This window comes from Felis catus, chromosome A3, assembly GCF_018350175.1.
Source record: "Felis catus isolate Fca126 chromosome A3, F.catus_Fca126_mat1.0, whole genome shotgun sequence".
Lineage (NCBI taxonomy): Eukaryota > Metazoa > Chordata > Mammalia > Carnivora > Felidae > Felis > Felis catus.
This window is the reverse complement of record NC_058370.1, coordinates 50,620,827-50,692,915: the sequence shown is the minus strand read 5'-3', so window position 1 is coordinate 50,692,915 and position 72,089 is coordinate 50,620,827. Positions and strand designations below refer to the sequence as shown.

At 47.9% G+C, this 72,089-nt stretch overlaps 5 long non-coding RNA genes across 6 annotated transcripts; all 5 read left to right on the top strand.

Moving 5' to 3' along the window:
• Positions 1–1,371: 1,371 nt before the first annotated feature.
• Positions 1,372–7,919, top strand: LOC123384397. Its single transcript, XR_006595435.1, has 2 exons — positions 1,372–4,249; positions 5,057–7,919. It is a non-coding gene; the product is annotated as an uncharacterized LOC123384397 (long non-coding RNA).
• An 8,620-nt stretch (positions 7,920–16,539) lies between these two features.
• Positions 16,540–23,087, top strand: LOC123384396. Its single transcript, XR_006595434.1, has 2 exons — positions 16,540–19,417; positions 20,225–23,087. It is a non-coding gene; the product is annotated as an uncharacterized LOC123384396 (long non-coding RNA).
• An 8,619-nt stretch (positions 23,088–31,706) lies between these two features.
• Positions 31,707–38,254, top strand: LOC123384395. The gene is made up of 2 exons (XR_006595433.1): positions 31,707–34,584; positions 35,392–38,254. It is a non-coding gene; the product is annotated as an uncharacterized LOC123384395 (long non-coding RNA).
• Positions 38,255–46,875: 8,621 nt separating this feature from the next.
• On the top strand, positions 46,876–53,423 carry LOC123384394. The gene is made up of 2 exons (XR_006595431.1): positions 46,876–49,753; positions 50,561–53,423. It is a non-coding gene; the product is annotated as an uncharacterized LOC123384394 (long non-coding RNA).
• Positions 53,424–62,041: 8,618 nt separating this feature from the next.
• LOC123384393 lies at positions 62,042–68,869 on the top strand. Of its 2 annotated transcripts, XR_006595430.1 has the most exons (3): positions 62,042–64,919; positions 65,727–68,424; positions 68,629–68,869. It is a non-coding gene; the product is annotated as an uncharacterized LOC123384393 (long non-coding RNA). The 2 variants fall into 2 exon arrangements; XR_006595429.1 differs by having other exon boundaries at positions 62,042–68,424.
• Positions 68,870–72,089: the final 3,220 nt, after the last annotated feature.

Sequence of the window (72,089 nt, the reverse complement as noted above, 5' to 3'; positions counted from 1 at the left end):
GGGGCCGGCATATTTGTTTCAGGACTACACGTCCACATCCGGAGCGTCAGGGCAAGGTAAGGGGTCCAGCCGAGATCTGTTTGTGTGGAGGATGGGCCAGAGGTATTAGGCGCACGCTGGCCTCCATGCTGGGCCAAGGGGGGAAGGAAGTTTAACGTGTCCGGTCCACGTGGATCACATTCCCATTCGCTGGAAATGTTGCACACTTGGGTCCTGGCTGCAGCCATTCACTTTCCCATGCACATTCACGAGGCTTTGTGACTCGTTCTTTGTTCACCCTTATGAACCATGGAGCTGGCACTCACTCAGCAGGCACCAAGGGGTGGGCGTCGGCTACCCACCTGGTCCCCTGCTCGGTGACAGCCATGAGCGTCAGCTATCCCAAAGGAGGATAGCCCTCGTATCCCTGAGCTTGGTGATGGGCTGTTTGTAGCAAGAGGTGGGGAAGGGAGCAAACTTGCCTCATTGCTCTGCCTGATGGAGGGGCCTTCCTTCTGAAAAGCACAAAGTTCACACAAGAGCAGGAGGCTCCAGGAGCTGGTCAGCTCAGAAAGAGCCCTTGACACCAAGAGGGCGCCGATGCCCCTTGGCACTCTCTGGGGGCAACAATGGGGGCCACGTGGCGGCCACAGCCCTGTCACTCACTGCTCACTCCGTTCAAAGATGGGAAAAGGGAGAAAAGCAGACAAAGTCCAGGACTCTCTAGGTCCTTGTTCCACTGTTTTCAGTACATGGCACTTGCCGAACGCATAGGACCCTCATAGGGTTGGGAAATTTTTCTCAATGAAACCAGAAGTTCCTTGAAAAGTGCTTTCTCGACCGTCTTGTTTCACAGAGTTGAGTATATATGGCCCCTCACGCATAGACCCCGCATGGGTTTTCAAACAGGTTTTTCCGAAACTCAGTGAAACAAGATGTTAGGTGGGAGATCGTTTGTCCACAGTATTCTCTCACAGTGTCGAGTAAATGTCCCTTTGCACATCGATCCCCAACCAAGGTTTTCACACCCTTCTACCTTAGTGATAAAAGATGTCAGTAGCAAGATGTTTTCCGCAAAGTGCAGTTGGACGGAGCTGAGTTCTAAGACGGTTTCGGCAAGCGTCTTCACACTTTTTCGAACACTTCTAACTCAGTAAGGCGAGGTGTTATTGGAAAGACAGTTTCCCCACAGTGTTGTTTCACAGTTAGGTATATGACACTATTCGCCTAGGCCCCGCAGGCGTATTCAAACACTTGTAACTTAGTGAAACCAGATTTCAGGTGAAAGAAGGTTTTTTCCCACAGTGCCGTTTCGCAGAGTTAAGTGCTTGCCTCCTTCCTGGTAGGTCGTGGAAAAGAGTTGAAACCTTTTTTTTTTTTTTTTTTTTTTTTTTTTTTTGCTTGGGGAAATCAGATGTTAGGTGAAAAATTTCTAACTGAGTGAAACGAGATGTTAGTTGAGAGATGGTATGGCGATCGTGTTGTTTCACCGAGTTGAGTATCGAGCGCACACCCTGTAGGCGCTGCATTTGTTTTCAGAGTTCTCACTTAGTGAAACCTGATGGTGGAAAGTTTGTCACCACAGGGCTGTTTCACAGAAGTGCATATATGGCGCTTTCGACACAAGCCCCGCAGCGTTTGTCCGTTTTAAGTGAAAGGAGATGTTAGTTGCAAGATGGATTCCCCACACTGTTGCTTCACAGAGTTGAGTAAATGGCACTTACTAACATGTCGGCTCCGCATAGGCTTTCCAAGAGTTTTCAGTGAGTGAAATCAGATGTCGGTTGAGTGCCTCACCGCAGTGCCGGTGGACAGAGTGGTGTATACGGCACTTAAGGTGTTGGACCCCTGTGGGGTTTCAAACACACCAAACATAGTGAAACCTGCTGTGTGCTGGTGAAGTTTCAGCACGCTGTTGTTGCACAGAGTTGAGTACATGGCACTTTCGTCATTGGCCCCGCATAGGTTTTCAAACACTTGTAAGTTGGGAAACAAGTTGTCAGTTGAAGGATGGTTTCCCCACAGTATCCTTTGCCAGAGTTGAGCAAACGGCACTATCCTCCTAGGCCCCGCATACACTGGACCCAAACCTTTCTAACTTAGTGAAACCAGATTTGGGGTGATGGTTTCCCCACAGTGTCGTTTCACAGAGTTGAGGGTATGGCACTTTCCGTGTAGGTCTTGCGAAGGATTTCAAAGCACTTTGCCTTTGTGACACCAGATGTTAGGTGAAAGGCGCTTTCTCCACATTGTTTCTCTCAGATTTAAGTATACAGCCCTTACCGTGTAGGTCCCGCATAGGTTTGGAAAGAGTGCCCACTCAGTGAAACCCGGTGTTAGTTGAACGTTGGTTCGCCCCCGGTATTCTCTCACGCCCTCGAGTATCTGTCACTTTCCTCATCGTTCCCCGCATAGGTTTTGAAACAAACACTTCTCACTTAGTGAGACGAGACTTTAGTTGAGAGAACGTCTCTCCACAATATTTTCACACAGGATGGAGTGTATGTCACAGTCACCATTTCCCCCCGCAAATGTTATCACAAACTTCGAACTTCGTGTTTGAAAAACCCATGCGGGGGCCTATGCGGATAGGGCCATATGCTGAACGCTGTGAAACAACACTGTGGGGAAGGCATCTTCAGATATCATCTGGTTTCGCTGTTAGAAGGGTCTATAAACCCATGGGGGTCCGCCACGAAAGCGCCGTAAGCTCAAGACTGTGAAACAACAGTGTCCCGACACCGTCTTTCAACTACCATCTGGCTTCGGTACGCTAAAAGTGTTTGAACGATATGCGGGGCCTATTGGGATACTACCATACAGTCAACTCCGTGAGGCAACAGTGTGGTGACACAACCTTTCAACTTACGTCTGGGTTCAGTAAGTGATTAAAACCTATAGGGTGCCTACAAGGGAGGCGCCATCTGCTCTCCTCTGTGAGGCAACACTGTGGGGAACTAACAGTTCGACTAAACGTTCAACTAACGTTCAACGAACGCCTCGTTTCCTTAAGTTAGAAATGTTTGGAAAACTTGCGGGGCCTTTGCCGAAAGTGCCTTATAGTCCCTCAAACGGCACCATGCGGAAACCATCATCTTTCAACTGACGTGTCGTATCGCCAAGTTAGACATGGTTGAATACCCATGTGGGGAACGATGTGGAAAGTGACATATACTCGACACGGTGGGAGAATAGTGTGGACGAACCATCTTTCAACTAACATCTTGTTTCCCTGAGTTGGACGTGTTTGCAAACCTAAGGGGGCCTAGGAGGGAAGTGCCATATACTGCGATCTGTGGGGGAAACCATCTTTCAACTGACACCTTGGCTCGCTATGTTAGAAGTGTTTGAAAAACCCGTGCGACACCTACAAGGAAAGTGCCCTAGAAGCAACACTGTGAAACAACACTGTGTAGGAATCTTTGAACTCATATCATGTTTCACTGTTACAAGTGGAGAAATCCTGGGTCTGTTAGTATAAAGAACGCGCCGTTGACTTAACTTTGTGAAACATCATTGTAGGGAAACTAACTTTCAAAAACCACTGGTTCAACTAAGTTGGAAGTGTTGGAAAACCCATGAGGGGCCTACACGGAAAGTGCCAGATACTCAACTCTGTCACACATCACTGTGCTGAAACCGTTGTGAAACAAACGTCTCGTTTCACAAGTGTAGAAGTGTTCGAAAACCTCTGTGGGGCTCATGAGTAAAGTGCCATTATCCTCCGTCAAACAGCACGTAGGGGGAAAGGTCTGCCCACGAACATCACGTTTCACTAAGTGACACGTCTTTGAAAACCTATGTGGAGCTTACGCGGAAGGCGCCGTATGCTCAAATCTGTCCAGGAGCACTACGGGGAAGCCATCCGGCTCCTTCCATCTCCCTCCGCTAAGAATTAGTGGAAATAATGTGTTGCCTAGGAGGATAGTGCCGTACACTCCACTCTGTGAAACAACACTGTGGGGAAAGCTTCTTTCAAAGAAACTACCACCCGCTGTCCCCAAGTTAGACGTGCTCGAAAACTCTCCCGCAACCTGTGCGGAAAGTGCCGTATACTCGGCACCGTGAAACACTGTGGGGAAACTATTTCTCAAGTAACATTTCGTTTCACTAAGTTAGAAGCGCTTGAAGACCTATGCGGCACCTGTGGGGAAAGTGCCATACACTCAACCCGGTCAAGCAGCACTTTGGGGAACCAACCTATCTTTCACCTAACATCTCGTTTCACCTGAGTGAGAACTGTCTGAAAAACCTATGCGGGCCCTACAGGGTAAGTGTCTTATACTCAATTCTGTGAAACAACACTGTGTGGAAACCATCTTTCAACTAACACGTCATTTCACTAGGGTAGAAGTGTTTGAAAACCTAGGCGGGACCTAGGCGGAAAGCACCATATACTGTAATCTGGGAACTACACTATAGGGAAACCCGTCTTTCAGCTAACATCTTGTTTCGCTAAGGGAGAAGGGTTGGAAAACTTGTGCGCGGCCTATGCCGAAAGGGACATATAGTCAACTTTGTGAAACAAACAAACAAACAAACAAAACACAACAACACCGTGGAGACGCAGCGTCTTTCAACTCACATCTGGTTTCACAAAGTAAGTTAAGATAGTTTGAAAACTTATGAATCACTCACAGGGAAAGGGCCACACACTCAACTCTGTGAAACAACACTGTGGGGAAAACATCTTTCACCTAATATCTGGTCTCACTAAGTGAAAAGTGTTTTTGACTACACATGCGGGGCCTAGCGGACAGTGCCATAGACTCGACTCTGTGAAACAACACTGGGGTGAAAGAATCTTGCAACAAACATCTGGTTTCTCTAGGTTCGGTGTGTTTGAAACCCCTTACGGGGCCATCACGTAAAGTGCCATACACTCCGCTCTGAAATAACAGCGTGGTAAAACATCCTTTCAACTAACATCTGAGTTCACTGAGAACTGCTTGGAAACCGATGCGTGTGGGGAGGGGGCTACACGGCAAGTGCCATATACGCAACTCTAAGAAGCAACATTGGGGGGTGGTGGGGGTGGGGGGAACCATCTTGCAAGTAAACGTCTCGTTTTCACTAGGTCACTAGGGTCTGAAAGACTAGGCGGGGCCGATGCCGATAGCGCCACACACCCAGTTCTATCACGCTGCGCTGTGCGGAAACCATCTTTCAACTCAATGTTGCATCACGGAGTTCGAAATGTTGGACAACCCATGCACGGAACGATGTGGAAAGGGACACATACACGACACTGTGAGAGACTCCTGTGGACAAACCATCTTTCCGCTAACATCTCGTTTCACCAAGTTAGAAGTGTTTGAAAGCCTATGCAGGGCCTATTCCGAAAGTGTCATGCTCTTTGAAACCACTCTTGGACACAACACCGCGGCGACACAATCTTTCAACTAACATCTGGTTTCGCTAATTAGGTGAGTACCGCTTGAAACCTATGCGGGGACTACAGGGTAAGTGCCGTATACTCAACGCGGAGAAACAACACTGAGGGGAAACCATCTTTCAACTAACATCCCCTTTCACTGTGACAAGGGTTTGAGACAATAAGCGCGGCCTACGCCCAACGTGCCACACACTCAACTCTCAAACTGCACTTTGCGGAGACCAGCTTTCAACTAACATCTTGTATCGCTGAGTGAGAATTGTTAAAAACCTATGCAGGGAACGATGAGGAAAAGGGCATACGGCCGAGACTGGCAGACATTACCGTGGACAAAACCGTCTTTCAAAGAGCCTCTTGTTTCACTAAGATAGAAGCGTCTGAAAGCCCACGCAAGGGAAGTATGAGGACTGTGCCGTAAAACAACAGTGTTGCCGAACCATCGTTCCGCTTACAGCGTGTTTCACGAAGTGAGAAGTGTTGGAAATCTATCGGGAGTCTAAGCGGAAAGTGCAAGTGCCGTCTACGCGACCGTGCGAAAACACTGTGGGGAAGCCATCCTTCAACGACTATCTTGTTTCATTACCTTGGCAGTTGTTGGACAACCCTGCACAGCCTATGAGGAAAGTTACATGTACTCAACGGTGTCAAGTAGCGCTTTGGGGAACCTATCTTTCAACGACCATCTCGTTTCCCTAAGGTAGAAGTGTTTGAAATCCCTGGCGGGGACTATGCGGATAGCGCCATATCCTCTACTCTGTGAAACACTGTGGGGATACCGTCTTGCAAGGAAGATCTCTTGTCACAAAGTTAGGCGTGGTGGTAACCATATACGGGGCCTGGGCAGAGTGTCATATACTGAACTCCGTGAAACAACATTGTAGGGAAACCATCTTTCAACTGACATGTCCTTTCACTAAGTTAGAGTTGTTTGAAGAGCAATGCGGGGGCTAGGCAGAGAGCGTCGTATGCTGGATTCTGTGAAACAACACTGTGGGGAAACGCTCTTTCCACTAACTATCTCGTTTCACTAAGTTAGAATTGTTTCAGAAACAATGCCGGACGTGCCATAGCCTCAACTGTGCCAACCAGCACTTCGCCAAGCACTCGTGTTTTGAAACTCTCATCTTGGTTTCGCCAGGTGAGAACTGTTTGCAAACCTATTCGGGGCCTAGGCCAAAAGAGCCATATGCTCAGCCGCATCGACCGGCACTTTGCAAAAACAATCTGTCAGCTAACATCTTTTTTCCCTAAGTTAGAAGTATCTGAAAACATATGCGGGGAAGGCTGCAGAAAGTGACATATACACGACTCTGTGAGAGAATACTGTGGACAAAAGCACCTTTCAACTACCATCTTGTTTCACTAAGAAGGATTTGAAAACCTATGCGGGAACTATGCGGAAAGGTCCATATACTCAACTATGTGCGAAAACTGTGGACAAAACATCTCTCAGCTAACATCTGGCTTCAAGTTAAAATAGTTTGACAACCTATGGATCACCTACAAGGAAAGAGCTGTATGCTCAACTCTGGAAACATCACTTGAGTAGGAACCAATGTGTCATCTAAGAACTGATTTCACTAAATTAGAAAAGTCTGACTACACGTGCAGGGCCTAGGCACATAGTGCGATATTCTCCACTCTGTGAAACAGCACTGTTTTGAAACACTCCTTTTCAACGCTCATCTGATTTCACTAAGTGAGACAGACCTCTTTGGAAACCCTTTCGGGGCCTAGGCCAAAAGTGACCTATACTCCACTCTGTGAAAGAACACTGTGGTGAAACCGTCTTTCAACTCAGATCTGGTTTCACCGAGTGAGACAGACTTCTTTGAAAACGTAGGCGGGGCCTACAGAGTAAGCGCCACATACTCAAGTTTGTGCAAAAGCACCGTGGGGAGGCCATCTTTCAACTGCCACCTCGTTTCACCAAGTTAGAAGGGTTTCAAAAACTATGCAAAGCCTGTGACGGAACTGCCATATACTCAGCTCTGGCAAACGGCACTTGGCGGAAACCGTCGTTCAAGCAACATTTCGTATCACTGCGTTCGAAGTGTTTGAAAACCTATACGGGGAACGATGTGGAAAGTGGCATGCATTCGACACTGAGAGAACACTGTGGACAAACCGTCTTTCAACTAACATCTTGTTTCACTAGATAGAAGCGTATTAAAACCGAGGCGGGGACTATGTGGCCAGGGCCAGGTAATCAACTCTGCGAAAAAAAACAGCACGGAGAAACAGCTTTCAACTAACTATCAAGTTTCACAAAGAAGACTCTGAAAAGCTATGCATGAACTACTGTGGAAAGTGCCATGGACGCAACTCTGGAAACATCACGGTGGGGAAAGCATGTTTCCCCTAGAATCTGCTTTCACGAAGTTAGAAACGCTTGAATACACATTCAGGACCAAGGCGGCTGGCGCCATGTACTCCACTCTGGGAGACAACACTGTGGTGAAACTCTCTTTCAACTAACTCCTGATTTCACCTTAGTGAGAACGGCTTGAAAAAAATCTACGCGGGGCCTGCAACGTAAGTGCCATTTACTCACTCTGTGGAAACAACGCTGAAGGGAAGCCATCACCCAAAATCTGGTTTCACTAAGTCACAAGTTCGTTGGAACATGCACGGGTGGCCTAAGGGCTAGTGCCTTTTACTCAACTCTGGCAAAGACACTCTGTGTGGAAACGATCCTTCAACGAACATCTTGCTTCAGAAGTTAGAAGCGTTTGAAAAACTATGCGGGGCCAATGACGAACGTGCCGTACACTCAACTCTGAATGGGACAAACAGTGTGCTGAAACTATCCTTCAAAAATCATCAGGTTTCACTATGGTAGATGTGGTTCAAACCGCTTATGGGGCCGACACATAAAGTGCCTTATACGCCACTCTGGCAATCTACGCTGTGGTGAGACAGTCTTTCAACTAACATCTGAATTCACTGAGAACTGTTTGGACACGTCCAGTATGCGGGGCCTACGCGGTCAGGGCCACTGACTCACCTCTGTTGAAGCAACGCTGTGGGGAAACCACCTTGCCGCTAACATCCCACTTCACTTCGTTGGAACTCCTTGACAAACTTGCGGGGCTTGCGGCGAAAGTGCCCTATGGTCAACTCTGTGACGCAACCCTGTGGTGAAAAACTTCCCACTAACATCAGGTTTCACGAAGCGACAACTCTTTGAAGACAAGTGCGGCGCCTACAGGCCAAAGGCCATATTCTCGACTCTGTGAAACAACCCTGTCGCCAAACCGTCTTTCCACTGACGTCTCGGTTCACTAACTTAGAAAGGCTTGAGAAATCTATGTGGGGAACGATCAGGACAGTGACATATACTCGACGCCGTGAGAGAATAATGGGGACAAACCATCTTTCCAACAACAACACTGTGGGGGAACCATCTTTCAACTGACATCTCGTGTCCCTAAAATTAAAAGGTTTTCAAAACTCTGTGGGGCCTATGCCCAAAGTGCAATATACTCAACTCTGTCAAACTGCACCTTGCGGAAAGCATCTTTCAACTAGTATCTTGCATCACTGAGTTAGACGTGGTTGAAACGCTACGCGGACAACAATTAGGAAAGGGACTTATCATTGACACTGTGAGGGATTACTGTGGAAAAGCCATTTTTCAACTAACATCTTGTTTCACTGTTAGAAGCGTTTGAAAACCTGTGCGCAGCTTAGGCGGAAAGCACGTGTTCTCAACTCTATGAGACAGCACTGTGGGGTAAACATCCTTCAGTTAACATCCTCTTTCACAAAGTGAAAATGGCTTCAAATCCTTTGCATGGCTGACGTGGAAGGAGCCATATACTTAACTCTGTGAACCAACACGGTGGAGAAACAATCCTTCGCTGAGTCAGTCGGGTTGGAATACACATGCGGGGCCTAGACGGCGAGTGCCATGGGCTCGACTCTGTGAAACAACAACACCGTGGGGAAACCGTCTTTCAACTAACATCTCGGTTCACTCAGTCAGAAGTGTCTGAAAATGTCTGCGGGACCTGTGCCGAAAATGCCTTCTATAGCACTTGGCGGAAACGGCCTTTCAAGGACCATCTTTCATCACTAAGGTAGAAGTGCTTGAAAACCTTTGTGGGGATCGATGTGGGAAGGGACATGTGGAAAGTGCCATGTACTGAAATCGGTGGAACAACACTGTGGGGGAAACCATCTTTCCACTAACATCGCTAGGTGAGACGTGTATGCAAACCTACGCCCGCCCTATGAGGAAAGTACCATACGCTCACCTTTGTGAAAGCACACTGTGGGGAAAGCACCTTTCACCTGACATCTGGTTTTACAACGTTAACGTAGTTTGAAAACCCAAGCATGACCTACACGGAAAGTGCCAAATAAATACTCGACCCCCTGAAACAAGACTGTTGGGGGGAGGCGCTCTTTCACCTAAACTTCGTTTCACTGAGTTTGAAGTGTTTGAAGACTCATGCGAGGCCTATGAACACAGTGCAATATACTCACCTCTGTGAAAGAAGCCTGTAGAGAAAGCATCTTTCAACTAACGTCTGGTGCCTCGAAGTTAGAAATGTTTGAAAGCCCACACGGGGACTATGCCGATAGTGCCATATGACTCTGTGAAACAGCCTTGTGGGGAAACCTCTTTAACCACCATCTTGTTTCACTAAGTAACCTACGCGTGTTCCAGGGAGAAGGTGCCATATACTCAACCCTGTCCAACGACCCTTTGGGGAGACCATCGTCAACTAAAGTCTTGTTTCTCTAAGTTGGATAGTGCTTGGAAACCCACGTGGGGAACTAGGAGGGAAGTACCATCTAGTCAACTGTGAAACCACAGTGTGGTGAAACCACCTTTCAGCCACCATCTGATTTCCCTAATTCAGAAGTGTTTGAGAACCGATGCACGCCCCAGTCAGTCAGAAAGCGCCATGTACTCAACTCTGTGACACAACACTGGGATCAACATCTTTCGATTAACATCATGTTTCAGTAAGTTAGAAGTGTTTGCAGACCAGTGCTGGGGACTGTGCGGAAAGTGATATAAACCCGACTCTGTGAAAAATACTGTGGAGAAACCCTCTTTTCAAGTAACATGTAGTGTCTGTTAGAAGTGTTTGACTACTATGCGGGGCCTGTGCCTAAAGTGCCGTGTACTCAACTCTGTGAAACAACACTGTGGGGAACCATCCTTCAACTAACATTTTGCTTCCCTAAGTTAGAAGTGTCGAAAACCTTTGTGGGGCCTATGCTGAAAGGGCCATACACCCAACTCTGTAAAACAACACTGTGGTGAAACAGTCTGTCAAGTAACCTGAGGTTTCAATAAGTGACAAGGCTTTGAAAACCTAGGCGGGTCCTACAGGGTAAGTGCCGTATATTCTACTCTGAGAAACAACACAGTGGGGAAATCATCTTTTAACTAACATCTGCTTTCACTAAGTAAGTTAGAGGTGTTTCAAAACCTCTGTGGGGCCAATGCCAGAGGTCCACCTGCACTTTGTGAGGATCTACTTTGAACTAACATCTTGTATCACTAAGGTAGAAATGTTTGAAAACCTGGGGGTGGGGGGCGGGGGGAAGGGATGATGTGGAAAGCGACGTACCCTCGACAGTGTGAAAGAGTACTGTGGAGGAAACCTCTTTCAACTAACGTCTGGTTTCACACAGTCAGAAGAGTTTGAAAACCTATGCAGGGCCTGCCCGGAAAGTGCCATATACGCAACCACGAACCAGCACGGTGGAGAAACCACATTTCCCCTCAAATCTGCTTTCACTGTTAGAAACGTTGGACTTCACATGCGGGTCCTAGGCGGATAGTGCCATACACTCCACTCTGTGAAACGGCACTGTGGTGAAACAGCCTTTCAACTAACGTCAGATATCACCAAGAGAGAACTGTTTGAAAACCTGTGCGAGGCCTACAGTAAGCTAAGTGCCACACACTACACTCTGTGAAACAACACTGTGGGGAAACCGTCTTTCAACTACCGGCTGATTTCGCTAATTTAGAAGTGTTTGAAAACCATGCGTGGACCATGCCATAGACTCAACTCTGTGGGGTAAACATCTTCCAATGAACATCTTGTTTCGCTCCGTTAGAAGGGCGTGTAAACCAATGCTGGGAACTATGAGCTCGGCTCCTTGGGTGGGGGTGGGGTGGGGGTGGGGGGGGAAGACTGTGGGGAAACTCTCTTTCAAGTAACATCTGGTTTCACTATGCCAGAAGCGTGTGAACACCTACGCGGGGCCTAGGCCTAAGTGCCGCCATGTACTCAACTCTGGCAAACAACACCGTGGGGAAAGCATCCTTCAACTAACACCTTGTGTCACTAAGTTACAAGTGTTTCAAAGCCATGCCAGGCCGACACCGAAACTTTTGCCATGTACCCAACCCTGTGAAACAACAGTGTGGTGAAACCATCTGTCAACTAACATGGGGTTTCACTCAGTGAGAACTGTTTGAAAACACAGGCAGGGCCTACAGCGAGAGTGTAGGAAACCGTGTGAAACACCCTGGGGCATACGTCTTTGAACTAACTTGTTTCTCTACGCATTGGACGTGTTTGAAAATATATACGGGGCTTAAAGGGAAAGTACCGTATATATACTCAACTCTGTGGTAAAACACTGTGGAGAAAGCATCGTTCAACTAGCCTCTTGTTCCCCAGCTGAGAAGTGATGGAAAATCTAGGCCTGAATGCATAATGACTGTACCATACACTCAGCGCCTTGAAAATAAACCACGAAGAAACCATCTTTCGCCTAACATCTTGTTTCACTACGTTAGACATGGTTGGACCCCTATTCGAGGAACTCTAAGGAAGGTTCCATACCCTCAATCCTGGGAGACAACAATGTGGAGAACCTGCCTCTCAACTAACACACCGAATTCTCTTGTTTCACACCCACCGCACTATGACCGACGCTCTAACCAACTCACCAAGGTCTATGCACCAAACACGCTCCGCACACCTACCTCTTCTTACACACCACAAACACCGCACTTCCACCTGCCACAGTGCCTAAGAAACACGTAAACACCAACACGCCGCACAGAGACAAAACCTACCACAACAACACACTGCAAGTACCCACGCATTCAAACCTCCCACGTGCCACACGATTACACACTGCTTTCAAAATCGCATTGGACACACACCCTACGTCATGAGCCATTTACATGGAACATACCCAAAGCACATCACATACACAAAATATCCGTCACATAGTCCAGACACCACACACACCACACGACCTATACAGCACACGCCGTCCACCCCCACGCACACTTTCACATATACCATGCACAGAAATGCACACAGCACACATACACCAGAGACGTACTGCTGATAGTCCACATACACATGCCCTTTCCAGACACCACACGCCTAGCAAACACAACACCTCAGTGCTCCACATACACCCTGCTACATCTCTGCTGCCCTTATCTGCCGATAGGATGGCAAGGAAAGACCTCCAAAGCCAGGCCTTTCCCCTCTCTACTTGAAGGAATAATGGAGGCCTCATGATGGCAGTGTTCCGGGTGGGGCCCGGAGAGAGGTCCCTTTCCCCAAGCCCGTAGCTGTTTCTAGTTCCTGAGAGAGTCAACTTGCTGAAAGACTGTGCTAGCCCCTTCACTCACAACGGTCTCCCATCCCCATCTGTGATGGAAGACCTCTAGCACGCCAACTATCATTTTGCACCCCTTTGCTCTACTTCCAAAAGAGTTTCTCCCTGGGCTTCATTCCAAGTGAGTCTCTCAGAGGAACAGCCTCTGCCTTCAAGTGGAGAGCGTGGCGAAGTCCCTGCGAGCGTGCAATGGGTTTTCCCAAAGGACCACCCCTTCGTCTGGCTTCAGAGGTATACGGACATCACGAGGCCTGGGTCATTGCAAGATGCCCAGTGGAGAAAGTTGGTAGGTATGCTGGAGCAGAGGTTGCAGTGCCCATCAATGGGCCGAGAAGAAATGAAGATGACGAAGACCTCATCTTCCCAGAATGATCCAGTTCCCCTATGGAATGTCGAGCTTTGGCGCGCCTCCTAAGTCATTTTCTTCCCATGGCTGTCCTTCGGCATAACGTTTTTGCTCACACGTAGGGGCCACAGAACTGTCCCTCGCTCAGCTGGCACCCTGGGGTAAGCCACAGACTCCCACTCTGGCCCTGTGCTCAGTGAGGGCTTTTCGGCTCTGCTATACCAAAGGAACAATGGCCTCCGACAGGATGCTGCTTGGCCTGCTCTGGTGGAGGAGGCGAAGGGGAGCTGTCTGGCTTTGCTCACTGGCTTGACTGAGTGGGTTTCATTTTGAGCAGCAGACAGCTTACACATGGGCAGTATGAACCAGGTGTGGGTCACTGTGAGAAGAGCCCCTTCCAGAATAGGGAATAAAGTCCTTGTTCCGGACACCTGAGCAAGAGCCAGCAGCAGCACCCAATAGCCACATCTCAAACTCTGCTGCCTCCAACAACCGACAGAGATCCTGGAAGGGGCAGACAAAGCTAGCAATCTCTAGCTCCTGAAGAAAGACTGCAGGCGTCTTGATGGCAAGGTTCCTGTGTGTCGTCTTTCAGAGGGCTCCCTTTGCCTAAGCTGACAGGCATCTCTTACTCCTGGTACAACCAGGTTGACGGGAGACTGACAGTCATTTCAGTCTCAACATTCTCCAAATGTCGGCTCCGATGAAGAACATAGGCACTCTGTGTCTCCATGGACACAACTTGGCTCTCTGTTGGAGAGGAAAATAAGGTTTTATTTACACCCAGTGTCTGAGAGACATACTGACTTCCTTCAAGAACGAGTCTGCCGGTGTCCACGTTATGGTGATGTAGGTTTTGCTTGGGCCCCTCTCAATGTGCTATCAGAAATGTGTGGCCAACCAAAACCCTAGCGTATTGGAAGGTGCCCAGGGACAGTGCTTGTGGGGAGGCCAACCCACCAGTTAGGGGCAGATCCCGCCTCCCTCATGAGAGAGACGAGAGAAAGAGAAGGCCGATATCTATTTTGTAGATTTCCACCAAGGCCCTTTGTTAACGCAGGACCACGATTGACCTCGTAGGGATTCTGATCCCACTGCTGTTTTTCTAACTTGTTCTCACGTCACACACCAAGACCAAGGGGCTCTCCCGTACCAAACAAGGTCCAAGGATGGCAGTTGAGTTTCCAGGCCTTTCCTGAGTCAATGCAGAGCTCTCAGAGTCGGGTACCTGACAGGACACCTGGCACGCTGACCCCTGATCCTGATGGAGGGACATAGCCTCAGGCAGAGGAAGAGACAGGATGTGCCTGTGCAGCCTGCTCCATGACTTGACCAGAGAACTCAAAGTCTTTGGAACGTCTCCTGCACCAGGCCTTGCTCTCATCACTCGATCCTCCCATGGAAGCACCTTCTTCATATCTCGGTGTCACTGGGGCCCTCTCTTGTGATACGATGGGCAGAGAAGCACACAAAAGGCCACAGTTTCCCTCTACTTCTTGAGGAGGAATGTGGGTCTCTTGTCCACAGGGCTCCGAGTGACTCCCTTTGCACAACACCTGTAGTCAAATCCCACAAAAGGTCTTCTGATTTGTGAGCAAGCCAGCTTGCCAATATATCGTGCTCGTCAGTTTGTTCTAAACGTTATTCCATTCTCATCCTTAATGAAGAACCCTTGCCCTAGGCCGATCCAATCTCATGATACTGCTGTTTAATATGTCAAGGTATGCCTCGGGCCCCATACGTTTCAGTCTTGCACAGTAATAGATCGGTCTTGCAAAAGTCCAGTGTGGACCAGCCCGTGCGTGGGTCGTATGTTAGAGGTGGAGGTAAAAGGGGCCGGCATATTTGTTTCAGGACTACACGTCCACATCCGGAGCGTCAGGGCAAGGTAAGGGGTCCAGCCGAGATCTGTTTGTGTGGAGGATGGGCCAGAGGTATTAGGCGCACGCTGGCCTCCATGCTGGGCCAAGGGGGGAAGGAAGTTTAACGTGTCCGGTCCACGTGGATCACATTCCCATTCGCTGGAAATGTTGCACACTTGGGTCCTGGCTGCAGCCATTCACTTTCCCATGCACATTCACGAGGCTTTGTGACTCGTTCTTTGTTCACCCTTATGAACCATGGAGCTGGCACTCACTCAGCAGGCACCAAGGGGTGGGCGTCGGCTACCCACCTGGTCCCCTGCTCGGTGACAGCCATGAGCGTCAGCTATCCCAAAGGAGGATAGCCCTCGTATCCCTGAGCTTGGTGATGGGCTGTTTGTAGCAAGAGGTGGGGAAGGGAGCAAACTTGCCTCATTGCTCTGCCTGATGGAGGGGCCTTCCTTCTGAAAAGCACAAAGTTCACACAAGAGCAGGAGGCTCCAGGAGCTGGTCAGCTCAGAAAGAGCCCTTGACACCAAGAGGGCGCCGATGCCCCTTGGCACTCTCTGGGGGCAACAATGGGGGCCACGTGGCGGCCACAGCCCTGTCACTCACTGCTCACTCCGTTCAAAGATGGGAAAAGGGAGAAAAGCAGACAAAGTCCAGGACTCTCTAGGTCCTTGTTCCACTGTTTTCAGTACATGGCACTTGCCGAACGCATAGGACCCTCATAGGGTTGGGAAATTTTTCTCAATGAAACCAGAAGTTCCTTGAAAAGTGCTTTCTCGACCGTCTTGTTTCACAGAGTTGAGTATATATGGCCCCTCACGCATAGACCCCGCATGGGTTTTCAAACAGGTTTTTCCGAAACTCAGTGAAACAAGATGTTAGGTGGGAGATCGTTTGTCCACAGTATTCTCTCACAGTGTCGAGTAAATGTCCCTTTGCACATCGATCCCCAACCAAGGTTTTCACACCCTTCTACCTTAGTGATAAAAGATGTCAGTAGCAAGATGTTTTCCGCAAAGTGCAGTTGGACGGAGCTGAGTTCTAAGACGGTTTCGGCAAGCGTCTTCACACTTTTTCGAACACTTCTAACTCAGTAAGGCGAGGTGTTATTGGAAAGACAGTTTCCCCACAGTGTTGTTTCACAGTTAGGTATATGACACTATTCGCCTAGGCCCCGCAGGCGTATTCAAACACTTGTAACTTAGTGAAACCAGATTTCAGGTGAAAGAAGGTTTTTTCCCACAGTGCCGTTTCGCAGAGTTAAGTGCTTGCCTCCTTCCTGGTAGGTCGTGGAAAAGAGTTGAAACCTTTTTTTTTTTTTTTTTTTTTTTTTTTTTTGCTTGGGGAAATCAGATGTTAGGTGAAAAATTTCTAACTGAGTGAAACGAGATGTTAGTTGAGAGATGGTATGGCGATCGTGTTGTTTCACCGAGTTGAGTATCGAGCGCACACCCTGTAGGCGCTGCATTTGTTTTCAGAGTTCTCACTTAGTGAAACCTGATGGTGGAAAGTTTGTCACCACAGGGCTGTTTCACAGAAGTGCATATATGGCGCTTTCGACACAAGCCCCGCAGCGTTTGTCCGTTTTAAGTGAAAGGAGATGTTAGTTGCAAGATGGATTCCCCACACTGTTGCTTCACAGAGTTGAGTAAATGGCACTTACTAACATGTCGGCTCCGCATAGGCTTTCCAAGAGTTTTCAGTGAGTGAAATCAGATGTCGGTTGAGTGCCTCACCGCAGTGCCGGTGGACAGAGTGGTGTATACGGCACTTAAGGTGTTGGACCCCTGTGGGGTTTCAAACACACCAAACATAGTGAAACCTGCTGTGTGCTGGTGAAGTTTCAGCACGCTGTTGTTGCACAGAGTTGAGTACATGGCACTTTCGTCATTGGCCCCGCATAGGTTTTCAAACACTTGTAAGTTGGGAAACAAGTTGTCAGTTGAAGGATGGTTTCCCCACAGTATCCTTTGCCAGAGTTGAGCAAACGGCACTATCCTCCTAGGCCCCGCATACACTGGACCCAAACCTTTCTAACTTAGTGAAACCAGATTTGGGGTGATGGTTTCCCCACAGTGTCGTTTCACAGAGTTGAGGGTATGGCACTTTCCGTGTAGGTCTTGCGAAGGATTTCAAAGCACTTTGCCTTTGTGACACCAGATGTTAGGTGAAAGGCGCTTTCTCCACATTGTTTCTCTCAGATTTAAGTATACAGCCCTTACCGTGTAGGTCCCGCATAGGTTTGGAAAGAGTGCCCACTCAGTGAAACCCGGTGTTAGTTGAACGTTGGTTCGCCCCCGGTATTCTCTCACGCCCTCGAGTATCTGTCACTTTCCTCATCGTTCCCCGCATAGGTTTTGAAACAAACACTTCTCACTTAGTGAGACGAGACTTTAGTTGAGAGAACGTCTCTCCACAATATTTTCACACAGGATGGAGTGTATGTCACAGTCACCATTTCCCCCCGCAAATGTTATCACAAACTTCGAACTTCGTGTTTGAAAAACCCATGCGGGGGCCTATGCGGATAGGGCCATATGCTGAACGCTGTGAAACAACACTGTGGGGAAGGCATCTTCAGATATCATCTGGTTTCGCTGTTAGAAGGGTCTATAAACCCATGGGGGTCCGCCACGAAAGCGCCGTAAGCTCAAGACTGTGAAACAACAGTGTCCCGACACCGTCTTTCAACTACCATCTGGCTTCGGTACGCTAAAAGTGTTTGAACGATATGCGGGGCCTATTGGGATACTACCATACAGTCAACTCCGTGAGGCAACAGTGTGGTGACACAACCTTTCAACTTACGTCTGGGTTCAGTAAGTGATTAAAACCTATAGGGTGCCTACAAGGGAGGCGCCATCTGCTCTCCTCTGTGAGGCAACACTGTGGGGAACTAACAGTTCGACTAAACGTTCAACTAACGTTCAACGAACGCCTCGTTTCCTTAAGTTAGAAATGTTTGGAAAACTTGCGGGGCCTTTGCCGAAAGTGCCTTATAGTCCCTCAAACGGCACCATGCGGAAACCATCATCTTTCAACTGACGTGTCGTATCGCCAAGTTAGACATGGTTGAATACCCATGTGGGGAACGATGTGGAAAGTGACATATACTCGACACGGTGGGAGAATAGTGTGGACGAACCATCTTTCAACTAACATCTTGTTTCCCTGAGTTGGACGTGTTTGCAAACCTAAGGGGGCCTAGGAGGGAAGTGCCATATACTGCGATCTGTGGGGGAAACCATCTTTCAACTGACACCTTGGCTCGCTATGTTAGAAGTGTTTGAAAAACCCGTGCGACACCTACAAGGAAAGTGCCCTAGAAGCAACACTGTGAAACAACACTGTGTAGGAATCTTTGAACTCATATCATGTTTCACTGTTACAAGTGGAGAAATCCTGGGTCTGTTAGTATAAAGAACGCGCCGTTGACTTAACTTTGTGAAACATCATTGTAGGGAAACTAACTTTCAAAAACCACTGGTTCAACTAAGTTGGAAGTGTTGGAAAACCCATGAGGGGCCTACACGGAAAGTGCCAGATACTCAACTCTGTCACACATCACTGTGCTGAAACCGTTGTGAAACAAACGTCTCGTTTCACAAGTGTAGAAGTGTTCGAAAACCTCTGTGGGGCTCATGAGTAAAGTGCCATTATCCTCCGTCAAACAGCACGTAGGGGGAAAGGTCTGCCCACGAACATCACGTTTCACTAAGTGACACGTCTTTGAAAACCTATGTGGAGCTTACGCGGAAGGCGCCGTATGCTCAAATCTGTCCAGGAGCACTACGGGGAAGCCATCCGGCTCCTTCCATCTCCCTCCGCTAAGAATTAGTGGAAATAATGTGTTGCCTAGGAGGATAGTGCCGTACACTCCACTCTGTGAAACAACACTGTGGGGAAAGCTTCTTTCAAAGAAACTACCACCCGCTGTCCCCAAGTTAGACGTGCTCGAAAACTCTCCCGCAACCTGTGCGGAAAGTGCCGTATACTCGGCACCGTGAAACACTGTGGGGAAACTATTTCTCAAGTAACATTTCGTTTCACTAAGTTAGAAGCGCTTGAAGACCTATGCGGCACCTGTGGGGAAAGTGCCATACACTCAACCCGGTCAAGCAGCACTTTGGGGAACCAACCTATCTTTCACCTAACATCTCGTTTCACCTGAGTGAGAACTGTCTGAAAAACCTATGCGGGCCCTACAGGGTAAGTGTCTTATACTCAATTCTGTGAAACAACACTGTGTGGAAACCATCTTTCAACTAACACGTCATTTCACTAGGGTAGAAGTGTTTGAAAACCTAGGCGGGACCTAGGCGGAAAGCACCATATACTGTAATCTGGGAACTACACTATAGGGAAACCCGTCTTTCAGCTAACATCTTGTTTCGCTAAGGGAGAAGGGTTGGAAAACTTGTGCGCGGCCTATGCCGAAAGGGACATATAGTCAACTTTGTGAAACAAACAAACAAACAAACAAAACACAACAACACCGTGGAGACGCAGCGTCTTTCAACTCACATCTGGTTTCACAAAGTAAGTTAAGATAGTTTGAAAACTTATGAATCACTCACAGGGAAAGGGCCACACACTCAACTCTGTGAAACAACACTGTGGGGAAAACATCTTTCACCTAATATCTGGTCTCACTAAGTGAAAAGTGTTTTTGACTACACATGCGGGGCCTAGCGGACAGTGCCATAGACTCGACTCTGTGAAACAACACTGGGGTGAAAGAATCTTGCAACAAACATCTGGTTTCTCTAGGTTCGGTGTGTTTGAAACCCCTTACGGGGCCATCACGTAAAGTGCCATACACTCCGCTCTGAAATAACAGCGTGGTAAAACATCCTTTCAACTAACATCTGAGTTCACTGAGAACTGCTTGGAAACCGATGCGTGTGGGGAGGGGGCTACACGGCAAGTGCCATATACGCAACTCTAAGAAGCAACATTGGGGGGTGGTGGGGGTGGGGGGAACCATCTTGCAAGTAAACGTCTCGTTTTCACTAGGTCACTAGGGTCTGAAAGACTAGGCGGGGCCGATGCCGATAGCGCCACACACCCAGTTCTATCACGCTGCGCTGTGCGGAAACCATCTTTCAACTCAATGTTGCATCACGGAGTTCGAAATGTTGGACAACCCATGCACGGAACGATGTGGAAAGGGACACATACACGACACTGTGAGAGACTCCTGTGGACAAACCATCTTTCCGCTAACATCTCGTTTCACCAAGTTAGAAGTGTTTGAAAGCCTATGCAGGGCCTATTCCGAAAGTGTCATGCTCTTTGAAACCACTCTTGGACACAACACCGCGGCGACACAATCTTTCAACTAACATCTGGTTTCGCTAATTAGGTGAGTACCGCTTGAAACCTATGCGGGGACTACAGGGTAAGTGCCGTATACTCAACGCGGAGAAACAACACTGAGGGGAAACCATCTTTCAACTAACATCCCCTTTCACTGTGACAAGGGTTTGAGACAATAAGCGCGGCCTACGCCCAACGTGCCACACACTCAACTCTCAAACTGCACTTTGCGGAGACCAGCTTTCAACTAACATCTTGTATCGCTGAGTGAGAATTGTTAAAAACCTATGCAGGGAACGATGAGGAAAAGGGCATACGGCCGAGACTGGCAGACATTACCGTGGACAAAACCGTCTTTCAAAGAGCCTCTTGTTTCACTAAGATAGAAGCGTCTGAAAGCCCACGCAAGGGAAGTATGAGGACTGTGCCGTAAAACAACAGTGTTGCCGAACCATCGTTCCGCTTACAGCGTGTTTCACGAAGTGAGAAGTGTTGGAAATCTATCGGGAGTCTAAGCGGAAAGTGCAAGTGCCGTCTACGCGACCGTGCGAAAACACTGTGGGGAAGCCATCCTTCAACGACTATCTTGTTTCATTACCTTGGCAGTTGTTGGACAACCCTGCACAGCCTATGAGGAAAGTTACATGTACTCAACGGTGTCAAGTAGCGCTTTGGGGAACCTATCTTTCAACGACCATCTCGTTTCCCTAAGGTAGAAGTGTTTGAAATCCCTGGCGGGGACTATGCGGATAGCGCCATATCCTCTACTCTGTGAAACACTGTGGGGATACCGTCTTGCAAGGAAGATCTCTTGTCACAAAGTTAGGCGTGGTGGTAACCATATACGGGGCCTGGGCAGAGTGTCATATACTGAACTCCGTGAAACAACATTGTAGGGAAACCATCTTTCAACTGACATGTCCTTTCACTAAGTTAGAGTTGTTTGAAGAGCAATGCGGGGGCTAGGCAGAGAGCGTCGTATGCTGGATTCTGTGAAACAACACTGTGGGGAAACGCTCTTTCCACTAACTATCTCGTTTCACTAAGTTAGAATTGTTTCAGAAACAATGCCGGACGTGCCATAGCCTCAACTGTGCCAACCAGCACTTCGCCAAGCACTCGTGTTTTGAAACTCTCATCTTGGTTTCGCCAGGTGAGAACTGTTTGCAAACCTATTCGGGGCCTAGGCCAAAAGAGCCATATGCTCAGCCGCATCGACCGGCACTTTGCAAAAACAATCTGTCAGCTAACATCTTTTTTCCCTAAGTTAGAAGTATCTGAAAACATATGCGGGGAAGGCTGCAGAAAGTGACATATACACGACTCTGTGAGAGAATACTGTGGACAAAAGCACCTTTCAACTACCATCTTGTTTCACTAAGAAGGATTTGAAAACCTATGCGGGAACTATGCGGAAAGGTCCATATACTCAACTATGTGCGAAAACTGTGGACAAAACATCTCTCAGCTAACATCTGGCTTCAAGTTAAAATAGTTTGACAACCTATGGATCACCTACAAGGAAAGAGCTGTATGCTCAACTCTGGAAACATCACTTGAGTAGGAACCAATGTGTCATCTAAGAACTGATTTCACTAAATTAGAAAAGTCTGACTACACGTGCAGGGCCTAGGCACATAGTGCGATATTCTCCACTCTGTGAAACAGCACTGTTTTGAAACACTCCTTTTCAACGCTCATCTGATTTCACTAAGTGAGACAGACCTCTTTGGAAACCCTTTCGGGGCCTAGGCCAAAAGTGACCTATACTCCACTCTGTGAAAGAACACTGTGGTGAAACCGTCTTTCAACTCAGATCTGGTTTCACCGAGTGAGACAGACTTCTTTGAAAACGTAGGCGGGGCCTACAGAGTAAGCGCCACATACTCAAGTTTGTGCAAAAGCACCGTGGGGAGGCCATCTTTCAACTGCCACCTCGTTTCACCAAGTTAGAAGGGTTTCAAAAACTATGCAAAGCCTGTGACGGAACTGCCATATACTCAGCTCTGGCAAACGGCACTTGGCGGAAACCGTCGTTCAAGCAACATTTCGTATCACTGCGTTCGAAGTGTTTGAAAACCTATACGGGGAACGATGTGGAAAGTGGCATGCATTCGACACTGAGAGAACACTGTGGACAAACCGTCTTTCAACTAACATCTTGTTTCACTAGATAGAAGCGTATTAAAACCGAGGCGGGGACTATGTGGCCAGGGCCAGGTAATCAACTCTGCGAAAAAAAACAGCACGGAGAAACAGCTTTCAACTAACTATCAAGTTTCACAAAGAAGACTCTGAAAAGCTATGCATGAACTACTGTGGAAAGTGCCATGGACGCAACTCTGGAAACATCACGGTGGGGAAAGCATGTTTCCCCTAGAATCTGCTTTCACGAAGTTAGAAACGCTTGAATACACATTCAGGACCAAGGCGGCTGGCGCCATGTACTCCACTCTGGGAGACAACACTGTGGTGAAACTCTCTTTCAACTAACTCCTGATTTCACCTTAGTGAGAACGGCTTGAAAAAAATCTACGCGGGGCCTGCAACGTAAGTGCCATTTACTCACTCTGTGGAAACAACGCTGAAGGGAAGCCATCACCCAAAATCTGGTTTCACTAAGTCACAAGTTCGTTGGAACATGCACGGGTGGCCTAAGGGCTAGTGCCTTTTACTCAACTCTGGCAAAGACACTCTGTGTGGAAACGATCCTTCAACGAACATCTTGCTTCAGAAGTTAGAAGCGTTTGAAAAACTATGCGGGGCCAATGACGAACGTGCCGTACACTCAACTCTGAATGGGACAAACAGTGTGCTGAAACTATCCTTCAAAAATCATCAGGTTTCACTATGGTAGATGTGGTTCAAACCGCTTATGGGGCCGACACATAAAGTGCCTTATACGCCACTCTGGCAATCTACGCTGTGGTGAGACAGTCTTTCAACTAACATCTGAATTCACTGAGAACTGTTTGGACACGTCCAGTATGCGGGGCCTACGCGGTCAGGGCCACTGACTCACCTCTGTTGAAGCAACGCTGTGGGGAAACCACCTTGCCGCTAACATCCCACTTCACTTCGTTGGAACTCCTTGACAAACTTGCGGGGCTTGCGGCGAAAGTGCCCTATGGTCAACTCTGTGACGCAACCCTGTGGTGAAAAACTTCCCACTAACATCAGGTTTCACGAAGCGACAACTCTTTGAAGACAAGTGCGGCGCCTACAGGCCAAAGGCCATATTCTCGACTCTGTGAAACAACCCTGTCGCCAAACCGTCTTTCCACTGACGTCTCGGTTCACTAACTTAGAAAGGCTTGAGAAATCTATGTGGGGAACGATCAGGACAGTGACATATACTCGACGCCGTGAGAGAATAATGGGGACAAACCATCTTTCCAACAACAACACTGTGGGGGAACCATCTTTCAACTGACATCTCGTGTCCCTAAAATTAAAAGGTTTTCAAAACTCTGTGGGGCCTATGCCCAAAGTGCAATATACTCAACTCTGTCAAACTGCACCTTGCGGAAAGCATCTTTCAACTAGTATCTTGCATCACTGAGTTAGACGTGGTTGAAACGCTACGCGGACAACAATTAGGAAAGGGACTTATCATTGACACTGTGAGGGATTACTGTGGAAAAGCCATTTTTCAACTAACATCTTGTTTCACTGTTAGAAGCGTTTGAAAACCTGTGCGCAGCTTAGGCGGAAAGCACGTGTTCTCAACTCTATGAGACAGCACTGTGGGGTAAACATCCTTCAGTTAACATCCTCTTTCACAAAGTGAAAATGGCTTCAAATCCTTTGCATGGCTGACGTGGAAGGAGCCATATACTTAACTCTGTGAACCAACACGGTGGAGAAACAATCCTTCGCTGAGTCAGTCGGGTTGGAATACACATGCGGGGCCTAGACGGCGAGTGCCATGGGCTCGACTCTGTGAAACAACAACACCGTGGGGAAACCGTCTTTCAACTAACATCTCGGTTCACTCAGTCAGAAGTGTCTGAAAATGTCTGCGGGACCTGTGCCGAAAATGCCTTCTATAGCACTTGGCGGAAACGGCCTTTCAAGGACCATCTTTCATCACTAAGGTAGAAGTGCTTGAAAACCTTTGTGGGGATCGATGTGGGAAGGGACATGTGGAAAGTGCCATGTACTGAAATCGGTGGAACAACACTGTGGGGGAAACCATCTTTCCACTAACATCGCTAGGTGAGACGTGTATGCAAACCTACGCCCGCCCTATGAGGAAAGTACCATACGCTCACCTTTGTGAAAGCACACTGTGGGGAAAGCACCTTTCACCTGACATCTGGTTTTACAACGTTAACGTAGTTTGAAAACCCAAGCATGACCTACACGGAAAGTGCCAAATAAATACTCGACCCCCTGAAACAAGACTGTTGGGGGGAGGCGCTCTTTCACCTAAACTTCGTTTCACTGAGTTTGAAGTGTTTGAAGACTCATGCGAGGCCTATGAACACAGTGCAATATACTCACCTCTGTGAAAGAAGCCTGTAGAGAAAGCATCTTTCAACTAACGTCTGGTGCCTCGAAGTTAGAAATGTTTGAAAGCCCACACGGGGACTATGCCGATAGTGCCATATGACTCTGTGAAACAGCCTTGTGGGGAAACCTCTTTAACCACCATCTTGTTTCACTAAGTAACCTACGCGTGTTCCAGGGAGAAGGTGCCATATACTCAACCCTGTCCAACGACCCTTTGGGGAGACCATCGTCAACTAAAGTCTTGTTTCTCTAAGTTGGATAGTGCTTGGAAACCCACGTGGGGAACTAGGAGGGAAGTACCATCTAGTCAACTGTGAAACCACAGTGTGGTGAAACCACCTTTCAGCCACCATCTGATTTCCCTAATTCAGAAGTGTTTGAGAACCGATGCACGCCCCAGTCAGTCAGAAAGCGCCATGTACTCAACTCTGTGACACAACACTGGGATCAACATCTTTCGATTAACATCATGTTTCAGTAAGTTAGAAGTGTTTGCAGACCAGTGCTGGGGACTGTGCGGAAAGTGATATAAACCCGACTCTGTGAAAAATACTGTGGAGAAACCCTCTTTTCAAGTAACATGTAGTGTCTGTTAGAAGTGTTTGACTACTATGCGGGGCCTGTGCCTAAAGTGCCGTGTACTCAACTCTGTGAAACAACACTGTGGGGAACCATCCTTCAACTAACATTTTGCTTCCCTAAGTTAGAAGTGTCGAAAACCTTTGTGGGGCCTATGCTGAAAGGGCCATACACCCAACTCTGTAAAACAACACTGTGGTGAAACAGTCTGTCAAGTAACCTGAGGTTTCAATAAGTGACAAGGCTTTGAAAACCTAGGCGGGTCCTACAGGGTAAGTGCCGTATATTCTACTCTGAGAAACAACACAGTGGGGAAATCATCTTTTAACTAACATCTGCTTTCACTAAGTAAGTTAGAGGTGTTTCAAAACCTCTGTGGGGCCAATGCCAGAGGTCCACCTGCACTTTGTGAGGATCTACTTTGAACTAACATCTTGTATCACTAAGGTAGAAATGTTTGAAAACCTGGGGGTGGGGGGCGGGGGGAAGGGATGATGTGGAAAGCGACGTACCCTCGACAGTGTGAAAGAGTACTGTGGAGGAAACCTCTTTCAACTAACGTCTGGTTTCACACAGTCAGAAGAGTTTGAAAACCTATGCAGGGCCTGCCCGGAAAGTGCCATATACGCAACCACGAACCAGCACGGTGGAGAAACCACATTTCCCCTCAAATCTGCTTTCACTGTTAGAAACGTTGGACTTCACATGCGGGTCCTAGGCGGATAGTGCCATACACTCCACTCTGTGAAACGGCACTGTGGTGAAACAGCCTTTCAACTAACGTCAGATATCACCAAGAGAGAACTGTTTGAAAACCTGTGCGAGGCCTACAGTAAGCTAAGTGCCACACACTACACTCTGTGAAACAACACTGTGGGGAAACCGTCTTTCAACTACCGGCTGATTTCGCTAATTTAGAAGTGTTTGAAAACCATGCGTGGACCATGCCATAGACTCAACTCTGTGGGGTAAACATCTTCCAATGAACATCTTGTTTCGCTCCGTTAGAAGGGCGTGTAAACCAATGCTGGGAACTATGAGCTCGGCTCCTTGGGTGGGGGTGGGGTGGGGGTGGGGGGGGAAGACTGTGGGGAAACTCTCTTTCAAGTAACATCTGGTTTCACTATGCCAGAAGCGTGTGAACACCTACGCGGGGCCTAGGCCTAAGTGCCGCCATGTACTCAACTCTGGCAAACAACACCGTGGGGAAAGCATCCTTCAACTAACACCTTGTGTCACTAAGTTACAAGTGTTTCAAAGCCATGCCAGGCCGACACCGAAACTTTTGCCATGTACCCAACCCTGTGAAACAACAGTGTGGTGAAACCATCTGTCAACTAACATGGGGTTTCACTCAGTGAGAACTGTTTGAAAACACAGGCAGGGCCTACAGCGAGAGTGTAGGAAACCGTGTGAAACACCCTGGGGCATACGTCTTTGAACTAACTTGTTTCTCTACGCATTGGACGTGTTTGAAAATATATACGGGGCTTAAAGGGAAAGTACCGTATATATACTCAACTCTGTGGTAAAACACTGTGGAGAAAGCATCGTTCAACTAGCCTCTTGTTCCCCAGCTGAGAAGTGATGGAAAATCTAGGCCTGAATGCATAATGACTGTACCATACACTCAGCGCCTTGAAAATAAACCACGAAGAAACCATCTTTCGCCTAACATCTTGTTTCACTACGTTAGACATGGTTGGACCCCTATTCGAGGAACTCTAAGGAAGGTTCCATACCCTCAATCCTGGGAGACAACAATGTGGAGAACCTGCCTCTCAACTAACACACCGAATTCTCTTGTTTCACACCCACCGCACTATGACCGACGCTCTAACCAACTCACCAAGGTCTATGCACCAAACACGCTCCGCACACCTACCTCTTCTTACACACCACAAACACCGCACTTCCACCTGCCACAGTGCCTAAGAAACACGTAAACACCAACACGCCGCACAGAGACAAAACCTACCACAACAACACACTGCAAGTACCCACGCATTCAAACCTCCCACGTGCCACACGATTACACACTGCTTTCAAAATCGCATTGGACACACACCCTACGTCATGAGCCATTTACATGGAACATACCCAAAGCACATCACATACACAAAATATCCGTCACATAGTCCAGACACCACACACACCACACGACCTATACAGCACACGCCGTCCACCCCCACGCACACTTTCACATATACCATGCACAGAAATGCACACAGCACACATACACCAGAGACGTACTGCTGATAGTCCACATACACATGCCCTTTCCAGACACCACACGCCTAGCAAACACAACACCTCAGTGCTCCACATACACCCTGCTACATCTCTGCTGCCCTTATCTGCCGATAGGATGGCAAGGAAAGACCTCCAAAGCCAGGCCTTTCCCCTCTCTACTTGAAGGAATAATGGAGGCCTCATGATGGCAGTGTTCCGGGTGGGGCCCGGAGAGAGGTCCCTTTCCCCAAGCCCGTAGCTGTTTCTAGTTCCTGAGAGAGTCAACTTGCTGAAAGACTGTGCTAGCCCCTTCACTCACAACGGTCTCCCATCCCCATCTGTGATGGAAGACCTCTAGCACGCCAACTATCATTTTGCACCCCTTTGCTCTACTTCCAAAAGAGTTTCTCCCTGGGCTTCATTCCAAGTGAGTCTCTCAGAGGAACAGCCTCTGCCTTCAAGTGGAGAGCGTGGCGAAGTCCCTGCGAGCGTGCAATGGGTTTTCCCAAAGGACCACCCCTTCGTCTGGCTTCAGAGGTATACGGACATCACGAGGCCTGGGTCATTGCAAGATGCCCAGTGGAGAAAGTTGGTAGGTATGCTGGAGCAGAGGTTGCAGTGCCCATCAATGGGCCGAGAAGAAATGAAGATGACGAAGACCTCATCTTCCCAGAATGATCCAGTTCCCCTATGGAATGTCGAGCTTTGGCGCGCCTCCTAAGTCATTTTCTTCCCATGGCTGTCCTTCGGCATAACGTTTTTGCTCACACGTAGGGGCCACAGAACTGTCCCTCGCTCAGCTGGCACCCTGGGGTAAGCCACAGACTCCCACTCTGGCCCTGTGCTCAGTGAGGGCTTTTCGGCTCTGCTATACCAAAGGAACAATGGCCTCCGACAGGATGCTGCTTGGCCTGCTCTGGTGGAGGAGGCGAAGGGGAGCTGTCTGGCTTTGCTCACTGGCTTGACTGAGTGGGTTTCATTTTGAGCAGCAGACAGCTTACACATGGGCAGTATGAACCAGGTGTGGGTCACTGTGAGAAGAGCCCCTTCCAGAATAGGGAATAAAGTCCTTGTTCCGGACACCTGAGCAAGAGCCAGCAGCAGCACCCAATAGCCACATCTCAAACTCTGCTGCCTCCAACAACCGGCAGAGATCCTGGAAGGGGCAGACAAAGCTAGCAATCTCTAGCTCCTGAAGAAAGACTGCAGGCGTCTTGATGGCAAGGTTCCTGTGTGTCGTCTTTCAGAGGGCTCCCTTTGCCTAAGCTGACAGGCATCTCTTACTCCTGGTACAACCAGGTTGACGGGAGACTGACAGTCATTTCAGTCTCAACATTCTCCAAATGTCGGCTCCGATGAAGAACATAGGCACTCTGTGTCTCCATGGACACAACTTGGCTCTCTGTTGGAGAGGAAAATAAGGTTTTATTTACACCCAGTGTCTGAGAGACATACTGACTTCCTTCAAGAACGAGTCTGCCGGTGTCCACGTTATGGTGATGTAGGTTTTGCTTGGGCCCCTCTCAATGTGCTATCAGAAATGTGTGGCCAACCAAAACCCTAGCGTATTGGAAGGTGCCCAGGGACAGTGCTTGTGGGGAGGCCAACCCACCAGTTAGGGGCAGATCCCGCCTCCCTCATGAGAGAGACGAGAGAAAGAGAAGGCCGATATCTATTTTGTAGATTTCCACCAAGGCCCTTTGTTAACGCAGGACCACGATTGACCTCGTAGGGATTCTGATCCCACTGCTGTTTTTCTAACTTGTTCTCACGTCACACACCAAGACCAAGGGGCTCTCCCGTACCAAACAAGGTCCAAGGATGGCAGTTGAGTTTCCAGGCCTTTCCTGAGTCAATGCAGAGCTCTCAGAGTCGGGTACCTGACAGGACACCTGGCACGCTGACCCCTGATCCTGATGGAGGGACATAGCCTCAGGCAGAGGAAGAGACAGGATGTGCCTGTGCAGCCTGCTCCATGACTTGACCAGAGAACTCAAAGTCTTTGGAACGTCTCCTGCACCAGGCCTTGCTCTCATCACTCGATCCTCCCATGGAAGCACCTTCTTCATATCTCGGTGTCACTGGGGCCCTCTCTTGTGATACGATGGGCAGAGAAGCACACAAAAGGCCACAGTTTCCCTCTACTTCTTGAGGAGGAATGTGGGTCTCTTGTCCACAGGGCTCCGAGTGACTCCCTTTGCACAACACCTGTAGTCAAATCCCACAAAAGGTCTTCTGATTTGTGAGCAAGCCAGCTTGCCAATATATCGTGCTCGTCAGTTTGTTCTAAACGTTATTCCATTCTCATCCTTAATGAAGAACCCTTGCCCTAGGCCGATCCAATCTCATGATACTGCTGTTTAATATGTCAAGGTATGCCTCGGGCCCCATACGTTTCAGTCTTGCACAGTAATAGATCGGTCTTGCAAAAGTCCAGTGTGGACCAGCCCGTGCGTGGGTCGTATGTTAGAGGTGGAGGTAAAAGGGGCCGGCATATTTGTTTCAGGACTACACGTCCACATCCGGAGCGTCAGGGCAAGGTAAGGGGTCCAGCCGAGATCTGTTTGTGTGGAGGATGGGCCAGAGGTATTAGGCGCACGCTGGCCTCCATGCTGGGCCAAGGGGGGAAGGAAGTTTAACGTGTCCGGTCCACGTGGATCACATTCCCATTCGCTGGAAATGTTGCACACTTGGGTCCTGGCTGCAGCCATTCACTTTCCCATGCACATTCACGAGGCTTTGTGACTCGTTCTTTGTTCACCCTTATGAACCATGGAGCTGGCACTCACTCAGCAGGCACCAAGGGGTGGGCGTCGGCTACCCACCTGGTCCCCTGCTCGGTGACAGCCATGAGCGTCAGCTATCCCAAAGGAGGATAGCCCTCGTATCCCTGAGCTTGGTGATGGGCTGTTTGTAGCAAGAGGTGGGGAAGGGAGCAAACTTGCCTCATTGCTCTGCCTGATGGAGGGGCCTTCCTTCTGAAAAGCACAAAGTTCACACAAGAGCAGGAGGCTCCAGGAGCTGGTCAGCTCAGAAAGAGCCCTTGACACCAAGAGGGCGCCGATGCCCCTTGGCACTCTCTGGGGGCAACAATGGGGGCCACGTGGCGGCCACAGCCCTGTCACTCACTGCTCACTCCGTTCAAAGATGGGAAAAGGGAGAAAAGCAGACAAAGTCCAGGACTCTCTAGGTCCTTGTTCCACTGTTTTCAGTACATGGCACTTGCCGAACGCATAGGACCCTCATAGGGTTGGGAAATTTTTCTCAATGAAACCAGAAGTTCCTTGAAAAGTGCTTTCTCGACCGTCTTGTTTCACAGAGTTGAGTATATATGGCCCCTCACGCATAGACCCCGCATGGGTTTTCAAACAGGTTTTTCCGAAACTCAGTGAAACAAGATGTTAGGTGGGAGATCGTTTGTCCACAGTATTCTCTCACAGTGTCGAGTAAATGTCCCTTTGCACATCGATCCCCAACCAAGGTTTTCACACCCTTCTACCTTAGTGATAAAAGATGTCAGTAGCAAGATGTTTTCCGCAAAGTGCAGTTGGACGGAGCTGAGTTCTAAGACGGTTTCGGCAAGCGTCTTCACACTTTTTCGAACACTTCTAACTCAGTAAGGCGAGGTGTTATTGGAAAGACAGTTTCCCCACAGTGTTGTTTCACAGTTAGGTATATGACACTATTCGCCTAGGCCCCGCAGGCGTATTCAAACACTTGTAACTTAGTGAAACCAGATTTCAGGTGAAAGAAGGTTTTTTCCCACAGTGCCGTTTCGCAGAGTTAAGTGCTTGCCTCCTTCCTGGTAGGTCGTGGAAAAGAGTTGAAACCTTTTTTTTTTTTTTTTTTTTTTTTTTTTTGCTTGGGGAAATCAGATGTTAGGTGAAAAATTTCTAACTGAGTGAAACGAGATGTTAGTTGAGAGATGGTATGGCGATCGTGTTGTTTCACCGAGTTGAGTATCGAGCGCACACCCTGTAGGCGCTGCATTTGTTTTCAGAGTTCTCACTTAGTGAAACCTGATGGTGGAAAGTTTGTCACCACAGGGCTGTTTCACAGAAGTGCATATATGGCGCTTTCGACACAAGCCCCGCAGCGTTTGTCCGTTTTAAGTGAAAGGAGATGTTAGTTGCAAGATGGATTCCCCACACTGTTGCTTCACAGAGTTGAGTAAATGGCACTTACTAACATGTCGGCTCCGCATAGGCTTTCCAAGAGTTTTCAGTGAGTGAAATCAGATGTCGGTTGAGTGCCTCACCGCAGTGCCGGTGGACAGAGTGGTGTATACGGCACTTAAGGTGTTGGACCCCTGTGGGGTTTCAAACACACCAAACATAGTGAAACCTGCTGTGTGCTGGTGAAGTTTCAGCACGCTGTTGTTGCACAGAGTTGAGTACATGGCACTTTCGTCATTGGCCCCGCATAGGTTTTCAAACACTTGTAAGTTGGGAAACAAGTTGTCAGTTGAAGGATGGTTTCCCCACAGTATCCTTTGCCAGAGTTGAGCAAACGGCACTATCCTCCTAGGCCCCGCATACACTGGACCCAAACCTTTCTAACTTAGTGAAACCAGATTTGGGGTGATGGTTTCCCCACAGTGTCGTTTCACAGAGTTGAGGGTATGGCACTTTCCGTGTAGGTCTTGCGAAGGATTTCAAAGCACTTTGCCTTTGTGACACCAGATGTTAGGTGAAAGGCGCTTTCTCCACATTGTTTCTCTCAGATTTAAGTATACAGCCCTTACCGTGTAGGTCCCGCATAGGTTTGGAAAGAGTGCCCACTCAGTGAAACCCGGTGTTAGTTGAACGTTGGTTCGCCCCCGGTATTCTCTCACGCCCTCGAGTATCTGTCACTTTCCTCATCGTTCCCCGCATAGGTTTTGAAACAAACACTTCTCACTTAGTGAGACGAGACTTTAGTTGAGAGAACGTCTCTCCACAATATTTTCACACAGGATGGAGTGTATGTCACAGTCACCATTTCCCCCCGCAAATGTTATCACAAACTTCGAACTTCGTGTTTGAAAAACCCATGCGGGGGCCTATGCGGATAGGGCCATATGCTGAACGCTGTGAAACAACACTGTGGGGAAGGCATCTTCAGATATCATCTGGTTTCGCTGTTAGAAGGGTCTATAAACCCATGGGGGTCCGCCACGAAAGCGCCGTAAGCTCAAGACTGTGAAACAACAGTGTCCCGACACCGTCTTTCAACTACCATCTGGCTTCGGTACGCTAAAAGTGTTTGAACGATATGCGGGGCCTATTGGGATACTACCATACAGTCAACTCCGTGAGGCAACAGTGTGGTGACACAACCTTTCAACTTACGTCTGGGTTCAGTAAGTGATTAAAACCTATAGGGTGCCTACAAGGGAGGCGCCATCTGCTCTCCTCTGTGAGGCAACACTGTGGGGAACTAACAGTTCGACTAAACGTTCAACTAACGTTCAACGAACGCCTCGTTTCCTTAAGTTAGAAATGTTTGGAAAACTTGCGGGGCCTTTGCCGAAAGTGCCTTATAGTCCCTCAAACGGCACCATGCGGAAACCATCATCTTTCAACTGACGTGTCGTATCGCCAAGTTAGACATGGTTGAATACCCATGTGGGGAACGATGTGGAAAGTGACATATACTCGACACGGTGGGAGAATAGTGTGGACGAACCATCTTTCAACTAACATCTTGTTTCCCTGAGTTGGACGTGTTTGCAAACCTAAGGGGGCCTAGGAGGGAAGTGCCATATACTGCGATCTGTGGGGGAAACCATCTTTCAACTGACACCTTGGCTCGCTATGTTAGAAGTGTTTGAAAAACCCGTGCGACACCTACAAGGAAAGTGCCCTAGAAGCAACACTGTGAAACAACACTGTGTAGGAATCTTTGAACTCATATCATGTTTCACTGTTACAAGTGGAGAAATCCTGGGTCTGTTAGTATAAAGAACGCGCCGTTGACTTAACTTTGTGAAACATCATTGTAGGGAAACTAACTTTCAAAAACCACTGGTTCAACTAAGTTGGAAGTGTTGGAAAACCCATGAGGGGCCTACACGGAAAGTGCCAGATACTCAACTCTGTCACACATCACTGTGCTGAAACCGTTGTGAAACAAACGTCTCGTTTCACAAGTGTAGAAGTGTTCGAAAACCTCTGTGGGGCTCATGAGTAAAGTGCCATTATCCTCCGTCAAACAGCACGTAGGGGGAAAGGTCTGCCCACGAACATCACGTTTCACTAAGTGACACGTCTTTGAAAACCTATGTGGAGCTTACGCGGAAGGCGCCGTATGCTCAAATCTGTCCAGGAGCACTACGGGGAAGCCATCCGGCTCCTTCCATCTCCCTCCGCTAAGAATTAGTGGAAATAATGTGTTGCCTAGGAGGATAGTGCCGTACACTCCACTCTGTGAAACAACACTGTGGGGAAAGCTTCTTTCAAAGAAACTACCACCCGCTGTCCCCAAGTTAGACGTGCTCGAAAACTCTCCCGCAACCTGTGCGGAAAGTGCCGTATACTCGGCACCGTGAAACACTGTGGGGAAACTATTTCTCAAGTAACATTTCGTTTCACTAAGTTAGAAGCGCTTGAAGACCTATGCGGCACCTGTGGGGAAAGTGCCATACACTCAACCCGGTCAAGCAGCACTTTGGGGAACCAACCTATCTTTCACCTAACATCTCGTTTCACCTGAGTGAGAACTGTCTGAAAAACCTATGCGGGCCCTACAGGGTAAGTGTCTTATACTCAATTCTGTGAAACAACACTGTGTGGAAACCATCTTTCAACTAACACGTCATTTCACTAGGGTAGAAGTGTTTGAAAACCTAGGCGGGACCTAGGCGGAAAGCACCATATACTGTAATCTGGGAACTACACTATAGGGAAACCCGTCTTTCAGCTAACATCTTGTTTCGCTAAGGGAGAAGGGTTGGAAAACTTGTGCGCGGCCTATGCCGAAAGGGACATATAGTCAACTTTGTGAAACAAACAAACAAACAAACAAAACACAACAACACCGTGGAGACGCAGCGTCTTTCAACTCACATCTGGTTTCACAAAGTAAGTTAAGATAGTTTGAAAACTTATGAATCACTCACAGGGAAAGGGCCACACACTCAACTCTGTGAAACAACACTGTGGGGAAAACATCTTTCACCTAATATCTGGTCTCACTAAGTGAAAAGTGTTTTTGACTACACATGCGGGGCCTAGCGGACAGTGCCATAGACTCGACTCTGTGAAACAACACTGGGGTGAAAGAATCTTGCAACAAACATCTGGTTTCTCTAGGTTCGGTGTGTTTGAAACCCCTTACGGGGCCATCACGTAAAGTGCCATACACTCCGCTCTGAAATAACAGCGTGGTAAAACATCCTTTCAACTAACATCTGAGTTCACTGAGAACTGCTTGGAAACCGATGCGTGTGGGGAGGGGGCTACACGGCAAGTGCCATATACGCAACTCTAAGAAGCAACATTGGGGGGTGGTGGGGGTGGGGGGAACCATCTTGCAAGTAAACGTCTCGTTTTCACTAGGTCACTAGGGTCTGAAAGACTAGGCGGGGCCGATGCCGATAGCGCCACACACCCAGTTCTATCACGCTGCGCTGTGCGGAAACCATCTTTCAACTCAATGTTGCATCACGGAGTTCGAAATGTTGGACAACCCATGCACGGAACGATGTGGAAAGGGACACATACACGACACTGTGAGAGACTCCTGTGGACAAACCATCTTTCCGCTAACATCTCGTTTCACCAAGTTAGAAGTGTTTGAAAGCCTATGCAGGGCCTATTCCGAAAGTGTCATGCTCTTTGAAACCACTCTTGGACACAACACCGCGGCGACACAATCTTTCAACTAACATCTGGTTTCGCTAATTAGGTGAGTACCGCTTGAAACCTATGCGGGGACTACAGGGTAAGTGCCGTATACTCAACGCGGAGAAACAACACTGAGGGGAAACCATCTTTCAACTAACATCCCCTTTCACTGTGACAAGGGTTTGAGACAATAAGCGCGGCCTACGCCCAACGTGCCACACACTCAACTCTCAAACTGCACTTTGCGGAGACCAGCTTTCAACTAACATCTTGTATCGCTGAGTGAGAATTGTTAAAAACCTATGCAGGGAACGATGAGGAAAAGGGCATACGGCCGAGACTGGCAGACATTACCGTGGACAAAACCGTCTTTCAAAGAGCCTCTTGTTTCACTAAGATAGAAGCGTCTGAAAGCCCACGCAAGGGAAGTATGAGGACTGTGCCGTAAAACAACAGTGTTGCCGAACCATCGTTCCGCTTACAGCGTGTTTCACGAAGTGAGAAGTGTTGGAAATCTATCGGGAGTCTAAGCGGAAAGTGCAAGTGCCGTCTACGCGACCGTGCGAAAACACTGTGGGGAAGCCATCCTTCAACGACTATCTTGTTTCATTACCTTGGCAGTTGTTGGACAACCCTGCACAGCCTATGAGGAAAGTTACATGTACTCAACGGTGTCAAGTAGCGCTTTGGGGAACCTATCTTTCAACGACCATCTCGTTTCCCTAAGGTAGAAGTGTTTGAAATCCCTGGCGGGGACTATGCGGATAGCGCCATATCCTCTACTCTGTGAAACACTGTGGGGATACCGTCTTGCAAGGAAGATCTCTTGTCACAAAGTTAGGCGTGGTGGTAACCATATACGGGGCCTGGGCAGAGTGTCATATACTGAACTCCGTGAAACAACATTGTAGGGAAACCATCTTTCAACTGACATGTCCTTTCACTAAGTTAGAGTTGTTTGAAGAGCAATGCGGGGGCTAGGCAGAGAGCGTCGTATGCTGGATTCTGTGAAACAACACTGTGGGGAAACGCTCTTTCCACTAACTATCTCGTTTCACTAAGTTAGAATTGTTTCAGAAACAATGCCGGACGTGCCATAGCCTCAACTGTGCCAACCAGCACTTCGCCAAGCACTCGTGTTTTGAAACTCTCATCTTGGTTTCGCCAGGTGAGAACTGTTTGCAAACCTATTCGGGGCCTAGGCCAAAAGAGCCATATGCTCAGCCGCATCGACCGGCACTTTGCAAAAACAATCTGTCAGCTAACATCTTTTTTCCCTAAGTTAGAAGTATCTGAAAACATATGCGGGGAAGGCTGCAGAAAGTGACATATACACGACTCTGTGAGAGAATACTGTGGACAAAAGCACCTTTCAACTACCATCTTGTTTCACTAAGAAGGATTTGAAAACCTATGCGGGAACTATGCGGAAAGGTCCATATACTCAACTATGTGCGAAAACTGTGGACAAAACATCTCTCAGCTAACATCTGGCTTCAAGTTAAAATAGTTTGACAACCTATGGATCACCTACAAGGAAAGAGCTGTATGCTCAACTCTGGAAACATCACTTGAGTAGGAACCAATGTGTCATCTAAGAACTGATTTCACTAAATTAGAAAAGTCTGACTACACGTGCAGGGCCTAGGCACATAGTGCGATATTCTCCACTCTGTGAAACAGCACTGTTTTGAAACACTCCTTTTCAACGCTCATCTGATTTCACTAAGTGAGACAGACCTCTTTGGAAACCCTTTCGGGGCCTAGGCCAAAAGTGACCTATACTCCACTCTGTGAAAGAACACTGTGGTGAAACCGTCTTTCAACTCAGATCTGGTTTCACCGAGTGAGACAGACTTCTTTGAAAACGTAGGCGGGGCCTACAGAGTAAGCGCCACATACTCAAGTTTGTGCAAAAGCACCGTGGGGAGGCCATCTTTCAACTGCCACCTCGTTTCACCAAGTTAGAAGGGTTTCAAAAACTATGCAAAGCCTGTGACGGAACTGCCATATACTCAGCTCTGGCAAACGGCACTTGGCGGAAACCGTCGTTCAAGCAACATTTCGTATCACTGCGTTCGAAGTGTTTGAAAACCTATACGGGGAACGATGTGGAAAGTGGCATGCATTCGACACTGAGAGAACACTGTGGACAAACCGTCTTTCAACTAACATCTTGTTTCACTAGATAGAAGCGTATTAAAACCGAGGCGGGGACTATGTGGCCAGGGCCAGGTAATCAACTCTGCGAAAAAAAACAGCACGGAGAAACAGCTTTCAACTAACTATCAAGTTTCACAAAGAAGACTCTGAAAAGCTATGCATGAACTACTGTGGAAAGTGCCATGGACGCAACTCTGGAAACATCACGGTGGGGAAAGCATGTTTCCCCTAGAATCTGCTTTCACGAAGTTAGAAACGCTTGAATACACATTCAGGACCAAGGCGGCTGGCGCCATGTACTCCACTCTGGGAGACAACACTGTGGTGAAACTCTCTTTCAACTAACTCCTGATTTCACCTTAGTGAGAACGGCTTGAAAAAAATCTACGCGGGGCCTGCAACGTAAGTGCCATTTACTCACTCTGTGGAAACAACGCTGAAGGGAAGCCATCACCCAAAATCTGGTTTCACTAAGTCACAAGTTCGTTGGAACATGCACGGGTGGCCTAAGGGCTAGTGCCTTTTACTCAACTCTGGCAAAGACACTCTGTGTGGAAACGATCCTTCAACGAACATCTTGCTTCAGAAGTTAGAAGCGTTTGAAAAACTATGCGGGGCCAATGACGAACGTGCCGTACACTCAACTCTGAATGGGACAAACAGTGTGCTGAAACTATCCTTCAAAAATCATCAGGTTTCACTATGGTAGATGTGGTTCAAACCGCTTATGGGGCCGACACATAAAGTGCCTTATACGCCACTCTGGCAATCTACGCTGTGGTGAGACAGTCTTTCAACTAACATCTGAATTCACTGAGAACTGTTTGGACACGTCCAGTATGCGGGGCCTACGCGGTCAGGGCCACTGACTCACCTCTGTTGAAGCAACGCTGTGGGGAAACCACCTTGCCGCTAACATCCCACTTCACTTCGTTGGAACTCCTTGACAAACTTGCGGGGCTTGCGGCGAAAGTGCCCTATGGTCAACTCTGTGACGCAACCCTGTGGTGAAAAACTTCCCACTAACATCAGGTTTCACGAAGCGACAACTCTTTGAAGACAAGTGCGGCGCCTACAGGCCAAAGGCCATATTCTCGACTCTGTGAAACAACCCTGTCGCCAAACCGTCTTTCCACTGACGTCTCGGTTCACTAACTTAGAAAGGCTTGAGAAATCTATGTGGGGAACGATCAGGACAGTGACATATACTCGACGCCGTGAGAGAATAATGGGGACAAACCATCTTTCCAACAACAACACTGTGGGGGAACCATCTTTCAACTGACATCTCGTGTCCCTAAAATTAAAAGGTTTTCAAAACTCTGTGGGGCCTATGCCCAAAGTGCAATATACTCAACTCTGTCAAACTGCACCTTGCGGAAAGCATCTTTCAACTAGTATCTTGCATCACTGAGTTAGACGTGGTTGAAACGCTACGCGGACAACAATTAGGAAAGGGACTTATCATTGACACTGTGAGGGATTACTGTGGAAAAGCCATTTTTCAACTAACATCTTGTTTCACTGTTAGAAGCGTTTGAAAACCTGTGCGCAGCTTAGGCGGAAAGCACGTGTTCTCAACTCTATGAGACAGCACTGTGGGGTAAACATCCTTCAGTTAACATCCTCTTTCACAAAGTGAAAATGGCTTCAAATCCTTTGCATGGCTGACGTGGAAGGAGCCATATACTTAACTCTGTGAACCAACACGGTGGAGAAACAATCCTTCGCTGAGTCAGTCGGGTTGGAATACACATGCGGGGCCTAGACGGCGAGTGCCATGGGCTCGACTCTGTGAAACAACAACACCGTGGGGAAACCGTCTTTCAACTAACATCTCGGTTCACTCAGTCAGAAGTGTCTGAAAATGTCTGCGGGACCTGTGCCGAAAATGCCTTCTATAGCACTTGGCGGAAACGGCCTTTCAAGGACCATCTTTCATCACTAAGGTAGAAGTGCTTGAAAACCTTTGTGGGGATCGATGTGGGAAGGGACATGTGGAAAGTGCCATGTACTGAAATCGGTGGAACAACACTGTGGGGGAAACCATCTTTCCACTAACATCGCTAGGTGAGACGTGTATGCAAACCTACGCCCGCCCTATGAGGAAAGTACCATACGCTCACCTTTGTGAAAGCACACTGTGGGGAAAGCACCTTTCACCTGACATCTGGTTTTACAACGTTAACGTAGTTTGAAAACCCAAGCATGACCTACACGGAAAGTGCCAAATAAATACTCGACCCCCTGAAACAAGACTGTTGGGGGGAGGCGCTCTTTCACCTAAACTTCGTTTCACTGAGTTTGAAGTGTTTGAAGACTCATGCGAGGCCTATGAACACAGTGCAATATACTCACCTCTGTGAAAGAAGCCTGTAGAGAAAGCATCTTTCAACTAACGTCTGGTGCCTCGAAGTTAGAAATGTTTGAAAGCCCACACGGGGACTATGCCGATAGTGCCATATGACTCTGTGAAACAGCCTTGTGGGGAAACCTCTTTAACCACCATCTTGTTTCACTAAGTAACCTACGCGTGTTCCAGGGAGAAGGTGCCATATACTCAACCCTGTCCAACGACCCTTTGGGGAGACCATCGTCAACTAAAGTCTTGTTTCTCTAAGTTGGATAGTGCTTGGAAACCCACGTGGGGAACTAGGAGGGAAGTACCATCTAGTCAACTGTGAAACCACAGTGTGGTGAAACCACCTTTCAGCCACCATCTGATTTCCCTAATTCAGAAGTGTTTGAGAACCGATGCACGCCCCAGTCAGTCAGAAAGCGCCATGTACTCAACTCTGTGACACAACACTGGGATCAACATCTTTCGATTAACATCATGTTTCAGTAAGTTAGAAGTGTTTGCAGACCAGTGCTGGGGACTGTGCGGAAAGTGATATAAACCCGACTCTGTGAAAAATACTGTGGAGAAACCCTCTTTTCAAGTAACATGTAGTGTCTGTTAGAAGTGTTTGACTACTATGCGGGGCCTGTGCCTAAAGTGCCGTGTACTCAACTCTGTGAAACAACACTGTGGGGAACCATCCTTCAACTAACATTTTGCTTCCCTAAGTTAGAAGTGTCGAAAACCTTTGTGGGGCCTATGCTGAAAGGGCCATACACCCAACTCTGTAAAACAACACTGTGGTGAAACAGTCTGTCAAGTAACCTGAGGTTTCAATAAGTGACAAGGCTTTGAAAACCTAGGCGGGTCCTACAGGGTAAGTGCCGTATATTCTACTCTGAGAAACAACACAGTGGGGAAATCATCTTTTAACTAACATCTGCTTTCACTAAGTAAGTTAGAGGTGTTTCAAAACCTCTGTGGGGCCAATGCCAGAGGTCCACCTGCACTTTGTGAGGATCTACTTTGAACTAACATCTTGTATCACTAAGGTAGAAATGTTTGAAAACCTGGGGGTGGGGGGCGGGGGGAAGGGATGATGTGGAAAGCGACGTACCCTCGACAGTGTGAAAGAGTACTGTGGAGGAAACCTCTTTCAACTAACGTCTGGTTTCACACAGTCAGAAGAGTTTGAAAACCTATGCAGGGCCTGCCCGGAAAGTGCCATATACGCAACCACGAACCAGCACGGTGGAGAAACCACATTTCCCCTCAAATCTGCTTTCACTGTTAGAAACGTTGGACTTCACATGCGGGTCCTAGGCGGATAGTGCCATACACTCCACTCTGTGAAACGGCACTGTGGTGAAACAGCCTTTCAACTAACGTCAGATATCACCAAGAGAGAACTGTTTGAAAACCTGTGCGAGGCCTACAGTAAGCTAAGTGCCACACACTACACTCTGTGAAACAACACTGTGGGGAAACCGTCTTTCAACTACCGGCTGATTTCGCTAATTTAGAAGTGTTTGAAAACCATGCGTGGACCATGCCATAGACTCAACTCTGTGGGGTAAACATCTTCCAATGAACATCTTGTTTCGCTCCGTTAGAAGGGCGTGTAAACCAATGCTGGGAACTATGAGCTCGGCTCCTTGGGTGGGGGTGGGGTGGGGGTGGGGGGGGAAGACTGTGGGGAAACTCTCTTTCAAGTAACATCTGGTTTCACTATGCCAGAAGCGTGTGAACACCTACGCGGGGCCTAGGCCTAAGTGCCGCCATGTACTCAACTCTGGCAAACAACACCGTGGGGAAAGCATCCTTCAACTAACACCTTGTGTCACTAAGTTACAAGTGTTTCAAAGCCATGCCAGGCCGACACCGAAACTTTTGCCATGTACCCAACCCTGTGAAACAACAGTGTGGTGAAACCATCTGTCAACTAACATGGGGTTTCACTCAGTGAGAACTGTTTGAAAACACAGGCAGGGCCTACAGCGAGAGTGTAGGAAACCGTGTGAAACACCCTGGGGCATACGTCTTTGAACTAACTTGTTTCTCTACGCATTGGACGTGTTTGAAAATATATACGGGGCTTAAAGGGAAAGTACCGTATATATACTCAACTCTGTGGTAAAACACTGTGGAGAAAGCATCGTTCAACTAGCCTCTTGTTCCCCAGCTGAGAAGTGATGGAAAATCTAGGCCTGAATGCATAATGACTGTACCATACACTCAGCGCCTTGAAAATAAACCACGAAGAAACCATCTTTCGCCTAACATCTTGTTTCACTACGTTAGACATGGTTGGACCCCTATTCGAGGAACTCTAAGGAAGGTTCCATACCCTCAATCCTGGGAGACAACAATGTGGAGAACCTGCCTCTCAACTAACACACCGAATTCTCTTGTTTCACACCCACCGCACTATGACCGACGCTCTAACCAACTCACCAAGGTCTATGCACCAAACACGCTCCGCACACCTACCTCTTCTTACACACCACAAACACCGCACTTCCACCTGCCACAGTGCCTAAGAAACACGTAAACACCAACACGCCGCACAGAGACAAAACCTACCACAACAACACACTGCAAGTACCCACGCATTCAAACCTCCCACGTGCCACACGATTACACACTGCTTTCAAAATCGCATTGGACACACACCCTACGTCATGAGCCATTTACATGGAACATACCCAAAGCACATCACATACACAAAATATCCGTCACATAGTCCAGACACCACACACACCACACGACCTATACAGCACACGCCGTCCACCCCCACGCACACTTTCACATATACCATGCACAGAAATGCACACAGCACACATACACCAGAGACGTACTGCTGATAGTCCACATACACATGCCCTTTCCAGACACCACACGCCTAGCAAACACAACACCTCAGTGCTCCACATACACCCTGCTACATCTCTGCTGCCCTTATCTGCCGATAGGATGGCAAGGAAAGACCTCCAAAGCCAGGCCTTTCCCCTCTCTACTTGAAGGAATAATGGAGGCCTCATGATGGCAGTGTTCCGGGTGGGGCCCGGAGAGAGGTCCCTTTCCCCAAGCCCGTAGCTGTTTCTAGTTCCTGAGAGAGTCAACTTGCTGAAAGACTGTGCTAGCCCCTTCACTCACAACGGTCTCCCATCCCCATCTGTGATGGAAGACCTCTAGCACGCCAACTATCATTTTGCACCCCTTTGCTCTACTTCCAAAAGAGTTTCTCCCTGGGCTTCATTCCAAGTGAGTCTCTCAGAGGAACAGCCTCTGCCTTCAAGTGGAGAGCGTGGCGAAGTCCCTGCGAGCGTGCAATGGGTTTTCCCAAAGGACCACCCCTTCGTCTGGCTTCAGAGGTATACGGACATCACGAGGCCTGGGTCATTGCAAGATGCCCAGTGGAGAAAGTTGGTAGGTATGCTGGAGCAGAGGTTGCAGTGCCCATCAATGGGCCGAGAAGAAATGAAGATGACGAAGACCTCATCTTCCCAGAATGATCCAGTTCCCCTATGGAATGTCGAGCTTTGGCGCGCCTCCTAAGTCATTTTCTTCCCATGGCTGTCCTTCGGCATAACGTTTTTGCTCACACGTAGGGGCCACAGAACTGTCCCTCGCTCAGCTGGCACCCTGGGGTAAGCCACAGACTCCCACTCTGGCCCTGTGCTCAGTGAGGGCTTTTCGGCTCTGCTATACCAAAGGAACAATGGCCTCCGACAGGATGCTGCTTGGCCTGCTCTGGTGGAGGAGGCGAAGGGGAGCTGTCTGGCTTTGCTCACTGGCTTGACTGAGTGGGTTTCATTTTGAGCAGCAGACAGCTTACACATGGGCAGTATGAACCAGGTGTGGGTCACTGTGAGAAGAGCCCCTTCCAGAATAGGGAATAAAGTCCTTGTTCCGGACACCTGAGCAAGAGCCAGCAGCAGCACCCAATAGCCACATCTCAAACTCTGCTGCCTCCAACAACCGGCAGAGATCCTGGAAGGGGCAGACAAAGCTAGCAATCTCTAGCTCCTGAAGAAAGACTGCAGGCGTCTTGATGGCAAGGTTCCTGTGTGTCGTCTTTCAGAGGGCTCCCTTTGCCTAAGCTGACAGGCATCTCTTACTCCTGGTACAACCAGGTTGACGGGAGACTGACAGTCATTTCAGTCTCAACATTCTCCAAATGTCGGCTCCGATGAAGAACATAGGCACTCTGTGTCTCCATGGACACAACTTGGCTCTCTGTTGGAGAGGAAAATAAGGTTTTATTTACACCCAGTGTCTGAGAGACATACTGACTTCCTTCAAGAACGAGTCTGCCGGTGTCCACGTTATGGTGATGTAGGTTTTGCTTGGGCCCCTCTCAATGTGCTATCAGAAATGTGTGGCCAACCAAAACCCTAGCGTATTGGAAGGTGCCCAGGGACAGTGCTTGTGGGGAGGCCAACCCACCAGTTAGGGGCAGATCCCGCCTCCCTCATGAGAGAGACGAGAGAAAGAGAAGGCCGATATCTATTTTGTAGATTTCCACCAAGGCCCTTTGTTAACGCAGGACCACGATTGACCTCGTAGGGATTCTGATCCCACTGCTGTTTTTCTAACTTGTTCTCACGTCACACACCAAGACCAAGGGGCTCTCCCGTACCAAACAAGGTCCAAGGATGGCAGTTGAGTTTCCAGGCCTTTCCTGAGTCAATGCAGAGCTCTCAGAGTCGGGTACCTGACAGGACACCTGGCACGCTGACCCCTGATCCTGATGGAGGGACATAGCCTCAGGCAGAGGAAGAGACAGGATGTGCCTGTGCAGCCTGCTCCATGACTTGACCAGAGAACTCAAAGTCTTTGGAACGTCTCCTGCACCAGGCCTTGCTCTCATCACTCGATCCTCCCATGGAAGCACCTTCTTCATATCTCGGTGTCACTGGGGCCCTCTCTTGTGATACGATGGGCAGAGAAGCACACAAAAGGCCACAGTTTCCCTCTACTTCTTGAGGAGGAATGTGGGTCTCTTGTCCACAGGGCTCCGAGTGACTCCCTTTGCACAACACCTGTAGTCAAATCCCACAAAAGGTCTTCTGATTTGTGAGCAAGCCAGCTTGCCAATATATCGTGCTCGTCAGTTTGTTCTAAACGTTATTCCATTCTCATCCTTAATGAAGAACCCTTGCCCTAGGCCGATCCAATCTCATGATACTGCTGTTTAATATGTCAAGGTATGCCTCGGGCCCCATACGTTTCAGTCTTGCACAGTAATAGATCGGTCTTGCAAAAGTCCAGTGTGGACCAGCCCGTGCGTGGGTCGTATGTTAGAGGTGGAGGTAAAAGGGGCCGGCATATTTGTTTCAGGACTACACGTCCACATCCGGAGCGTCAGGGCAAGGTAAGGGGTCCAGCCGAGATCTGTTTGTGTGGAGGATGGGCCAGAGGTATTAGGCGCACGCTGGCCTCCATGCTGGGCCAAGGGGGGAAGGAAGTTTAACGTGTCCGGTCCACGTGGATCACATTCCCATTCGCTGGAAATGTTGCACACTTGGGTCCTGGCTGCAGCCATTCACTTTCCCATGCACATTCACGAGGCTTTGTGACTCGTTCTTTGTTCACCCTTATGAACCATGGAGCTGGCACTCACTCAGCAGGCACCAAGGGGTGGGCGTCGGCTACCCACCTGGTCCCCTGCTCGGTGACAGCCATGAGCGTCAGCTATCCCAAAGGAGGATAGCCCTCGTATCCCTGAGCTTGGTGATGGGCTGTTTGTAGCAAGAGGTGGGGAAGGGAGCAAACTTGCCTCATTGCTCTGCCTGATGGAGGGGCCTTCCTTCTGAAAAGCACAAAGTTCACACAAGAGCAGGAGGCTCCAGGAGCTGGTCAGCTCAGAAAGAGCCCTTGACACCAAGAGGGCGCCGATGCCCCTTGGCACTCTCTGGGGGCAACAATGGGGGCCACGTGGCGGCCACAGCCCTGTCACTCACTGCTCACTCCGTTCAAAGATGGGAAAAGGGAGAAAAGCAGACAAAGTCCAGGACTCTCTAGGTCCTTGTTCCACTGTTTTCAGTACATGGCACTTGCCGAACGCATAGGACCCTCATAGGGTTGGGAAATTTTTCTCAATGAAACCAGAAGTTCCTTGAAAAGTGCTTTCTCGACCGTCTTGTTTCACAGAGTTGAGTATATATGGCCCCTCACGCATAGACCCCGCATGGGTTTTCAAACAGGTTTTTCCGAAACTCAGTGAAACAAGATGTTAGGTGGGAGATCGTTTGTCCACAGTATTCTCTCACAGTGTCGAGTAAATGTCCCTTTGCACATCGATCCCCAACCAAGGTTTTCACACCCTTCTACCTTAGTGATAAAAGATGTCAGTAGCAAGATGTTTTCCGCAAAGTGCAGTTGGACGGAGCTGAGTTCTAAGACGGTTTCGGCAAGCGTCTTCACACTTTTTCGAACACTTCTAACTCAGTAAGGCGAGGTGTTATTGGAAAGACAGTTTCCCCACAGTGTTGTTTCACAGTTAGGTATATGACACTATTCGCCTAGGCCCCGCAGGCGTATTCAAACACTTGTAACTTAGTGAAACCAGATTTCAGGTGAAAGAAGGTTTTTTCCCACAGTGCCGTTTCGCAGAGTTAAGTGCTTGCCTCCTTCCTGGTAGGTCGTGGAAAAGAGTTGAAACCTTTTTTTTTTTTTTTTTTTTTTTTTTTTTTTGCTTGGGGAAATCAGATGTTAGGTGAAAAATTTCTAACTGAGTGAAACGAGATGTTAGTTGAGAGATGGTATGGCGATCGTGTTGTTTCACCGAGTTGAGTATCGAGCGCACACCCTGTAGGCGCTGCATTTGTTTTCAGAGTTCTCACTTAGTGAAACCTGATGGTGGAAAGTTTGTCACCACAGGGCTGTTTCACAGAAGTGCATATATGGCGCTTTCGACACAAGCCCCGCAGCGTTTGTCCGTTTTAAGTGAAAGGAGATGTTAGTTGCAAGATGGATTCCCCACACTGTTGCTTCACAGAGTTGAGTAAATGGCACTTACTAACATGTCGGCTCCGCATAGGCTTTCCAAGAGTTTTCAGTGAGTGAAATCAGATGTCGGTTGAGTGCCTCACCGCAGTGCCGGTGGACAGAGTGGTGTATACGGCACTTAAGGTGTTGGACCCCTGTGGGGTTTCAAACACACCAAACATAGTGAAACCTGCTGTGTGCTGGTGAAGTTTCAGCACGCTGTTGTTGCACAGAGTTGAGTACATGGCACTTTCGTCATTGGCCCCGCATAGGTTTTCAAACACTTGTAAGTTGGGAAACAAGTTGTCAGTTGAAGGATGGTTTCCCCACAGTATCCTTTGCCAGAGTTGAGCAAACGGCACTATCCTCCTAGGCCCCGCATACACTGGACCCAAACCTTTCTAACTTAGTGAAACCAGATTTGGGGTGATGGTTTCCCCACAGTGTCGTTTCACAGAGTTGAGGGTATGGCACTTTCCGTGTAGGTCTTGCGAAGGATTTCAAAGCACTTTGCCTTTGTGACACCAGATGTTAGGTGAAAGGCGCTTTCTCCACATTGTTTCTCTCAGATTTAAGTATACAGCCCTTACCGTGTAGGTCCCGCATAGGTTTGGAAAGAGTGCCCACTCAGTGAAACCCGGTGTTAGTTGAACGTTGGTTCGCCCCCGGTATTCTCTCACGCCCTCGAGTATCTGTCACTTTCCTCATCGTTCCCCGCATAGGTTTTGAAACAAACACTTCTCACTTAGTGAGACGAGACTTTAGTTGAGAGAACGTCTCTCCACAATATTTTCACACAGGATGGAGTGTATGTCACAGTCACCATTTCCCCCCGCAAATGTTATCACAAACTTCGAACTTCGTGTTTGAAAAACCCATGCGGGGGCCTATGCGGATAGGGCCATATGCTGAACGCTGTGAAACAACACTGTGGGGAAGGCATCTTCAGATATCATCTGGTTTCGCTGTTAGAAGGGTCTATAAACCCATGGGGGTCCGCCACGAAAGCGCCGTAAGCTCAAGACTGTGAAACAACAGTGTCCCGACACCGTCTTTCAACTACCATCTGGCTTCGGTACGCTAAAAGTGTTTGAACGATATGCGGGGCCTATTGGGATACTACCATACAGTCAACTCCGTGAGGCAACAGTGTGGTGACACAACCTTTCAACTTACGTCTGGGTTCAGTAAGTGATTAAAACCTATAGGGTGCCTACAAGGGAGGCGCCATCTGCTCTCCTCTGTGAGGCAACACTGTGGGGAACTAACAGTTCGACTAAACGTTCAACTAACGTTCAACGAACGCCTCGTTTCCTTAAGTTAGAAATGTTTGGAAAACTTGCGGGGCCTTTGCCGAAAGTGCCTTATAGTCCCTCAAACGGCACCATGCGGAAACCATCATCTTTCAACTGACGTGTCGTATCGCCAAGTTAGACATGGTTGAATACCCATGTGGGGAACGATGTGGAAAGTGACATATACTCGACACGGTGGGAGAATAGTGTGGACGAACCATCTTTCAACTAACATCTTGTTTCCCTGAGTTGGACGTGTTTGCAAACCTAAGGGGGCCTAGGAGGGAAGTGCCATATACTGCGATCTGTGGGGGAAACCATCTTTCAACTGACACCTTGGCTCGCTATGTTAGAAGTGTTTGAAAAACCCGTGCGACACCTACAAGGAAAGTGCCCTAGAAGCAACACTGTGAAACAACACTGTGTAGGAATCTTTGAACTCATATCATGTTTCACTGTTACAAGTGGAGAAATCCTGGGTCTGTTAGTATAAAGAACGCGCCGTTGACTTAACTTTGTGAAACATCATTGTAGGGAAACTAACTTTCAAAAACCACTGGTTCAACTAAGTTGGAAGTGTTGGAAAACCCATGAGGGGCCTACACGGAAAGTGCCAGATACTCAACTCTGTCACACATCACTGTGCTGAAACCGTTGTGAAACAAACGTCTCGTTTCACAAGTGTAGAAGTGTTCGAAAACCTCTGTGGGGCTCATGAGTAAAGTGCCATTATCCTCCGTCAAACAGCACGTAGGGGGAAAGGTCTGCCCACGAACATCACGTTTCACTAAGTGACACGTCTTTGAAAACCTATGTGGAGCTTACGCGGAAGGCGCCGTATGCTCAAATCTGTCCAGGAGCACTACGGGGAAGCCATCCGGCTCCTTCCATCTCCCTCCGCTAAGAATTAGTGGAAATAATGTGTTGCCTAGGAGGATAGTGCCGTACACTCCACTCTGTGAAACAACACTGTGGGGAAAGCTTCTTTCAAAGAAACTACCACCCGCTGTCCCCAAGTTAGACGTGCTCGAAAACTCTCCCGCAACCTGTGCGGAAAGTGCCGTATACTCGGCACCGTGAAACACTGTGGGGAAACTATTTCTCAAGTAACATTTCGTTTCACTAAGTTAGAAGCGCTTGAAGACCTATGCGGCACCTGTGGGGAAAGTGCCATACACTCAACCCGGTCAAGCAGCACTTTGGGGAACCAACCTATCTTTCACCTAACATCTCGTTTCACCTGAGTGAGAACTGTCTGAAAAACCTATGCGGGCCCTACAGGGTAAGTGTCTTATACTCAATTCTGTGAAACAACACTGTGTGGAAACCATCTTTCAACTAACACGTCATTTCACTAGGGTAGAAGTGTTTGAAAACCTAGGCGGGACCTAGGCGGAAAGCACCATATACTGTAATCTGGGAACTACACTATAGGGAAACCCGTCTTTCAGCTAACATCTTGTTTCGCTAAGGGAGAAGGGTTGGAAAACTTGTGCGCGGCCTATGCCGAAAGGGACATATAGTCAACTTTGTGAAACAAACAAACAAACAAACAAAACACAACAACACCGTGGAGACGCAGCGTCTTTCAACTCACATCTGGTTTCACAAAGTAAGTTAAGATAGTTTGAAAACTTATGAATCACTCACAGGGAAAGGGCCACACACTCAACTCTGTGAAACAACACTGTGGGGAAAACATCTTTCACCTAATATCTGGTCTCACTAAGTGAAAAGTGTTTTTGACTACACATGCGGGGCCTAGCGGACAGTGCCATAGACTCGACTCTGTGAAACAACACTGGGGTGAAAGAATCTTGCAACAAACATCTGGTTTCTCTAGGTTCGGTGTGTTTGAAACCCCTTACGGGGCCATCACGTAAAGTGCCATACACTCCGCTCTGAAATAACAGCGTGGTAAAACATCCTTTCAACTAACATCTGAGTTCACTGAGAACTGCTTGGAAACCGATGCGTGTGGGGAGGGGGCTACACGGCAAGTGCCATATACGCAACTCTAAGAAGCAACATTGGGGGGTGGTGGGGGTGGGGGGAACCATCTTGCAAGTAAACGTCTCGTTTTCACTAGGTCACTAGGGTCTGAAAGACTAGGCGGGGCCGATGCCGATAGCGCCACACACCCAGTTCTATCACGCTGCGCTGTGCGGAAACCATCTTTCAACTCAATGTTGCATCACGGAGTTCGAAATGTTGGACAACCCATGCACGGAACGATGTGGAAAGGGACACATACACGACACTGTGAGAGACTCCTGTGGACAAACCATCTTTCCGCTAACATCTCGTTTCACCAAGTTAGAAGTGTTTGAAAGCCTATGCAGGGCCTATTCCGAAAGTGTCATGCTCTTTGAAACCACTCTTGGACACAACACCGCGGCGACACAATCTTTCAACTAACATCTGGTTTCGCTAATTAGGTGAGTACCGCTTGAAACCTATGCGGGGACTACAGGGTAAGTGCCGTATACTCAACGCGGAGAAACAACACTGAGGGGAAACCATCTTTCAACTAACATCCCCTTTCACTGTGACAAGGGTTTGAGACAATAAGCGCGGCCTACGCCCAACGTGCCACACACTCAACTCTCAAACTGCACTTTGCGGAGACCAGCTTTCAACTAACATCTTGTATCGCTGAGTGAGAATTGTTAAAAACCTATGCAGGGAACGATGAGGAAAAGGGCATACGGCCGAGACTGGCAGACATTACCGTGGACAAAACCGTCTTTCAAAGAGCCTCTTGTTTCACTAAGATAGAAGCGTCTGAAAGCCCACGCAAGGGAAGTATGAGGACTGTGCCGTAAAACAACAGTGTTGCCGAACCATCGTTCCGCTTACAGCGTGTTTCACGAAGTGAGAAGTGTTGGAAATCTATCGGGAGTCTAAGCGGAAAGTGCAAGTGCCGTCTACGCGACCGTGCGAAAACACTGTGGGGAAGCCATCCTTCAACGACTATCTTGTTTCATTACCTTGGCAGTTGTTGGACAACCCTGCACAGCCTATGAGGAAAGTTACATGTACTCAACGGTGTCAAGTAGCGCTTTGGGGAACCTATCTTTCAACGACCATCTCGTTTCCCTAAGGTAGAAGTGTTTGAAATCCCTGGCGGGGACTATGCGGATAGCGCCATATCCTCTACTCTGTGAAACACTGTGGGGATACCGTCTTGCAAGGAAGATCTCTTGTCACAAAGTTAGGCGTGGTGGTAACCATATACGGGGCCTGGGCAGAGTGTCATATACTGAACTCCGTGAAACAACATTGTAGGGAAACCATCTTTCAACTGACATGTCCTTTCACTAAGTTAGAGTTGTTTGAAGAGCAATGCGGGGGCTAGGCAGAGAGCGTCGTATGCTGGATTCTGTGAAACAACACTGTGGGGAAACGCTCTTTCCACTAACTATCTCGTTTCACTAAGTTAGAATTGTTTCAGAAACAATGCCGGACGTGCCATAGCCTCAACTGTGCCAACCAGCACTTCGCCAAGCACTCGTGTTTTGAAACTCTCATCTTGGTTTCGCCAGGTGAGAACTGTTTGCAAACCTATTCGGGGCCTAGGCCAAAAGAGCCATATGCTCAGCCGCATCGACCGGCACTTTGCAAAAACAATCTGTCAGCTAACATCTTTTTTCCCTAAGTTAGAAGTATCTGAAAACATATGCGGGGAAGGCTGCAGAAAGTGACATATACACGACTCTGTGAGAGAATACTGTGGACAAAAGCACCTTTCAACTACCATCTTGTTTCACTAAGAAGGATTTGAAAACCTATGCGGGAACTATGCGGAAAGGTCCATATACTCAACTATGTGCGAAAACTGTGGACAAAACATCTCTCAGCTAACATCTGGCTTCAAGTTAAAATAGTTTGACAACCTATGGATCACCTACAAGGAAAGAGCTGTATGCTCAACTCTGGAAACATCACTTGAGTAGGAACCAATGTGTCATCTAAGAACTGATTTCACTAAATTAGAAAAGTCTGACTACACGTGCAGGGCCTAGGCACATAGTGCGATATTCTCCACTCTGTGAAACAGCACTGTTTTGAAACACTCCTTTTCAACGCTCATCTGATTTCACTAAGTGAGACAGACCTCTTTGGAAACCCTTTCGGGGCCTAGGCCAAAAGTGACCTATACTCCACTCTGTGAAAGAACACTGTGGTGAAACCGTCTTTCAACTCAGATCTGGTTTCACCGAGTGAGACAGACTTCTTTGAAAACGTAGGCGGGGCCTACAGAGTAAGCGCCACATACTCAAGTTTGTGCAAAAGCACCGTGGGGAGGCCATCTTTCAACTGCCACCTCGTTTCACCAAGTTAGAAGGGTTTCAAAAACTATGCAAAGCCTGTGACGGAACTGCCATATACTCAGCTCTGGCAAACGGCACTTGGCGGAAACCGTCGTTCAAGCAACATTTCGTATCACTGCGTTCGAAGTGTTTGAAAACCTATACGGGGAACGATGTGGAAAGTGGCATGCATTCGACACTGAGAGAACACTGTGGACAAACCGTCTTTCAACTAACATCTTGTTTCACTAGATAGAAGCGTATTAAAACCGAGGCGGGGACTATGTGGCCAGGGCCAGGTAATCAACTCTGCGAAAAAAAACAGCACGGAGAAACAGCTTTCAACTAACTATCAAGTTTCACAAAGAAGACTCTGAAAAGCTATGCATGAACTACTGTGGAAAGTGCCATGGACGCAACTCTGGAAACATCACGGTGGGGAAAGCATGTTTCCCCTAGAATCTGCTTTCACGAAGTTAGAAACGCTTGAATACACATTCAGGACCAAGGCGGCTGGCGCCATGTACTCCACTCTGGGAGACAACACTGTGGTGAAACTCTCTTTCAACTAACTCCTGATTTCACCTTAGTGAGAACGGCTTGAAAAAAATCTACGCGGGGCCTGCAACGTAAGTGCCATTTACTCACTCTGTGGAAACAACGCTGAAGGGAAGCCATCACCCAAAATCTGGTTTCACTAAGTCACAAGTTCGTTGGAACATGCACGGGTGGCCTAAGGGCTAGTGCCTTTTACTCAACTCTGGCAAAGACACTCTGTGTGGAAACGATCCTTCAACGAACATCTTGCTTCAGAAGTTAGAAGCGTTTGAAAAACTATGCGGGGCCAATGACGAACGTGCCGTACACTCAACTCTGAATGGGACAAACAGTGTGCTGAAACTATCCTTCAAAAATCATCAGGTTTCACTATGGTAGATGTGGTTCAAACCGCTTATGGGGCCGACACATAAAGTGCCTTATACGCCACTCTGGCAATCTACGCTGTGGTGAGACAGTCTTTCAACTAACATCTGAATTCACTGAGAACTGTTTGGACACGTCCAGTATGCGGGGCCTACGCGGTCAGGGCCACTGACTCACCTCTGTTGAAGCAACGCTGTGGGGAAACCACCTTGCCGCTAACATCCCACTTCACTTCGTTGGAACTCCTTGACAAACTTGCGGGGCTTGCGGCGAAAGTGCCCTATGGTCAACTCTGTGACGCAACCCTGTGGTGAAAAACTTCCCACTAACATCAGGTTTCACGAAGCGACAACTCTTTGAAGACAAGTGCGGCGCCTACAGGCCAAAGGCCATATTCTCGACTCTGTGAAACAACCCTGTCGCCAAACCGTCTTTCCACTGACGTCTCGGTTCACTAACTTAGAAAGGCTTGAGAAATCTATGTGGGGAACGATCAGGACAGTGACATATACTCGACGCCGTGAGAGAATAATGGGGACAAACCATCTTTCCAACAACAACACTGTGGGGGAACCATCTTTCAACTGACATCTCGTGTCCCTAAAATTAAAAGGTTTTCAAAACTCTGTGGGGCCTATGCCCAAAGTGCAATATACTCAACTCTGTCAAACTGCACCTTGCGGAAAGCATCTTTCAACTAGTATCTTGCATCACTGAGTTAGACGTGGTTGAAACGCTACGCGGACAACAATTAGGAAAGGGACTTATCATTGACACTGTGAGGGATTACTGTGGAAAAGCCATTTTTCAACTAACATCTTGTTTCACTGTTAGAAGCGTTTGAAAACCTGTGCGCAGCTTAGGCGGAAAGCACGTGTTCTCAACTCTATGAGACAGCACTGTGGGGTAAACATCCTTCAGTTAACATCCTCTTTCACAAAGTGAAAATGGCTTCAAATCCTTTGCATGGCTGACGTGGAAGGAGCCATATACTTAACTCTGTGAACCAACACGGTGGAGAAACAATCCTTCGCTGAGTCAGTCGGGTTGGAATACACATGCGGGGCCTAGACGGCGAGTGCCATGGGCTCGACTCTGTGAAACAACAACACCGTGGGGAAACCGTCTTTCAACTAACATCTCGGTTCACTCAGTCAGAAGTGTCTGAAAATGTCTGCGGGACCTGTGCCGAAAATGCCTTCTATAGCACTTGGCGGAAACGGCCTTTCAAGGACCATCTTTCATCACTAAGGTAGAAGTGCTTGAAAACCTTTGTGGGGATCGATGTGGGAAGGGACATGTGGAAAGTGCCATGTACTGAAATCGGTGGAACAACACTGTGGGGGAAACCATCTTTCCACTAACATCGCTAGGTGAGACGTGTATGCAAACCTACGCCCGCCCTATGAGGAAAGTACCATACGCTCACCTTTGTGAAAGCACACTGTGGGGAAAGCACCTTTCACCTGACATCTGGTTTTACAACGTTAACGTAGTTTGAAAACCCAAGCATGACCTACACGGAAAGTGCCAAATAAATACTCGACCCCCTGAAACAAGACTGTTGGGGGGAGGCGCTCTTTCACCTAAACTTCGTTTCACTGAGTTTGAAGTGTTTGAAGACTCATGCGAGGCCTATGAACACAGTGCAATATACTCACCTCTGTGAAAGAAGCCTGTAGAGAAAGCATCTTTCAACTAACGTCTGGTGCCTCGAAGTTAGAAATGTTTGAAAGCCCACACGGGGACTATGCCGATAGTGCCATATGACTCTGTGAAACAGCCTTGTGGGGAAACCTCTTTAACCACCATCTTGTTTCACTAAGTAACCTACGCGTGTTCCAGGGAGAAGGTGCCATATACTCAACCCTGTCCAACGACCCTTTGGGGAGACCATCGTCAACTAAAGTCTTGTTTCTCTAAGTTGGATAGTGCTTGGAAACCCACGTGGGGAACTAGGAGGGAAGTACCATCTAGTCAACTGTGAAACCACAGTGTGGTGAAACCACCTTTCAGCCACCATCTGATTTCCCTAATTCAGAAGTGTTTGAGAACCGATGCACGCCCCAGTCAGTCAGAAAGCGCCATGTACTCAACTCTGTGACACAACACTGGGATCAACATCTTTCGATTAACATCATGTTTCAGTAAGTTAGAAGTGTTTGCAGACCAGTGCTGGGGACTGTGCGGAAAGTGATATAAACCCGACTCTGTGAAAAATACTGTGGAGAAACCCTCTTTTCAAGTAACATGTAGTGTCTGTTAGAAGTGTTTGACTACTATGCGGGGCCTGTGCCTAAAGTGCCGTGTACTCAACTCTGTGAAACAACACTGTGGGGAACCATCCTTCAACTAACATTTTGCTTCCCTAAGTTAGAAGTGTCGAAAACCTTTGTGGGGCCTATGCTGAAAGGGCCATACACCCAACTCTGTAAAACAACACTGTGGTGAAACAGTCTGTCAAGTAACCTGAGGTTTCAATAAGTGACAAGGCTTTGAAAACCTAGGCGGGTCCTACAGGGTAAGTGCCGTATATTCTACTCTGAGAAACAACACAGTGGGGAAATCATCTTTTAACTAACATCTGCTTTCACTAAGTAAGTTAGAGGTGTTTCAAAACCTCTGTGGGGCCAATGCCAGAGGTCCACCTGCACTTTGTGAGGATCTACTTTGAACTAACATCTTGTATCACTAAGGTAGAAATGTTTGAAAACCTGGGGGTGGGGGGCGGGGGGAAGGGATGATGTGGAAAGCGACGTACCCTCGACAGTGTGAAAGAGTACTGTGGAGGAAACCTCTTTCAACTAACGTCTGGTTTCACACAGTCAGAAGAGTTTGAAAACCTATGCAGGGCCTGCCCGGAAAGTGCCATATACGCAACCACGAACCAGCACGGTGGAGAAACCACATTTCCCCTCAAATCTGCTTTCACTGTTAGAAACGTTGGACTTCACATGCGGGTCCTAGGCGGATAGTGCCATACACTCCACTCTGTGAAACGGCACTGTGGTGAAACAGCCTTTCAACTAACGTCAGATATCACCAAGAGAGAACTGTTTGAAAACCTGTGCGAGGCCTACAGTAAGCTAAGTGCCACACACTACACTCTGTGAAACAACACTGTGGGGAAACCGTCTTTCAACTACCGGCTGATTTCGCTAATTTAGAAGTGTTTGAAAACCATGCGTGGACCATGCCATAGACTCAACTCTGTGGGGTAAACATCTTCCAATGAACATCTTGTTTCGCTCCGTTAGAAGGGCGTGTAAACCAATGCTGGGAACTATGAGCTCGGCTCCTTGGGTGGGGGTGGGGTGGGGGTGGGGGGGAAGACTGTGGGGAAACTCTCTTTCAAGTAACATCTGGTTTCACTATGCCAGAAGCGTGTGAACACCTACGCGGGGCCTAGGCCTAAGTGCCGCCATGTACTCAACTCTGGCAAACAACACCGTGGGGAAAGCATCCTTCAACTAACACCTTGTGTCACTAAGTTACAAGTGTTTCAAAGCCATGCCAGGCCGACACCGAAACTTTTGCCATGTACCCAACCCTGTGAAACAACAGTGTGGTGAAACCATCTGTCAACTAACATGGGGTTTCACTCAGTGAGAACTGTTTGAAAACACAGGCAGGGCCTACAGCGAGAGTGTAGGAAACCGTGTGAAACACCCTGGGGCATACGTCTTTGAACTAACTTGTTTCTCTACGCATTGGACGTGTTTGAAAATATATACGGGGCTTAAAGGGAAAGTACCGTATATATACTCAACTCTGTGGTAAAACACTGTGGAGAAAGCATCGTTCAACTAGCCTCTTGTTCCCCAGCTGAGAAGTGATGGAAAATCTAGGCCTGAATGCATAATGACTGTACCATACACTCAGCGCCTTGAAAATAAACCACGAAGAAACCATCTTTCGCCTAACATCTTGTTTCACTACGTTAGACATGGTTGGACCCCTATTCGAGGAACTCTAAGGAAGGTTCCATACCCTCAATCCTGGGAGACAACAATGTGGAGAACCTGCCTCTCAACTAACACACCGAATTCTCTTGTTTCACACCCACCGCACTATGACCGACGCTCTAACCAACTCACCAAGGTCTATGCACCAAACACGCTCCGCACACCTACCTCTTCTTACACACCACAAACACCGCACTTCCACCTGCCACAGTGCCTAAGAAACACGTAAACACCAACACGCCGCACAGAGACAAAACCTACCACAACAACACACTGCAAGTACCCACGCATTCAAACCTCCCACGTGCCACACGATTACACACTGCTTTCAAAATCGCATTGGACACACACCCTACGTCATGAGCCATTTACATGGAACATACCCAAAGCACATCACATACACAAAATATCCGTCACATAGTCCAGACACCACACACACCACACGACCTATACAGCACACGCCGTCCACCCCCACGCACACTTTCACATATACCATGCACAGAAATGCACACAGCACACATACACCAGAGACGTACTGCTGATAGTCCACATACACATGCCCTTTCCAGACACCACACGCCTAGCAAACACAACACCTCAGTGCTCCACATACACCCTGCTACATCTCTGCTGCCCTTATCTGCCGATAGGATGGCAAGGAAAGACCTCCAAAGCCAGGCCTTTCCCCTCTCTACTTGAAGGAATAATGGAGGCCTCATGATGGCAGTGTTCCGGGTGGGGCCCGGAGAGAGGTCCCTTTCCCCAAGCCCGTAGCTGTTTCTAGTTCCTGAGAGAGTCAACTTGCTGAAAGACTGTGCTAGCCCCTTCACTCACAACGGTCTCCCATCCCCATCTGTGATGGAAGACCTCTAGCACGCCAACTATCATTTTGCACCCCTTTGCTCTACTTCCAAAAGAGTTTCTCCCTGGGCTTCATTCCAAGTGAGTCTCTCAGAGGAACAGCCTCTGCCTTCAAGTGGAGAGCGTGGCGAAGTCCCTGCGAGCGTGCAATGGGTTTTCCCAAAGGACCACCCCTTCGTCTGGCTTCAGAGGTATACGGACATCACGAGGCCTGGGTCATTGCAAGATGCCCAGTGGAGAAAGTTGGTAGGTATGCTGGAGCAGAGGTTGCAGTGCCCATCAATGGGCCGAGAAGAAATGAAGATGACGAAGACCTCATCTTCCCAGAATGATCCAGTTCCCCTATGGAATGTCGAGCTTTGGCGCGCCTCCTAAGTCATTTTCTTCCCATGGCTGTCCTTCGGCATAACGTTTTTGCTCACACGTAGGGGCCACAGAACTGTCCCTCGCTCAGCTGGCACCCTGGGGTAAGCCACAGACTCCCACTCTGGCCCTGTGCTCAGTGAGGGCTTTTCGGCTCTGCTATACCAAAGGAACAATGGCCTCCGACAGGATGCTGCTTGGCCTGCTCTGGTGGAGGAGGCGAAGGGGAGCTGTCTGGCTTTGCTCACTGGCTTGACTGAGTGGGTTTCATTTTGAGCAGCAGACAGCTTACACATGGGCAGTATGAACCAGGTGTGGGTCACTGTGAGAAGAGCCCCTTCCAGAATAGGGAATAAAGTCCTTGTTCCGGACACCTGAGCAAGAGCCAGCAGCAGCACCCAATAGCCACATCTCAAACTCTGCTGCCTCCAACAACCGGCAGAGATCCTGGAAGGGGCAGACAAAGCTAGCAATCTCTAGCTCCTGAAGAAAGACTGCAGGCGTCTTGATGGCAAGGTTCCTGTGTGTCGTCTTTCAGAGGGCTCCCTTTGCCTAAGCTGACAGGCATCTCTTACTCCTGGTACAACCAGGTTGACGGGAGACTGACAGTCATTTCAGTCTCAACATTCTCCAAATGTCGGCTCCGATGAAGAACATAGGCACTCTGTGTCTCCATGGACACAACTTGGCTCTCTGTTGGAGAGGAAAATAAGGTTTTATTTACACCCAGTGTCTGAGAGACATACTGACTTCCTTCAAGAACGAGTCTGCCGGTGTCCACGTTATGGTGATGTAGGTTTTGCTTGGGCCCCTCTCAATGTGCTATCAGAAATGTGTGGCCAACCAAAACCCTAGCGTATTGGAAGGTGCCCAGGGACAGTGCTTGTGGGGAGGCCAACCCACCAGTTAGGGGCAGATCCCGCCTCCCTCATGAGAGAGACGAGAGAAAGAGAAGGCCGATATCTATTTTGTAGATTTCCACCAAGGCCCTTTGTTAACGCAGGACCACGATTGACCTCGTAGGGATTCTGATCCCACTGCTGTTTTTCTAACTTGTTCTCACGTCACACACCAAGACCAAGGGGCTCTCCCGTACCAAACAAGGTCCAAGGATGGCAGTTGAGTTTCCAGGCCTTTCCTGAGTCAATGCAGAGCTCTCAGAGTCGGGTACCTGACAGGACACCTGGCACGCTGACCCCTGATCCTGATGGAGGGACATAGCCTCAGGCAGAGGAAGAGACAGGATGTGCCTGTGCAGCCTGCTCCATGACTTGACCAGAGAACTCAAAGTCTTTGGAACGTCTCCTGCACCAGGCCTTGCTCTCATCACTCGATCCTCCCATGGAAGCACCTTCTTCATATCTCGGTGTCACTGGGGCCCTCTCTTGTGATACGATGGGCAGAGAAGCACACAAAAGGCCACAGTTTCCCTCTACTTCTTGAGGAGGAATGTGGGTCTCTTGTCCACAGGGCTCCGAGTGACTCCCTTTGCACAACACCTGTAGTCAAATCCCACAAAAGGTCTTCTGATTTGTGAGCAAGCCAGCTTGCCAATATATCGTGCTCGTCAGTTTGTTCTAAACGTTATTCCATTCTCATCCTTAATGAAGAACCCTTGCCCTAGGCCGATCCAATCTCATGATACTGCTGTTTAATATGTCAAGGTATGCCTCGGGCCCCATACGTTTCAGTCTTGCACAGTAATAGATCGGTCTTGCAAAAGTCCAGTGTGGACCAGCCCGTGCGTGGGTCGTATGTTAGAGGTGGAGGTAAAAGGGGCCGGCATATTTGTTTCAGGACTACACGTCCACATCCGGAGCGTCAGGGCAAGGTAAGGGGTCCAGCCGAGATCTGTTTGTGTGGAGGATGGGCCAGAGGTATTAGGCGCACGCTGGCCTCCATGCTGGGCCAAGGGGGGAAGGAAGTTTAACGTGTCCGGTCCACGTGGATCACATTCCCATTCGCTGGAAATGTTGCACACTTGGGTCCTGGCTGCAGCCATTCACTTTCCCATGCACATTCACGAGGCTTTGTGACTCGTTCTTTGTTCACCCTTATGAACCATGGAGCTGGCACTCACTCAGCAGGCACCAAGGGGTGGGCGTCGGCTACCCACCTGGTCCCCTGCTCGGTGACAGCCATGAGCGTCAGCTATCCCAAAGGAGGATAGCCCTCGTATCCCTGAGCTTGGTGATGGGCTGTTTGTAGCAAGAGGTGGGGAAGGGAGCAAACTTGCCTCATTGCTCTGCCTGATGGAGGGGCCTTCCTTCTGAAAAGCACAAAGTTCACACAAGAGCAGGAGGCTCCAGGAGCTGGTCAGCTCAGAAAGAGCCCTTGACACCAAGAGGGCGCCGATGCCCCTTGGCACTCTCTGGGGGCAACAATGGGGGCCACGTGGCGGCCACAGCCCTGTCACTCACTGCTCACTCCGTTCAAAGATGGGAAAAGGGAGAAAAGCAGACAAAGTCCAGGACTCTCTAGGTCCTTGTTCCACTGTTTTCAGTACATGGCACTTGCCGAACGCATAGGACCCTCATAGGGTTGGGAAATTTTTCTCAATGAAACCAGAAGTTCCTTGAAAAGTGCTTTCTCGACCGTCTTGTTTCACAGAGTTGAGTATATATGGCCCCTCACGCATAGACCCCGCATGGGTTTTCAAACAGGTTTTTCCGAAACTCAGTGAAACAAGATGTTAGGTGGGAGATCGTTTGTCCACAGTATTCTCTCACAGTGTCGAGTAAATGTCCCTTTGCACATCGATCCCCAACCAAGGTTTTCACACCCTTCTACCTTAGTGATAAAAGATGTCAGTAGCAAGATGTTTTCCGCAAAGTGCAGTTGGACGGAGCTGAGTTCTAAGACGGTTTCGGCAAGCGTCTTCACACTTTTTCGAACACTTCTAACTCAGTAAGGCGAGGTGTTATTGGAAAGACAGTTTCCCCACAGTGTTGTTTCACAGTTAGGTATATGACACTATTCGCCTAGGCCCCGCAGGCGTATTCAAACACTTGTAACTTAGTGAAACCAGATTTCAGGTGAAAGAAGGTTTTTTCCCACAGTGCCGTTTCGCAGAGTTAAGTGCTTGCCTCCTTCCTGGTAGGTCGTGGAAAAGAGTTGAAACCTTTTTTTTTTTTTTTTTTTTTTTTTTTTTGCTTGGGGAAATCAGATGTTAGGTGAAAAATTTCTAACTGAGTGAAACGAGATGTTAGTTGAGAGATGGTATGGCGATCGTGTTGTTTCACCGAGTTGAGTATCGAGCGCACACCCTGTAGGCGCTGCATTTGTTTTCAGAGTTCTCACTTAGTGAAACCTGATGGTGGAAAGTTTGTCACCACAGGGCTGTTTCACAGAAGTGCATATATGGCGCTTTCGACACAAGCCCCGCAGCGTTTGTCCGTTTTAAGTGAAAGGAGATGTTAGTTGCAAGATGGATTCCCCACACTGTTGCTTCACAGAGTTGAGTAAATGGCACTTACTAACATGTCGGCTCCGCATAGGCTTTCCAAGAGTTTTCAGTGAGTGAAATCAGATGTCGGTTGAGTGCCTCACCGCAGTGCCGGTGGACAGAGTGGTGTATACGGCACTTAAGGTGTTGGACCCCTGTGGGGTTTCAAACACACCAAACATAGTGAAACCTGCTGTGTGCTGGTGAAGTTTCAGCACGCTGTTGTTGCACAGAGTTGAGTACATGGCACTTTCGTCATTGGCCCCGCATAGGTTTTCAAACACTTGTAAGTTGGGAAACAAGTTGTCAGTTGAAGGATGGTTTCCCCACAGTATCCTTTGCCAGAGTTGAGCAAACGGCACTATCCTCCTAGGCCCCGCATACACTGGACCCAAACCTTTCTAACTTAGTGAAACCAGATTTGGGGTGATGGTTTCCCCACAGTGTCGTTTCACAGAGTTGAGGGTATGGCACTTTCCGTGTAGGTCTTGCGAAGGATTTCAAAGCACTTTGCCTTTGTGACACCAGATGTTAGGTGAAAGGCGCTTTCTCCACATTGTTTCTCTCAGATTTAAGTATACAGCCCTTACCGTGTAGGTCCCGCATAGGTTTGGAAAGAGTGCCCACTCAGTGAAACCCGGTGTTAGTTGAACGTTGGTTCGCCCCCGGTATTCTCTCACGCCCTCGAGTATCTGTCACTTTCCTCATCGTTCCCCGCATAGGTTTTGAAACAAACACTTCTCACTTAGTGAGACGAGACTTTAGTTGAGAGAACGTCTCTCCACAATATTTTCACACAGGATGGAGTGTATGTCACAGTCACCATTTCCCCCCGCAAATGTTATCACAAACTTCGAACTTCGTGTTTGAAAAACCCATGCGGGGGCCTATGCGGATAGGGCCATATGCTGAACGCTGTGAAACAACACTGTGGGGAAGGCATCTTCAGATATCATCTGGTTTCGCTGTTAGAAGGGTCTATAAACCCATGGGGGTCCGCCACGAAAGCGCCGTAAGCTCAAGACTGTGAAACAACAGTGTCCCGACACCGTCTTTCAACTACCATCTGGCTTCGGTACGCTAAAAGTGTTTGAACGATATGCGGGGCCTATTGGGATACTACCATACAGTCAACTCCGTGAGGCAACAGTGTGGTGACACAACCTTTCAACTTACGTCTGGGTTCAGTAAGTGATTAAAACCTATAGGGTGCCTACAAGGGAGGCGCCATCTGCTCTCCTCTGTGAGGCAACACTGTGGGGAACTAACAGTTCGACTAAACGTTCAACTAACGTTCAACGAACGCCTCGTTTCCTTAAGTTAGAAATGTTTGGAAAACTTGCGGGGCCTTTGCCGAAAGTGCCTTATAGTCCCTCAAACGGCACCATGCGGAAACCATCATCTTTCAACTGACGTGTCGTATCGCCAAGTTAGACATGGTTGAATACCCATGTGGGGAACGATGTGGAAAGTGACATATACTCGACACGGTGGGAGAATAGTGTGGACGAACCATCTTTCAACTAACATCTTGTTTCCCTGAGTTGGACGTGTTTGCAAACCTAAGGGGGCCTAGGAGGGAAGTGCCATATACTGCGATCTGTGGGGGAAACCATCTTTCAACTGACACCTTGGCTCGCTATGTTAGAAGTGTTTGAAAAACCCGTGCGACACCTACAAGGAAAGTGCCCTAGAAGCAACACTGTGAAACAACACTGTGTAGGAATCTTTGAACTCATATCATGTTTCACTGTTACAAGTGGAGAAATCCTGGGTCTGTTAGTATAAAGAACGCGCCGTTGACTTAACTTTGTGAAACATCATTGTAGGGAAACTAACTTTCAAAAACCACTGGTTCAACTAAGTTGGAAGTGTTGGAAAACCCATGAGGGGCCTACACGGAAAGTGCCAGATACTCAACTCTGTCACACATCACTGTGCTGAAACCGTTGTGAAACAAACGTCTCGTTTCACAAGTGTAGAAGTGTTCGAAAACCTCTGTGGGGCTCATGAGTAAAGTGCCATTATCCTCCGTCAAACAGCACGTAGGGGGAAAGGTCTGCCCACGAACATCACGTTTCACTAAGTGACACGTCTTTGAAAACCTATGTGGAGCTTACGCGGAAGGCGCCGTATGCTCAAATCTGTCCAGGAGCACTACGGGGAAGCCATCCGGCTCCTTCCATCTCCCTCCGCTAAGAATTAGTGGAAATAATGTGTTGCCTAGGAGGATAGTGCCGTACACTCCACTCTGTGAAACAACACTGTGGGGAAAGCTTCTTTCAAAGAAACTACCACCCGCTGTCCCCAAGTTAGACGTGCTCGAAAACTCTCCCGCAACCTGTGCGGAAAGTGCCGTATACTCGGCACCGTGAAACACTGTGGGGAAACTATTTCTCAAGTAACATTTCGTTTCACTAAGTTAGAAGCGCTTGAAGACCTATGCGGCACCTGTGGGGAAAGTGCCATACACTCAACCCGGTCAAGCAGCACTTTGGGGAACCAACCTATCTTTCACCTAACATCTCGTTTCACCTGAGTGAGAACTGTCTGAAAAACCTATGCGGGCCCTACAGGGTAAGTGTCTTATACTCAATTCTGTGAAACAACACTGTGTGGAAACCATCTTTCAACTAACACGTCATTTCACTAGGGTAGAAGTGTTTGAAAACCTAGGCGGGACCTAGGCGGAAAGCACCATATACTGTAATCTGGGAACTACACTATAGGGAAACCCGTCTTTCAGCTAACATCTTGTTTCGCTAAGGGAGAAGGGTTGGAAAACTTGTGCGCGGCCTATGCCGAAAGGGACATATAGTCAACTTTGTGAAACAAACAAACAAACAAACAAAACACAACAACACCGTGGAGACGCAGCGTCTTTCAACTCACATCTGGTTTCACAAAGTAAGTTAAGATAGTTTGAAAACTTATGAATCACTCACAGGGAAAGGGCCACACACTCAACTCTGTGAAACAACACTGTGGGGAAAACATCTTTCACCTAATATCTGGTCTCACTAAGTGAAAAGTGTTTTTGACTACACATGCGGGGCCTAGCGGACAGTGCCATAGACTCGACTCTGTGAAACAACACTGGGGTGAAAGAATCTTGCAACAAACATCTGGTTTCTCTAGGTTCGGTGTGTTTGAAACCCCTTACGGGGCCATCACGTAAAGTGCCATACACTCCGCTCTGAAATAACAGCGTGGTAAAACATCCTTTCAACTAACATCTGAGTTCACTGAGAACTGCTTGGAAACCGATGCGTGTGGGGAGGGGGCTACACGGCAAGTGCCATATACGCAACTCTAAGAAGCAACATTGGGGGGTGGTGGGGGTGGGGGGAACCATCTTGCAAGTAAACGTCTCGTTTTCACTAGGTCACTAGGGTCTGAAAGACTAGGCGGGGCCGATGCCGATAGCGCCACACACCCAGTTCTATCACGCTGCGCTGTGCGGAAACCATCTTTCAACTCAATGTTGCATCACGGAGTTCGAAATGTTGGACAACCCATGCACGGAACGATGTGGAAAGGGACACATACACGACACTGTGAGAGACTCCTGTGGACAAACCATCTTTCCGCTAACATCTCGTTTCACCAAGTTAGAAGTGTTTGAAAGCCTATGCAGGGCCTATTCCGAAAGTGTCATGCTCTTTGAAACCACTCTTGGACACAACACCGCGGCGACACAATCTTTCAACTAACATCTGGTTTCGCTAATTAGGTGAGTACCGCTTGAAACCTATGCGGGGACTACAGGGTAAGTGCCGTATACTCAACGCGGAGAAACAACACTGAGGGGAAACCATCTTTCAACTAACATCCCCTTTCACTGTGACAAGGGTTTGAGACAATAAGCGCGGCCTACGCCCAACGTGCCACACACTCAACTCTCAAACTGCACTTTGCGGAGACCAGCTTTCAACTAACATCTTGTATCGCTGAGTGAGAATTGTTAAAAACCTATGCAGGGAACGATGAGGAAAAGGGCATACGGCCGAGACTGGCAGACATTACCGTGGACAAAACCGTCTTTCAAAGAGCCTCTTGTTTCACTAAGATAGAAGCGTCTGAAAGCCCACGCAAGGGAAGTATGAGGACTGTGCCGTAAAACAACAGTGTTGCCGAACCATCGTTCCGCTTACAGCGTGTTTCACGAAGTGAGAAGTGTTGGAAATCTATCGGGAGTCTAAGCGGAAAGTGCAAGTGCCGTCTACGCGACCGTGCGAAAACACTGTGGGGAAGCCATCCTTCAACGACTATCTTGTTTCATTACCTTGGCAGTTGTTGGACAACCCTGCACAGCCTATGAGGAAAGTTACATGTACTCAACGGTGTCAAGTAGCGCTTTGGGGAACCTATCTTTCAACGACCATCTCGTTTCCCTAAGGTAGAAGTGTTTGAAATCCCTGGCGGGGACTATGCGGATAGCGCCATATCCTCTACTCTGTGAAACACTGTGGGGATACCGTCTTGCAAGGAAGATCTCTTGTCACAAAGTTAGGCGTGGTGGTAACCATATACGGGGCCTGGGCAGAGTGTCATATACTGAACTCCGTGAAACAACATTGTAGGGAAACCATCTTTCAACTGACATGTCCTTTCACTAAGTTAGAGTTGTTTGAAGAGCAATGCGGGGGCTAGGCAGAGAGCGTCGTATGCTGGATTCTGTGAAACAACACTGTGGGGAAACGCTCTTTCCACTAACTATCTCGTTTCACTAAGTTAGAATTGTTTCAGAAACAATGCCGGACGTGCCATAGCCTCAACTGTGCCAACCAGCACTTCGCCAAGCACTCGTGTTTTGAAACTCTCATCTTGGTTTCGCCAGGTGAGAACTGTTTGCAAACCTATTCGGGGCCTAGGCCAAAAGAGCCATATGCTCAGCCGCATCGACCGGCACTTTGCAAAAACAATCTGTCAGCTAACATCTTTTTTCCCTAAGTTAGAAGTATCTGAAAACATATGCGTGGAACGCTGCAGAGGTGAGTGAACCTCTAAATTGTGTAGGAGGGCCCAGAATCCTGAGGTTTGGGAGTGGAGAACCCCTGTAATGAGTCCTGAGACCTCAGGACTTGGCAAACCTCCCCTCATGAGAGCTTCACAGCTACCCCTGTGAGCTAGAGTTTCTCATCTCAATGGTGAGTGAAGGGAGTTTGCACTTATGACACTGGTCCTGGTGCCCAAGACTGAATGCAAAGCTGCATGAAGTTTGTCTGAGTTGACCTCAGCCTCTCCCTCTCAGGCTGCTTATGGGGGGAGAGCAAAATCAGGCACCTCCACATCGGCAAGCACTTACATAGCCTAACAGCCCCCTCCCCCCAGAGGTTTCAGCCTCCCCTTCTGTCATCAGAGAGGGTTGTGCTATAAGGTGCTTGACTGTCTACCCCATGTCGTCCTTTCTCTGGACCCCAGAGCCTGGCTTATATCCCAGTCCTGTTATCTGTGTATGGACAGTCTTCTAATGTGTCCTGACACGAGAACAACATGAGAAAGGATGGGTATAAGGAACAAGCAATAACAAGGGGCTCTTTCTGATGGACTTTGGCTATTTGCTTTCTAGGGAGATGGGATCAACCATAAGAAAAAAAAACTAAGGTGAGCACTTGTGGCACTTCCTATTAGGGAAGTGTAGGGGAGTGGATACCAGAGATGCCCCTGGGAAGAATATTTCTTGGCTGCATCCCCTCCATCATACATTTACTGGAATAGTTTGATAATGAAAAAGTGTAAGACCCATCCATCTGGTAAGTGAAGTCAGGGGAGTGGCATCAGGGATAACTTCCTGCAGGAGGAGGGGCTATTTATACTCACCTCTGAGAACAGGTTGAGACTGGATGAATTTTCAGGGAAGGAAGGCTGCCACATGTGCAAAGACCTAGGACTGGTCCCCTATCCCACTGCTCAACCCACCCAGGCTCTGTGTGCATCCTGTTCTTCTCTTGGCCTAGGAATACAAAGCAATGAAAGAGATCATGCTCCTCCAGGTGGCTGCAGATAACTACACTCTAGAACCGAAGGAGGAGTTTAGAGCCTGGTTCCAGGCTGTGGAGCGACTCAGTGAGGATGAGAGGTGAGGCCCATCAGGAGCTGGGCAAAGGCATGGACTCTTTCTGGTGGCCACTCTAGGGATCCTGCATCCATGGCTCCCTGGGCAGCCTCAAGCCTTGTTTCCTTGTGATCACTGGAACACCAGACTCCAACTACTGGGTAAACCCTGGGAGAGACACCTGAATTGTAGCTCCTGGTCGACTCACAGGTGTCATTCTCTCTTTAGCTACATCCTGTCCTGCCAGCTGGAGCCCCAATCCTAGCTGACCAGTGAAACTCAAGAACAAGAAGAATTGGCCACAATCAAGCTCAGGACTGAGTGATTGTCCAGTGACAGTGCAACCTTTCTTCAGCAGCTTGGACACTTGCTGTGATGAACCCCATCTCCTTGACACTTCTTCCTCCCATCCATTTACCTACTTGGAGTGGCAATATTTATCTTATAGTAAAGCTAGATTTGAATATTATTATATTAAAGCCTTCTTTTATAGCCCAGGAGTTTGGTTTGGTTCTATTACTTCCTACAGCAATTTAAATGGTGTACAGACTCTCAGAGTCTTTCTTGAACTAAGAAATCTTACAGAGTCATCAGCTATTGTATGTGGGAGGAAGGAGAAGAGCCAGCCCTCCTCCCAAATTCCTCTTACTCAGAGAACAGGTTAATTTCAGTATAATGAATTTGGGTAAAAAGAAGAGACAGCCCCTCAGAATTACTGAGATTTAGAGGTTGAAGTTACTTTCACAGGAATGGCAGCAACCATTGAAATTGGATGTCCTTAAGTGTAACAATTTCCAGGACTACTACCTGCCCCAGGACAGTGGCTGCTTTCTACACTTTAAAGGAAAAGGTTTGTTTCCTGCTTCTTTTATTGAGGTGTCACTTTTCGTTTTGGAGGTTTTTTTTTTTTTACCAAATATTTGAAACTTTAAGTTTTCTAGTTCAAACTCTGGAGTTGCCTTAGCAAAAAACATGTAAAGAGGTCAAACCCTACGTGTGGAAAGATAAGGACAGGTGAAAGTAATTTGCAAATTGACTAAGGGCAGGCAGGACTTTCCATTATCATTCTTCCTCTAGGCGCTCCATGTTAACACTTTACCTAGATTTAAATCCTCCAGGGATCCTTTTCAATGACCTCTGAATCCCCTCCCCTGATTGTTTTGTATTTGGGGAAAAGATGTGTGATGTACTTTTATGGCCACAGCTGCTGAACATGGTCCCATAAACATCTATGCTAAGAGCTAGGATGTCTAGCATTCCTGCATTTCCTTATGCAGCTTTTTTTTACATTAGTTAACATACAGTGTAGTCTTGGTTTCAGGAGTAAAACCCAGTGAATCATCTCTTACATTTGATACCCAGTGCTCATCCTGAAAAGTGCCTGCCTTAATGCCCATCACTGATTTAGCTCACCTTCAAACCCACTGTCACCCTTAACCCTCGGTTTGTTCTTTGTATTTAAGAGTCTCTTATGGTTTGCCTACCTCTCTGTTTTTATCTTATTTTTCCTTCCCTTCCCCTATGTTCATCTAAGTTTCTCAAATTCCACATATGAGTGAAATCATATAATATCTGTCTTTGACTAATTTTGCTTAACATAATACCCTCCATTTCCATCTATATTGTTGCAAATGACAATATTTCATTCTTTTTTATTGCCAAGTAGAATTCTATCGTGTGTGTCTGTATGTGTGTGTGTGTCCCACAAATTTTTGTTTTAATGTTTATTTTTGAGAGACAGAGTGTGAGTGGGGGAAGGTCAGAGAGAGAGAGACACACAGAACATGAAGCAGACCCCAGGCTCTGAATTGTCAGGACAGAGCCCGATGTGGAGCTCCAACTTACAAACCGTGAGATCATGATCTGAGCCAAAAGTGGGAGTTTAACCAACTGAGCCACCCAGACGCCCATTTTACATTAGTACATCTTTTTTTTGTTTGTTTTCAACGTTTATTTATTTTGGGGACAGAGACAGAGCATGAACGGGGGAGAGGCAGAGAGAGAGGGAGACACAGAATCAGAAACAGGCTCCAGACTCTGAGCCATCAGCTCAGAGCCTGACGCGGGGCTTGAACTCACAGACCGTGAGATCGTGACCTGGCTGAAGTCGGACGCTTAACTGACTGCGCCACCCAGGCGCCCCTAGTACATCTTCTTAATCCATTCGTCAGTTGATGAGTTCATGGACATTTGGATTTTTTCCATAATTTGAATATTCTTCATGGCTCTGCTATAAACATCAGGGTGCCTGTGCCCTTTCAAATCAGCATTCCTGTATCCTTTGCATAACTTCCTAATAGTGAAATTGCTGAGTTGTAGGGTAGTTCTATTTTTAATTTTTTGAAGAATCTTCATACTGTTTTACAGAGTGACTGCACCAGTTTTCATTCCCACCAACAGTGCAATAGGGTTCCCCATTCTCCACATCTTTGCCAAATCTGTTGTTTCCTGAGTTATCAATTTTTGCCATTATGACACGTGTGAGGTCGTATCTCATTGTGGTTTTGATTTGTATTTCCCTGATGAGGAATGATGTTGAGCATTTATTCATGTGTCTGTTTGCCATCTGGATGCCTTTTGGAAAAGCGTCTATTCATGTTTTCTGCCCATTTCTTCACCGGATTATTTGTTTTTTGGGTGTTGAGTTTGGTAGGTGTTTTATAGAGTTTGGATACCAATCGTTTATCTTATATGTCATTTGAAAATATCTTCTCCCATCCCTCAATTGCCTTTTAGTTTTATTGATTACTTACTTTGCTGTGCAGAAGCTTTCTATCTTGCTTGATGAGGTCCCAATAGTTACTTTTTGTTTTGTTTCTCTTGCCTTTGGAGACATGTCAAGTAAGAAGTTGCTGCAACTGAGGTCAAAGAGGTTGCTGCCTGTTTTCTCCTGTACAATTTTGATGGTTTAATGTCTCACATGCACTTTGAATTTATTTTTGTGTAAATTGGAAGCGGTTCGGGTTCATTCTTCTGCATTTTGATGTCCAGTTCTCCCAGCACCACTTTATAAAGATACCGTCTTTTTTCCATTGGATGCTCTTTCCTGCTTTGTTGCAAATTAGTTGGCCATATACTGTGGGTCCATTTATGGGTTCTCTATTCTATTCTATTGATCTATGTGCCTGTTTTGTGTCAGTATGATACTGTCTTATGATTACAGCTTTGTAATACAAGTTAAAATCCAGGATTTTGATGCCTCCAGCTTTGGTTTTCTTTTTTAACATTACTTCAGCTATTCAGGGGGCATTTGGGGTTCCACACAAATTTTAGGATTTTTCTAGCTTGTGAGGATTGCTGATGCTATTTTGATAGGGATTGTGTTGAATGTGTAAATTGCTTTGGGTAGTTGTGACATTTTAACAATATTTGTTCTTACAATCCATGAGCATGGAATTTTTTTTTTCATTTCTTCTGTCTTCAACTTCTTACATAAACCTTCTATACTTTTCAGCATACAGATCTTTTACCTCTTCCATTACATTGATTCCTAGATATCTTATGGTTTTTTGGAAATTGTAAATGGGATTGATTCCTTAATATACCCTTCTATTGTTTCATTATTGGTATATACAAATGCAACCCACTTCTGTACATTGATTCCATACACTGTGTCTTTGCTGAATTCATGTACCAGCTCTAACAGGTTGTGTGTGTGTGTGTGGCATATTTTGGGTCATCCGTGTACA